General features: G+C 37.6%; 2 pseudogenes; both read right to left on the bottom strand.

Annotated features, from left to right (window-relative positions):
- Positions 1 to 30,093: 30,093 nt before the first annotated feature.
- LOC149212850 (NAD-dependent protein deacetylase SRT1 pseudogene) lies at positions 30,094 to 36,113 on the bottom strand (annotated as a pseudogene).
- On the bottom strand, positions 33,791 to 34,831 carry LOC149212851 (putative E3 ubiquitin-protein ligase ARI8 pseudogene; annotated as a pseudogene).
- Positions 36,114 to 72,089: the final 35,976 nt, after the last annotated feature.

Raw genomic sequence — 72,089 nt, 5'->3', positions numbered from 1 at the left:
TGCTAGGACATTTTCTTTTGGCTGCTGGAATACAAGTTGATCCTACCAAGGTAAAGGTAATTATGCATTTTCTTGTACCCAAGACACTGAATCTGGTACATAATTTCATTGGTTTTCCTGGTTACTATAGGCATTTTATAGAAATGTTTTCCAATATAGCATTCCCACTTTTTCAGTTGTTAACTAAAGATGCAGAATTTTTATGGACAGGTGATTGTGAAGTAGCTTTTGAGAAAATCATGGAACTAATTTTCCAAGCTCCAATCTTATGTGGTCCCAACTGGGAACTTTTGTTTCATATCCACACAGATGCCTCTCAAATGGCTATAGCGGCGATGTTGGGACAGCAAGAAGATAAGTTGTATGTGGTCTATTATGTCAGCAAGAATTTAACATCTGCTGAGCTAAAATATAAGGTAATGGAGAAGGAATTCTTGGTTTTTATCAATGATGTTAATATATTTTGACATTATATTACTGGGTATCATACTTTTGTACACACTGACCATGCAACAATCAGGTATTTGATGAATAAACTTGTAACTCCTGGGTGTATAAAAAGGTGGTTGTTATTACTTCAAGAATTTTATATCACCGTTATAGATAAACCAGGCAAGGATAATGTAGTTGCTGATTTTCTGTCTAGAACAAATGCTGATAATGAAGGAGAACATATAGAAGATAGCTTTTTGGATGAACATTTGTTTCAATTTCCACTAATACCCCTTGTTATGCAGACATTGCCAACTATTTGGCTACAGGAAAAGTACCGCAGTATTTGTCATACAAGGAACAATAGAGGATCATTCATCATAATGCCCATTACTCATGGATAATGAGATATCTCTTTTATATAGGGGGTGGTCAACACATCCTTAATTTTGTAGTAGAAAGTGACATCTATGAGATTTTGAAAGCTGCTCATGCTAGCCCTTGTGGGGGGGGGGGAGGGGATTTTGCGAATAAACAGACTAGCCACAAGGTGTTATAGATGGGGTATTATTGGCCCTCCATCTTTAGCGATGCACAAAACTATGTTTGAAGATGTGATAGTTGCCAATAGATGGGCTAGCCTTGTCACTCAGATGAAATTCCATTACAGCCACAAGTAGTTCTTGAGCCTTTCGAGACATGGGCTACTGATTTTGTAGGTCCATTTAACCCAACTTTACAGTAAAAAGTCCACATTTTTGTCTGCACAAATTATGTAATGAAGTGGGTAGAAGCTAAGGCTGTAGTGAAAGAAATAGATTAGGTTGTCTCAGACTTTTTATTTGAATTTTTTTTTCTAGATATGGTACTCCTAGAGAGATAGTTTCATAAGGAGGATCATAATTCACATCACACATGATAGCAAAGCTTATGGAAAAATATGGGATCAAGAATAGAATTAAAACCCCATATCATCCTCAAGCGAACGATCAAGTGGAGAGCACAAAAAAAGTATTGGAAAATATCCTCACTAATACTGTGGAAAATCATCGTCGGGATTGGGCTGAAAAACTTCCTGAAGCTCTTTGGTCATATAGAACAACATGGCGGAACACGATAGGATTCTCACCATTTGAACTTGTCTATGGAAAATCCCCATTGTTCTTGGTCGAATTTGAAATCAGTGTGCTTAGAACAACTCTGGAAGTAGGATTGGACCTCTCAGAAGCCTAAAAGCATCAACTAGAACATCTAAATGAGCTTGATGAAATTTGTTAATGGTTGTCTAGAAGACGTCTGCCATACAACAACAGAGAGAAAAATCGCATGTTAATTTTATTAAAAATTAGGTGTTTCATAGAGGGGATTGGGCGTTACTGTATGATTCTCGTTTTAAGGATGTTAAAGGAAAGATTCACTTGCGATGGTTGGGACCATATCAGGTTGATGCGGTGTTTCACAATGGGACTATCAGATTGGTCACAATAAATGATTCCCATGTTTCTTTCATTGTAAATGGACATCAACTTATACTTTACCACCACCCAGCCTCTAGAGAAGCCTTCATCAAACATCTCTCTGAAAAATCTGGATTGAAGGTTGTTGGTGTAGAAGATACCTCCTCTACACCCTTGAATTAAAATAATAACAATAATAATACATACATACACACACACACACAAACACACATATATATTTATATATAATGTTGTTACTACTCACTTGTTTATCTTTTTGCAAGGGTTACTATTGAGGTGAAATAATTGAGGAGTTGGAAAATTTCTTGAGTAATTGGGATAGTCACTTCACTAATATTGATCCTCTTGAAAAATTTTCTAAGTAATGCTTGTTGTTACTCCCGAAATTTTCTAAGTATCAGATGTTGTTACTCCTAGGGTGTTGTTACTCTGCTACTGTTGTTACTCTCGAAAAAGTTTCTAAGTATCAGATGTTGTTACTCCTTGGATGTTGTTACTCCTCGGATGATGTTACTCCTCGGATGTTGTTACTCCTCGAATGCTATGATGTTACTCCTCAGATATTGTTGCTCTTTGGATGTTGTTACTCCTCACATGTTGTTACTCCTCGGATGTTGTTATTCCTTGGGTGTTGTAACTCCTCAGATGTTGTTACTCCTTGGGTGTTGTTACTCTTCGGATGTTGTTACTCCTTGGGTACTATTACTCCTCAGATGTTGTTACTCCTTGGGTACTATTACTCCTCAGATGTTGTTACTCCATCGATGCTATTAATCCTCAGATGTTGTTACTTCGCTGATGTTGTTACTTCATCGATGTTGTTACTCCGCCGATGTTGTTACTCCTGAAAATTTTCTAAGTGTTGGATACTGCTACTCTTTGGATGTTGTTACTCCACCGTTACTATGCCAACTGTCACTTCCCTCAGGTAGCTCACCAGGTACATCTCCGTTTACTTTTATGGAATTAATTAAATATTCCATGGAAAAGAAATTAACATGTCGTGGACGTCTATTTATAAGTTGGGGGTGGGGGGTGCTGTCATAATTAAACGACCTCATAATTAAACTGCACTAATGATTAATCCATCACCATCATTAAACTTTGTGCCGACGGTACGCTCCATGATATTCATCATTTTTTCACATAATCATTGGCATGTGTTGGGATTTGAAACATTTACCAACTAGTCCCTTCTAATATAGTGCAAAATAATTACCACACCATTCACTGTACTCACAATAATTCACCATAATTTTATTCGTTTCCCAAGAAATCACCTACCATTTTACCATCGTTCCATCCCATTAATTTTTTTACCATGTTGTTACTACAAAGAAGTTGGTTGTTGTCACTCCTCCCAATGGTCTGCTGCATCCAAAGTGATATTGTAGTCTCTACAGGATGGGCAGACTGGCTGTGTTTCATGAACCCAAGGATACAACCATGGCCCGCAGTAATGCCGATGTATGGTGGGTCTTCATAGAAGCACGATGGGACATTTATTTCAATAGATTGTAGGGGTTCGATGAGGGGATCATGGTATAATTCATCAAAAATATAAATGAGAATTGCTCACAATTTAGAGGATTAGAAATTACCATCATAGAAGAGGCCATTGCAGAAGTCAGTGGGTTGCCACAGCAGGGGTGGAAGTAGTTCTCATGGAAGGCTTTGTTGCCAGAGTTTCTAGAATTATTTTTGCAGGCTTGAGATAGTGTTTTCCTGAATGGAAGGGGCTATGAACATAAGTCCTTTCCATATCCATGGAATGAGGTAATAGGATTTGTCATGAAATACATAACCTTTGAAGGGCGATTTACCACCTTGTTCAAATATCATTTCAAAATTCTAGCCCATCTTCGATTCCCGCAGGCACAAGTTCATTCTTTGAACATGCCTTTCTTCTTGATGAAAAATCTTCAACTTATGGCGCAGTCCACTTGGTGCTCACACCAAGTGCTGGTAGTCCTCAAAAATCATGGACTGGTTTGACTATTGGTCATGCATGCATTGACCCAATTACAAGTTCCTTGGGTACAATTCCTTGAGATGACGGAAGAGGAAGTAGCAACTGTTATAACTACTAGAGAAGAAGAGCCCGAGGAATTTGAAGAATTGGAGGAAGAACTAGCATATCCTGCTAATACAATAGGAGGAGAAGAAGAATCAAAAGAATTGGAGGAAGGACCAACATCCCTTGCTGGTACATTGGGAGAAGAAGAAGAGTCTGAAGAAATGGAGAAAGAAGAAGAGGAGCTAGAAGAAATGGAAGTGGAAGTGGAGGAAACAGTTGGTGATACAGTCGAGGTTGTCACACAAGAACCAGCCCTGCCTGTGGAACCTATTAATGAAGAAATGGAAGTGGAGGAAACGATTGGCGATACAGTCGAGGCTATCACACAAGAACCAACCTCACCTGTGGAACCTATCGATGAAGAAATGAAGATAATGGATGGAGTTGATATTGTTCTATAGGAATCAACTTTCATTAATGAAGCACAAGGAGAAGAAATTTTGGTCAAGGAGCTGGTGAGTGATGTTGTTACACAAGAACCAACATCACTTGCCCAAACAGATGTGGATGTTGAAATTAGATGTGTCATACAGAACCACCACCAACTCAATTAGGGTAGGAAAATGTGGAAGAGGAAAACCCTAAGATTGATGCTGCCCCACATGAACCAACATCGACTGCAAGACAAGAGGCAATGCATGAAGAAGGCTCAACCCAATTGAGAAATGAAGGCGATGGAGAAAAATAACTAGAGGTAGCAGATGAGACCGATATAGACTAGGTGGAGAACATCCCCCACTCTCCTTTTTAGGCCACAATGCTAAGAGGAGCGAGAAGGATCCATTCCCCCCATTGTTTAATAGAAGAAATTGTTGTTCCTCCCATATTGAAGTTCGTCGGCTCGAAGGAGGGTGCAACCATTGTTGGCTCATCACTTGCAGATTCCTAGCAAGGGCTTCCTGAAGGTTAGGCCAAAAAAGAATTTTTTTCAAAATGATTGGAGTAGAGGTTGGTCGACGAAGGAATTGTCCAGGTGACAGATGTTCCTGAATTGAGAAGAGTTGAGGAAGAGAGTGCTCCCGAGGACAGAAAACCAAGTAAGGAAGACTTGGTAAAGGAGCTAGTTGATGCCTTTAATGGAAATCCACCACTTTATAAGCCAGTTGTGGGGCTGGGAAATGAATTTATTACTAAACAAGAGTGGCTATAATAGTGTGAGAAGAGGAGACAACCTCTCAAAGAAAGGTATCACCTTCAGTTTAGAGAAACCATGCGGCTAAAGATGGAGGCTCAAAAGATAAGAAAGAAGGTGTTTTGGCTAAAGAAGAAGACAAGGAAGTATAAACAAGAGGTTGTAAAGCTCAAGGTTGAGGTATCCTCAGTAGCTTTCTAGAAATACGATGTTCCCACAATTTCTGTTGCTACATAGACTGGTCCTGTGGAACAGTTGTTTGAGGCCCGAGAATTCTTCCTAGCTGCTGAAATTTAGAAATGGCAATCTGTTGTGAATGAAAAAAATAAGGAGACAAAGAGGGTTCAAGAATAGGCCACTGAGATTATTACTAAGTATGTAGACTAGTTAGATAGAGCAAGGCAAAGGCAATAGAAAGAACCTAAAAAGATAAAGGACTTAGAACGGAAGGTATAGGTGTTGAAGGCAGATAAGGAACATATGTTTACCCGGGCACAACAAGTAATGGCCCGTCGAGCTTCTGCCCATAGTTACGCTTTGTTTCTTCATGAGAAGTTCTTTTGCTTTTTCCTGGAAAGCATCTACCAGGAGATCATCCATGAGATTGAGGACCTGATACAATTCCTTCATATTATAAGAATCCATGATATCGTGAGCCAAAACTTGATGTGCGAGCTCTACATGCATGGTTATTTCTTGAGGGATGACGACAACTTCAATCTGGTTTTGTTCATGGGAGATGTTCACCTGAGAGCCTTTAACTCCTATACCATTAACCAAGTTAAATGGAGGAAGACTTGTGATAATTTTGAAGAAAATAAAGCTACAAAGCCACTGATGATAACGAGGGAGAATGATCAGTCAATGACTATTTGTAACAAGCACTCCACCCTTCTACAGATTGACAAATCTAAGAAATGAATGCTAGCAACACAAAGATGGTGCACTGACCTCTGTGTCAGATAGATAGTCGCTTTTCAGGACAAAGCCCTTAGCAGTTTCCAAAGGAGATGGATGATTTCGTCACCAGTCGTCAGAAACTAGTGCCTTTTGGAGCACCTAATTTTGTTCATGCATTAGAAGGAGGGCCATGTTTTGTTCCATGCATTCAAACCTGTGGGGTTTGGTGGATGGGGTTGAGGTTTCAGTTTCCCCTCATTTGGCTGCCAATAGAGCATTACACTCCAACATATAATGTGAGCAATTATTGGTGGAAGGATGTCCTTATGACAAAAGGATATAAACCTTCAGGGATAGAGATGGCCGAAGAATACGACCTTGCTTAGCTTCATGCTGACCACAGTTAGTCGAACCTTGAAGAGATGGCGAGTTGCATGAGGACATGCCGAAATACTAGTTGGGGGGAGATGTTGGGCACCAAATCTGCATGATTTTTCCCTCCATTTTTACTCTCTCTCTCACTCCTTTGTATCCTTTATATTCACTAATCGCTATAAATGCATAAGGTAAACCATCTTTGATTGTCTTCCTAGAATGTTTAATTAATGAAGTAATAGTCATGGAGATTTCACCTATGCGAGTTACTAATTCTGTCATTTCCACAGATCTGGTGGTCAAAGGTCACATATGCAATCACATAAGTAACTCCGAGATTTTAGCACCATCTCGACAATGTTGTAATAGCATAATAGATTCCAGACCTATTCCATACCTTTCTTGTTCTCGCTCTTGGCAACTAGTTGGTCGTTTAAAAAACTGTATATTTATAGACATTAGTTGTTAGATTTGGAGTACGATTTTCTCCGAATATTGTAAAAGAAGGGTTTCAATCCTGTGAATTTGATTAGCCATGCAAGGGACAGAGATTGTAACAGAATATTGTTTAATTAATTGAATGAAAGTTATTTTGTTGTTCTCTCTATAAGTTGTGAATTTGTCACAACCTTGATCAGACAGTTGGGCCCACTCTTCTGGTGAGGGATTGTGTTATTCCTTTGTTGTTATTTTATTTATGTTGGTTTATTTTGACTATTGTTATAGTACCTTACTTAATTTTTGTCAATTCTTTTATAATTCTGCAATTGATTCTTATTTATTGTCACAGTATTTCCTTAATTAATTCAATTATTAAATATGGGATTGGTGATTGCATTGTGTCATTGCTACCTACATATAATTTGCACGTTACCTTGAAATAATATAAGCACCTGGATTGATATATTAAATGTATAAAAGGTTTGAATAGTTATTCATACTCAGACACCAACACCAACATAAGTGAACTTCTTCAGTCTAGAAATTATTATGAAATACTTGCAGTCTGGTATACTGAGGATGAACAAAGAAACCCTCAACAAAATGAAAATTATATTCAAAATAAATCCAATGATAATAATGAATTATAAAAAATAGTTCTCTTATTTTATAACCTCGCGATCGTACCCCCTTACTGCAGCTTACATCTGTAGTTCATAAGCAGTCGAAGAAGAGTCGCGACCGCATGCAAGTTGATTTATGAAATATATATATATAGGGAGTGTCAAACCAAAAAGTTTATATATTAATTCATTGATGTAATAGATGAAAGTGGATACCTAAGATCTGATGACAAAACTAACAAAAATGATCAGTTTCACCTAACTTCACACAAGATGACCAAGATGTGACTAGGTCAGATACCAGTTTATGAAGGAGATGAAGATCCAAAGAGGCATTGGTTTGTTTGTGGGAAAATCTGGGCGAAAAATGACATTAACGATGAAGAAAAGCAAATGGAGAAATTTGATGGAGTGTTAAGGAAACGAGCCCTAACATGGTTCATGAACTTAACAGAGAAATAAAATAAGACAAAGGATGAGACCAAGACTAGTTTCCTCACCTACTTTAAATCACAAGATGTTAAGCACTTGGAAGCATAAAAACTAAAAGAAATAAAACATCGGCCGAACAAATTTGTACATGAATAAGATAAATTCTTTAGATATTTATTAAGTCATATTCCATACACTATCGACTAGAATCTACTAGTACAATGGTATCTAGTTGGCCTACTTCAGAAAATCCATGGGCCACTTCAAATGCATGAAATAAAGACATGAAGAATCTCTTAAACTATCATAGAAAATTGAACAACGTGACGAGAATCAATCAATCAATACACCAACCGACAACAAAATTGAAGATATATTAGAGTAACTACATAACTCTCTATTACAACTATCACTCCAAAAAAATCATTTATGGTGCACCAATTGCCACATGGAAGGACATACCAAAGATACATGTAAGTTCTTAGAATACTTTGACCAAGATGTTATAAGAATACAAGTTGATGTGTATTATGACATCTATCAAAATGCTTCTAATCATTCTACTAAATATTGCGAGAATAACCTATGAAATTTCAAAGCAAAATGGTGTGCATTATGTGAATACAATGCACATTCCATCCAGGATTGTCCATTGAACGGAAAAAATAAACCCAATTATCATGTTGTATATCATACTCAAGCCATCGATCAATTATTGGAACCACATCCATTCAATGGAAGAGGATGAGGTCGAGGAGTATATGGTGGTCGGTGAGGTGGTTATAACAATAGATGTCGTGTTTGGGGCCGAGTATGTGGGAGATTTTAAAGTAATAATTTTTTGAAGGAGGGATATATTGCAACTGAATGTCCCTTAAAGGATTAAACTGACTTACGTTTCTGTAAAATGTGTGTTCTAGGCGACCACTTGCTAGAATATTGTCCTAAAACTATAGAAAAAGTTTTAAATAAAAGATTAATTAATCTACTACAAATGGTCTCGAAGCATGATATTATAAACTCTAAAAACATTCATTTGGTTACAATATCAGGAGATGAAAGAAATAACAATGATCAAAATAATCAGTTGAACCGACCTATCAAGAATTCAAAAAAGTATCCAGAGATACAACAATAAAATGAAACAATGTCCATAGCAATTGAATTCTTTACAAAATAAATTGAAGACAAAAGGGTATCTAAGGACCTAATTTTAGAAGAATTTCTTATGGCTCTAAAGGAAAAATACATTATCTCTCTACTTTCTGAATTATTGAATATATTGAAAAACGGTAATGAAAATAGATAAATAGGGAAAATTGTGAGACAACTTTCGCATGGTAATTAGGTAGATGATCATGACCCACAAGTTGAATTGAAAATAAATAGTTTTATGGATGAATAAGTTGTTGTCGATTTCAGAAAGTAAATATTCTTCTGAGAGACACATGGATCGGCATGGGATGACCAAGTCTACACATAACAACTAATTATCTTAAATTGGTTGACCAAGGATTCATTGACCCAATTTGCACAACATGGTAAGTTCAAACATTGATAATGGGGATACTAATGACAGTCAACTTTGAATTCATCTACTTAGTCGATGGCATCCCTGCCTGTCCAGAATTAGTTAGCTGACCATGGGAATGAAGAATGAAGGTGACTATATCACTAGAAAAAGATAGAATCAAATTAAAAGGAAATAACAAAAATATCATCGTTCCTTTAGATCCTCGTGAAGGCAAGCCTTAGGTAGAGTCTACCAGTGAAGAAGATGAAATCAAAAAAATAAATCAAGTATTACATGATGGATGCGACAATGTGGAGCCAAATTCTTCGAGTGAAATATTAACTGGATCTCGTCTTGCAATTCGACAAAACTTAGACACTAAACTCTACGAATGGAAAATCGAGAATTATGAATCAAAGGCAAAGGAGTGTTGGTCGATACAAGCTATTCCAACATCTATAATCTGATCTTGTTATTCTATCAAGGTAATGCCAATGACATGAGAAAAGAACTATAGAGAAATTCCATCCTTACTCCCAACTGATTTAACAATTGAATCTAGTTCTCATATCTACTTTAAAGAAAGGGTATCCCATATTAACCATGTAGAATAGGTAACAAAATCAATTGGAGAACAAGGATGAATGTAGAGTCTAGTCCAAACTTTTGCTAGTCAGGTAATGCGATGGTGGGATACACATTCATCCTGACTTCAAACTTAGATGGCTGAGCCTCTTATTTTATTCAGTGATTTGGAGGAAGAAATTTATCCGCACAAGTAAAAATACAAACTTTGAGTGATGGTTAGGATCCTGTTGAACACATCAAAATTTGTGAATCAATATGGTGATGAATCATATATAAGGATGAAAATTTTGGCCACACATGTTCCCAAACAAACTAGATAATCTTGCAAACAAGTGGTACATGTTAAAATAAACAAGGGGTGAATCCCTCCAATGGAAGGAATCAAAAGAAATCTTGATTAAGTGTTTCAAGTTTCAACCATAGGAGGCAAAAATGAAGGATGTAGTGAAAAAAATTAAAGAATTTGTAAAAGAAAAGCCAGTCGATCAACATACTTATATAAATAATTTGTTAACTTGTAATTACATAGGATCTACTACATAACATAAAATGGCTAGCCAGTTGGAAATGGAATAATCACCTACTATTGGCCAGAGTTTTACCTTGAATAATCGTCATCCGAAAAATTATAAGAAAATACATTGAGTACACAAAGACGGGAAATAGGATATAGATAAACTAGATAATTTATATTTCCCATTGGCATATCAGGAGGTAAATATCAGTGAACAATGACTTGACGAATTTAAGGCATCCAACCGGATGGATGAGAAAATTAAAATAAATAAGTTGGCATATCAAATGACGATCGACCAAAAATCGTCCAACTTGGAAACTATTGGCCGGAGAAGCCAATAATGGAATTTGTTGAGTTGCTAAAAGAATTCCAAGATGTATTTTCTCAATATTACAAATATTTAAAAATATTTTTTAAAGAAATGGCAGAAATGAGGATCAATCTTATCCTAGGAGCCAAGTCAATAAAGAAGATACCTTTTAAATAGCTCATAAACACAAGCCTAATTTACAAAAAGAAATAGAAGGAATTCTTTCCATTGTTATTATATTCCTAACAGATACATGAGAATGGGAAATCTCTATTTCTATCCAACCAAAAAAGAATGACCTGAAAAGGTTACGCATCTGTGTTGACTATCATGGATCAAATAAGCTAACAATTATTGATCTGTTTCCAACTTTGTTTGCTGACGAAATCAATAATGAAGTAGCAGTACATGAATTGTATTCCTTTATGGATGAATTTTCAAAGAACAATCAAGTACCCATAGTAGAAGAAGACAAAGAAAAAACAACATTCGTTACATGATTCGGCTCTTTTGCGTATAGAGTAATGTCATTTGGTTTGAAAAACGCACTAGTTGTATTTTCAAGAATTGTTGTCAAAGCATTCCATGAATACATCTATAAGACCATGGATGTTTACTTTGATGATTGGAAATTCAACACACTACTAAAGGATCATATTCATTGGTTAAGACTAATGCTCGAAAGGTGCAGAAATATATGACTATCCCTTAACATAAGAAAATGTATTTTTGTAACTCCCATCAGAATACTACTAAGTCATGTTGTTTCGAAAGATAGAATTAAAGTCAATATGGTGAAAATAAAGGTAATTCTAAATTTCAAACCCTCAGTTAACCAAAATCAGATAAAAATATTTCTAGGACATATAAGGTATTACAAAAGATTCATTAGACACTACTCCAACATAACATTCCAAATTGATGAACTAAAAAAAATATCCCTTTTATTTATTCTTACGAGCATGATAAATCATCTCAATTATTAAATAATAAATTGGTTGAAGCTCCAATTCTTAAATTCCTAGATTGGTATAAATAGTTTCATGTTCATGTTGATGCATTAAATGTGGCAGTCGGGGCAACCTTAGCATAGCCCAATGAAGAATTAATAGATGTTAGGTCCCTATAATACTAGTGATTCCCCCATTACTGTTGTCATTGTATCCCTCATTATTATTATTGTGCCCCTATTGTCCCCATATTCTTATTAGTGTGCCCCATAGAAACCTGCTATTGTTATTGTTATGTCCTTATGTTATTACTATTATGTCGGCTTGATTATATTGTGACCCCTTAGACTCCTATATATAGAAGGGAGGTTTAGTCATTTGTATCACCAAAAAATGTTTCATTTGTGTAATGTAAAGGAGGTTTCCCCCTCAAAAAGGCTAAATTCTAAGGTGTTGATCTATCATTTCTATCTTTTTATGCGCTGGTTTCCTAACATTTGGTATCAAAGCTTTGGATTCTAGGGTTTCGCTGATCCAAACAAGTCATCGTGGCATTTTCGCTATAACTTTTTTTCTGAGACAAATAAAAAGCTAAAAAAACAATCCCTTTGATTCGAAATCATTCTAAATGTTGGGTCTGAATTTCAGATCTTGTCTCGCTATATTTTCAGAGATATGATCTGCGGAAGATAGGGTTTTTGCAGACTCCTAAATTACATTTTAAACATGTGAATTGGGGAATAGTCATAACTTTTGTTACGAGGATCAGATTGAAATTTTGTAAGATGTTTTAGAAAGAGGATGGCCTTTAGCTTTCTGTATATCAGTTTCAGGTACTAAGGTTGAAACAGTGACACGTGGTACTTCATAAAATTTCGCTCCACTGAACTAGAATATAATTTGATCACCGTGGGAGATTCGGCATAACTATTTCTTGGAGAATCCAATCTTGATCGGACTTGTAGGGTTAGAAGGGGGACTCAAAGGGATACTGTAAGACACGATTTTAGATATTCAAGATCCACAGTTACAAAGATACAACAGATTCAATATCGAGCTCTTACAAAGTGAAAAAAACGTGTGTAGTTGTTTTTAAATTTTTCATAAGATTGGTTTGAAAAATTAGTTTGAAGGAATTCAAAGCGACTAGTGAAGAATTATTAGAATTAATTGATGCCCCGAAGAAAGAAAATGGAAACACCTAGTAAGAAACCTGAAAGATCTAGAATGACTCGTGAAGAAGAGGAAGAAATGCAACTTGATATAACAAAATTACAAGACCAAGTACAACCAATTTCACTCTCACAAAAGGTAACTCAAGCCAAGATGAATGGCGTGGAAGCTAATATGAATGGCATGAAAGTTAAGATGGATGGTGAGGAAGCTAAGATGGATGGCGTGGAAGCTAATATGAATGGCATGCAAGTTAAGATGGATGCATGGAAGCTAAGATGAATAGCATGGATGCTAAAATGAATGGCATGGACGCTAAGATAGAAGAATTGAAGATAAATTTGAATAAGTTGCTATAAGAAATGGTTACTAATGATGAAAAGGTAGTAAATTAAACTCATGATGAGAAAAAAAGAAATGTTAATCATGATTTCATTGACTCTAATGTTGGATTGAAGACCCACCATGTTCCAAAAATTGATATGAGGAAGTTTGATGGCAAGGATACCAGAACATGGATAATATAGATGGAGCAATTTTCCTATCTCTGTAATGTGCAAAATACACAAAAGGTATGTATTGCAACTTTATATTTGGAACTAAAGTAGTTTGTATGGTATCGATGGCTTTTCTCTCGTAAAAAAATTGTCACTTGGGAAATTTTTATGGAAGAAATGATAGCACATTATGAAGATACAAAAAGAAACATCTTTTTTAGCCAAACGATAAATCTCAAACAAAAGGGTTCAATGATGGAGCACATTGAGGACTTCAAAAAATTGAACATAAGGGTAAAAGATATTCTAGACGATCATAGGATTGATGTGTTCATAGGGACTTTTATGATAATATCCAACAAGAGGTTTGCCTTTGGAAACCTAATTCATTGGAGAAGTAGTTCAAGTTAGCAAGAAAAGTGGAAAGAAAAATTATGGAAACCAGCAAGCTTACCACTCACAACTATAATGATGGAAATGTTGCTGCCCTAGCCTTCCACAACCTACAAGGTTGACACTAGAACAATGGGAAGAAAATAGAGCAAAAGGGCTTTGTTACAGTTTTGATAGAGGTAATAAGTGTGCAGATTGTGAAGATGGGGAAGAAAAGGAACAATAAATGTAAAAAGAAGAGGATATACTCCAGGAACAAACCCTAGATAAAGAAAAAATGAATCCAACCATATCTTGTAATGCATTGTCTGGAATTACCACTCCTCAAACTATCAAGACAGAAGGACATATCAAGAAGAAAAAGGTAATAGTGTTGATTGATTCGGGAAGTACCCATAATTTTGTTCATTGTAAGATAGACAAGGAATCAAATTGCTTCCTATATCCAGCACTAGAGTGTCAAGTGATGGTTGCAAGTGGAGGAATCATAAATCTCTCTAGAAAGTGCCATAATATCAAGCTATCCATGGGATAATATGTATTGAATAGCCTAATGCTTTCCATTCCAATGGATGGTGTTGATGTTGTACTAGGAGTCCAATGGCTACAATCCTTGGGTACAATAGCTTTTAATTTTCAAGAACTTTTCATGACATTTTGTGTGGAAGGAAAGGAAGTTGAATTAAGGGATATTTTAGGGAAATAGGGAAATATAATTAGCTCTAACAGTATGAAAAAGCTTCTAAAGAAGGAACAACTAGGCCCACATCGAAATCATATATTTCACCAGATCTCCAAAAATTCTTGGACAATCATTCCAAGGTATTTGAGACTCCCAAAGGCCTCCCACATATTCTTGATCATGATCATGCTATTCATTTGATTCTAGGAAGTGTTCCTCCAAACATCAGGCCGTACAAATATCCCTATGCTCAAAAGAGTGAAATTGAACGTGTGGTTGCAAAAATGCTAGAGGCTGGTATAATTCAACCTAGTCAAAGTTCTTTCTCTGCTTAAGTAGTATTGGTGCAAAAGAAGGATTGATCATAGTGCATGTGTTTGGATTATAGGGAGATCAACAAGCTCACTATTAAAGATATATTTCCCATTCTTGTCATTTATGAATTATTGAATGAATTGCCTGGATCAATTTACTTCACCAATTTCGATCTTCGTTCAGGATATCATCAAATATGAATGAAGACTGAAGACATTCTAAAAACAACATTTAGAACTCATGAGGGTCATTATGAATTTTTGATCATGCCTTTTGGCCTTACCAATGCACCTTCTACATTTCAAGGTTTGATGAATTCTATTTTCAAACCCTTCCTAAGAAAATTCGTGTTAGTATTTTTTGATGATATACTAATCTACAACAAGTCTTGGAAGGATCATGTTGAACATGTTGATAGGGTTCTCAAACTATTGGAAGAGAAACACTTATATGCAAAAATCTCCAAATGTTTCTTTGGAGTACAAGAGGTGGAATATCTAGGTCATATTGTATCTCATGAAGGTGTTAAGGTAGACCCTAGAAAAATTAAATCCATTAAGGAATGAAAATCCCCACATCCATAAATCATTTGCGAGGATTTCTAGAGTTGATAGGGTATTATCGCAAGTTTTTTAAGAATTATGGGAGAATATAATCACCTCTAACAACATTATTGAAGAAATATGCATTTTCATGGACTCTAGAAGCAACAAAGGCCTTTGAACATCTTAAAGAGGCAATGTACCAAGCACTGATCTTAGCTATGCCGGACTTAACAAAAACCTTTATTGTTGAATGTGATGCTTCAAGAAATGGAATTGGTGTCGTTTTAATGCAAGAGGAAAGACCAATTGCTTTCAAAAGTCATCTGATCAAAGTAAACTATTTACACAAAGCTAAAATGAGAAGGGAATGTTGGCAATACTACATGCACTTGAGAAATGGTGACCCTACCTAATGGGAAGACACTTCAATGTAAAAACACATCATGATAGTCTTAAATAATTTTTAGAAGAAAGATTATCCTCTGAAGAGCAACAAAAATGGGTCACAAAGATGTTGGGTTATGACTTTGAAATCATCTACAAAAAAGGGAAGAAAAATGTTGTGGCAGATGCACTCTCAAGAAAGGATGAGGATGTGGAAGTATTTTTGTGCACCATTTCTATTATTCAACCAGATTAGATAAATGAAGCAAGGGATGAATGAAAGAATGACGAAGAAGTGTGGGCACTCATTCAAAAGTTACAACAAGATTATAGTAAATCTGATACATTTAGCTGGAAAAATGACTTGTTATGGTGCAAAGATCGCTTTTACCTATATAAGAATTCCCAACTCAAACAAAATATTCTTATGGAATTGCACAATTGTCCCTTAGGAGGGCACTCAGAATTTTGAAAAACTTACCACAGGTTTGAGAATGAATTCCTTTGGCATGGCCTTAAATTTGATATTCAAAAGTTTGTGGCGGAATGTTTAGTTTGCCAACAAAATAAAGTTGAAACAATTAAGATCCTAGGTCTATTACAACCTTTATCCATTCCAAGCCAACATTGGGAGGAGGTTTCAATGGATTTTATCACAGGTTTACCCAAGTCCAAAGGAAAGAATGTCATCATGGTGGTAGTTGATAGACTTACCAAGCATGCACACTTTTGTGCTGATCTGATAATCACCATATGAGTGACATCAGTTGAAGATTTATTAAACAAAGGTATTTTAGGCTCATGTGCTGGTGTTTGTTCTGTGTTATTTAAGCAACAGATTGGTTAGATTGCTAACACACAGACATTTGAATGGAAAGACAGCAGAGAAATACAGTGAGCAAACACAAAGACACAAGAATTTTGATAAGGAGTTCACCCTATTCTCCAAGGCTACATCTCCGGTCTATCTTTCAATGGTGGCCTTGTTTTATTGTGTCTTTAAGCAAAGAATTACAATGCAGGTACTCAATGTGAGTTCTCCTGAAGTAGGTTTGCTTGGCAGGGTGGTCCTTGGATTTCCCAAGTCACTTGAGTACAAAAACTTCTTCTTCCTACCAGCTCTGTGACTTCTGGTCTACATTGGAGAGCCCAATGTGGTGCTCAGCCCAAACAGATCCTCTATGGGATTGCTCGGAGGTCTCAAGCCTCTGGTGCTCGACGCCACCTCTGGTCAGCTCGGCCCTCTGTCCTCTTTCTGCTCTTGCTTCACTATCTTCTTTCTCTGTGTATTCCCTCCTCCTCTCGGGATTCTAGTCTCTCTGTCTTCTTTCTTCATCTCTCAGACTGTTCTCCGACTTGAATGTGAACTTTTCTTTTTGTCGTTCATGGCTTTGAGGCCATTCAAACCCATTCCTGTTCAGTTACTCTTCTGCCTCTGTTGATTCACCTTCTGCATCTGTGCTTGGAGTTCCCTATTTGGCATCATCATGGATGCTCAGGGGGTGGCCACATGTCCTCCTCTAAATGGCACTAGCTTGCTCCATCGGTTCGTTTCTTCATTTACGTCATGGACGCATTCTTCCTCCACCATGGTGGTCAAATGGATTCAAAATCCTTCTAAAATGTGGCATGTTCCTTCGTCGATTCTGCTTCCTCCATCGGGCACGATCTCAGTTGTCTGATCTAGATCCCCTAAATCCAACGTCATACACACATTCCGCGCGGTTGACTTGCCCAACCGATAGCGCATGATCAACAACAGTTTTCTCTCACCTCCACTTGCCATGTGTCAATTGATGTATGGGATATCTCCAATTTCTCCAGAACTACTTACTGATTGAGGGCACCCTGATCAATACTGCCGGTTTTTTAGAGTGTGGGTCTCGCCTTGTCCTTTAGCACTTTTTCGCTTTTCGCCCGCGGTTCTCTGGCTCCCGATGCAACTGATTGCTTGAGGCTTCTCCATTTTTTCCTTGTTCGCCCAGCGAACAGGGCCAAAATCCACCTCCTTTTCTTGATCCAAGACTCCCAGGGGCTACTTTTACCTCCTACATAGTCTCCATGGGCCTTGGTCAATGCGCTTTGACTGAGGTCCTCGTCATTCCACGCTAGCTGCCATTGCCATTGGTTCATGGGTGTTTTTTTATCACGGTTCTGAATTCTTTAGATATTTTTCCCGACCTGATACAATCATGGTTCTTTGACGGTATTTTATGGATCCCATTCAGGTCAAGGCCTTCCCACTGAAAAAAGCTTTTGGACCACCAAAAGTTGGTTTTCAAGAATCAACTAAGTGAGGGGATTGCTTTCCCACTTGTCCAATCTCAATCCACTTCACACTGCTTAAGGCTTTGAACCATTGAGCCCAATCCTGAGGTATTCCACATCTCCCTTGCACGTCATCCTTACCTTCCTATCCAACACTGTGTCTTCTTGCAATTCATTAAGATATTCAGGTAGCAGGTGATCAACAGAAGGAAATTGACTTTTCTCTTCGGGGTCCTCAGTCATTGAAGGTTCAAACAATCTTAAGCAATCTACATTTACGATTGAGTAGATGTGCATGTAAGCTGGTAGATCAAGGTGAAAAGTATTTTCACCAATCTTCTCAAGTATCCTGAAGGGTCCATACCTGATAGGTTTTAGCTTTTTACCTTCACCTTGCATCTTGTCCTTATTGATATATAGCCAAACTTGGTCTCCAACTTGAAAACTATGCTCCATCTAATTCTTATCATGCCTAGCCTTGTACTTGGACTGGATCTTTTCTAGCTATTCCTGTACTGCCTGGTGGATCTCCTGGATCTGTTCAATGAACCTAGTTTCCTTGTCCACATCACTATGTCCATCAACCATGGTATCTTTACCAAAGACAAAATCCAAAGGAGACCTTGGTGTGAAACCAAAACAGGTCTCAAAAGGGGATCTCTGTGTAGAAGAGTGTTTGGCTCTATTGTAAGCATGCTGCACATAACACAAGTGTTCATCCCAAAGCTTAGGATGTTTGTTGCAATATCCTTTCAGTAACTGGATCACTGTCCTATTAACTACCTCTGTCTGTCCATCTATTTGTGGATGAAAAGTTGTGCTTTTCTTTAATTTGGTGTCCATCAGTTCCCACAGACTTGACCAAAACTTCCCCACAAATTAAGTGTCTCGATTAGATATAATGGAAGTGGGAAATCCAAAATTAATCCATACATGTTCAAAGAACAATTTTGCAGTTTGTTCAACTATAATTTGTTTACTACAAGGTATCAAAATACACATTTTATTGAACCTATCCACAATAACATATAGATAATCATGACCTTTCCTAGATTTAGTTAGTCCCCCAACAAAATCCATGGAAACACTTTCCCAAGGGTGAGAAGGAATTGGCAACGGAGTGTACAAGCCTAGTTTTCTATTGTTGGGCTTGCTTTTGGCACACATGGCACACCCTCTTACATATCTAGAAACTGTCTCATTCATTTTTGGCCAATAACAGAACCTTTGCAATTGTTTTACTTACCCAAAGTGACCTGATATCAGAGAAGTGTGTGCTTCCCTAATTATCTTTACCCTCTCAGTTTGTGGAATGTAGAGTTTCCCACAATGGTATAAGACTTGGTCCTTCATATGATAGTCCAATTCTTCTACTCTTTTGCCTTGACTCAAAGTTGCATATACATCTTTAAAGTCCATATCCTGAGCATATTATTCTATGTAGCTTTCATGTAGCACAAAATTATGCTTAAGTATGGTAGATGCATTTATAATGGGTCTAGATAACATGCTTGCAACCTTGTTATGTATGCACTTTTTATATCTGATGACTAAATGAAACTGTTGTAGAAAACCCATCCATCTGTAATGTCTTGATTGCTACAACTTATTTTGGGAGTGTAGGTATTGAATTGGTTGTTGATCAGTATGTATTACTGTCTCTTTTCCCATTAAGTAATGTTTCCAATTTTTCACACTCTGAACTAATGCATACAATTCTTTATCATATGTAAGATAGTTAACTACTGCAGGATTAAAAGTCTCAGAATGATAACATATGGGTTTACTGTGCTGTGTCAACACTGCTCCCATGGCATAGTCACTGGCATCAGTTTGGATCTCAAATGGTCTTTGTAGATCTGGCAGTGCTAATACAGGTCTTGTACTAATCTTTTCTTTCAAGTTCTCGAAGGCTTTCTGATATTTGCCTCCTCACTAAAACACCTTATTCAATCCCGTTAAAGCATGTAAGGGAGATGCAATTGAGGAAAAGTTAGAAATGAACTTCCTCCAATATTGTGCTGCCCCTAAGAAGCTTCTCACTTCTGTAGTAGACTTGGGTTTAGGCCAGTTTACAATGACTGCCACTTTAGAGGGATCTATTTTCAATTCACCTCCCCCTACTATATGACCCAAGTAGTTTAGAGATGTTTTGCCAAATTCACATTTTGAGATTTTAACATAAAGTTTTTCTCTTTTCAAAACATCTAATGTCTGCTTAACATGCTTTAAATGTTCTTCCCATGTTTTACTAAAAATCAGAATGTCATCTAGATACAAAATAACAACATCATCAAGAAAAGCTCTGAGTACATCATTCATTAATCTCATGAAAGTAGCAGGAGGATTAGTTAAGCCAAAAGACATAACCAGCCATTCATACAATCCCTGCTTTGTTTTGAAAGCAGTGTTCCATGCATCTTGCTCTGCAACTCTAACCTGATGGTATCCACTATGCAAATCCAGCTTGGTGAAATAAACAACTTCTTTTAATTAATCTAAAAGATCATCTACGTGAGGAAGGGGATAATGATTTTTTATTGTTATCTTATTCAGTGCTTGGTAGTCAATGCACATTCTCCATGAGCCATCCTTCTTTCTTACTAAAACGATTGGTGACCCACATGGTGATGTGCTAGGTCTGATGAACCCTTTCTCAAGGAACTCCTGCACCTGCTTCTTGATTTTAGCATTCTCTAAAGCAGACAACATGTACATTCAAATGTTCGGCAACGGAACATCTTGCTGCAAAATAATATTATGTACTATTCCCTTTTTGGGTGGCAGACCTTTAGGTTCTTGAAACAAGACATCACACTCTGAAACAACCTTTTCTATATCAGCTTACTGATCAACATTACAACCCTCAAATACATTGGTTTTATCAAGTTTCTTTTCCTTTACAACCATCAATAAGAACTGTTTGCATGAATTTATCAATCTTTTCATCTGTCTTCAGTTTACTAGAGTATAATTATTCTTGAGCTTATGAGCTCTTACAAAGTATTTGATTCCATCTTTAACAAGTAGATACTTGTTCTCAGCTCTATAGAAAATAACCTTTCTATCATACAAGTAAGGGCTTCCTAAAACAATTCCACATATATCCAAAGGAATTATATCTAACTCAACCTCATCTACAAATGCTGACCCGAAGGAAAACTTGAGTTTGCACTGTATAGTCACTTGTAGTTGTGCTTTATCATTCAACCATCCTAATGGGTATGGATTCTTATGAGGCGTAGTTGCTAATCCCAATTTCTTTACAATTTCTTCAGAAATTAGATTTACTTGTGAGCCACTATCAAACAAAGTATCAATCTTTTGATTTTTTGAAACAAATCGAATATGGAAAAGCTCATGTCTTTTTCTCTCATGTTCTTCATCAATAACAGATTGAGCAGAATTACTAGTAGATGCTTCAGAATTCTTACCTTTTATACCTGTTGCTATAATGATTGTTTCATCGCCCGAGTCTGAGCCCAAATATTTTTGAATAGCTACAACAGTCTTCTTCCTCTTTCCCTCAGACTTCTTAGGTCTTAGCTTTAGATGCAGAATCCAATAGTGCTCATCATCATGCCCCTCCTTTTTACAGTGAGTCCATGAAGCTTTGCCTTTCCTTGCAGTGTTAGCCTTCCTTGCTTTCCACTTCTACTCTATTTTATCCTTGCTCTTGCTTATAGTGGGTTGGGATAGTCCCCCAACTTCTGGATTTCTATTCTTTCCTCTAGCTTCTAGATGAGTAGCTTGTATAGATACCTCATCTATACTAGTGGGATTAAACATGAGGATGGTATGCCTAATCTAGTTGTGTAGACCACCAATGTACTTCAAAAGAGTCTTCTGTGAGTCGAGTGAGATACCCAACATCAATTCTCTCTTTCTGAACTCTTGAGTATACCCTTGCACACTTTTCCCTTTCAACTGCTGAAGAGTTTGACAACTCATCGTGGCTTGTTGCATGTAGGCCAATGGATAGGACTGTTTTCAGATTGCAGCAACAAATTCACTCCAAACAGAGATGGTCATACCATGTTTTTTCATATCAGCTTGAGTTTTGCCTTCCCACCAAACCAAGGCAGTGCCTCTTAGGCGTAGGCTTTCCAGCTGAATCTTACTCTTGTCTGAGTCTATGTTCTATACCCTGCAATACACATCAATTTGTCTAATCCAATTGTCCAACTTTTCAGCAATTAGCTCTCCATCATATATAGGAAAGTCAAATTTAACATCTAGTTTAATCAAAGAATCTTTCTTATTATGCACGGGGCTATTAGGAGGTGTGAGAAAGCTTTCCTCTTTCCCCTTTCCTTTTGAGTGGTCATGGGAATACCCTGCAATACACATCAATTTGTCTAATCCAATTGTCCAACTTTTCAGCAATTGGCTCTCCATCATATATAGGAAAGTCAAATTTAACATCTAGTTTAATCAAAGGATCTTTCTTATTATGTACGGGGTTATTAGGAGGTGTGAGAAAGCTTTCCTCTTTCCCCTTTCCTTTTGAGTGGTCATGGGAATGAGACTCATCTTCTTCTTTATCTTGTTAAGGACCTGGTGAATCTTCATCCTTGTGCTTTCTAAAGTCCCTATACATTTCTTCTACCATAGAATTTATAGCTAGGAAGCTCTCTATGAATTGAGGGTCTGGCCCCATAGAACCTTCCTCTGACATTGCCTTCCGAGAATAGACTCTCCGAATTTCAGAATTAGTTTCCACCAACTCTCCTTCTCGTAATTTGAGCTTTGATCTAGTGAGCATTCACAGCTAAACCAACACAAGCTTGTCTAACCTTACAGCGTAAGGCTTTGATACCACTTGATTTGATAATCACCCTATGAGTGACATCGGTTGAAGATTTATTAAATAAAGGTATTATAGACTCATGTGCTGGTGTGTGTTCTGTGTTATTTAAGCAACAGATCGATCAGATTGCCAACACACATACATTTAAATGGAAAGACAGTAGAGAAATATAGTGAGCAAACACAAAGACACAAGAATTTTAATAAGGAGTTCACCCTATTCTCCAGGGCTACATATCCAGTCCAGCTTTCAGTGGTGGCCTTGTTTTATTATGTCTTTAAGCAAAGAATTACAATGCAGGGACTCAATGTGAGTTCTCCTAAAGCAATTTTTCTTGGTAGGGTGGTCCCCAGATTTCCCAAGCCACTTGAGTACATAGACTTCTTCTTCCTACCAGCTTTGTGACCTTCTGGTCTACAGTGGAGAGCCAAATGTGGTGCTCAGCCCAGACAGATCCTCTATGGGATGGCTCAGAGGTCTCAAGCCTCTGGTGCTCAATGCTGCCTCTGGTCAGCTCGGCTCTCTATCCTCTTTCTACTCTTGCTTCACTGTCTTCTTTCTCTCTGTATTCCATCCTCCTCTCAAGATTCTGGTCTCACTGTCTTCTTTCTTCCTCTCTCAGACTGTTCTTTGACTTGACTGTGTACTTTTTCTTGTTGTTCATGGCTTTGAAGCCATTCGAACCCATGCCTATTCATTTCCTCTTTTGCCTCTGTCAATTCACCTTTTGCAGCTGCGCTTGGAATTCCATGTTCGACGTCATCATGGATGCTCAGGGAGTAGCCACATGTCCTCCTCTAAATAGTGCCAGCCTACTTTTTTGGTTCATTTCTTCAGTTACGTCATGGATGTGCTTTTCCTCCACCATGGCGGTCAAATGGATTCCAAATCCCCCTAAAACACGGCATGTTCCTTCATCGATTCTACTACCTCCATCAGGCGCGATCTTAGCCATCCGATCTGGCTCCCCCAGATCCAACATCATATGCAAGTTTCGCGCCGTTGACTTGCCCGACGGATAGTGCGCGATCTACGGCAGTTTTCTCTCACCTTTGCTTGCCATGTGTTAATCGATGTATGGGATCGCTCCAATTTCTCCAGAACCGCTTATCGTTTGAGGGCACCTCAATCAATACTGCTGGTTTTTTGGAGCGCGGGTCCTGCCTTGTCCTTTATCACTTTTTTGCTTTTTGCCCGTGGTTCTCCGGCTCCTGACGTGGCCGATTGCTCGAGGCTCCTCCATTTTGGCCCTGTTCGCCCAGCGATGCGCGATTAGCACTAAGCACTAATCACACATCAAAATCAACCTCATTTTCCCGATCCAGGGCTCCTAGGGGCTACTTTGACCTCCTTCGCAGTCTGCATGGGCCTCGGTCAGCACGCTTTGACCGAGGTCCTCGTCGTTCCACACTGGCTGCCATTGCCACTAGTTCAGTGGTGTTTTTTGATCGCGGTTGTAAATTCTTTAGAGATTTGTCCCGACCTGATATAGTCATGGTTCTTTGATAGTATTTTATGGATCCCATTCGGATGATGTGCATTATTGCATCCATTTAAAGCCAGTACAGTTTCTACTGCATTTATGGAAACAATTCAAAAGCTACATGGAAACCCAAAGATTATTGTAAGCGACAAAGATCCCATTTTCACTGAAAATTTTTGGACAAAATTATTTTCTTGTCTCGTTACACAGTTAGGTCATGGCTCATCTTATCGTCCTCAATCTGATGGGAAAAATGAGATAGTAAACAAATGTTTGGAAGGATATCGTCATTTCTTTGTATCTAATAAACAAACACAATGGGTCAAATGGTTGCCTCTGGCTGAATGGTGGTATAACACTTCCTTTCATACTGCAGCAAAAATTACCCCATTTATGCCACTTTATGGATATCATTAACCATCCATCACATCATATTTAAGTGAAAATTCTAAGGTTCAAGCAGTGGAACATCACATTGAGCATCAACAACAAGTTCTCCAACTCTTAAAGGATAACCTCACATTGGCGTGGTATAGAATGAAACAACATGTAGATAAAAATTGCAGCGAAAGAAGTTTTGATGTAGGTGACTGGGTATTCCTACGATTACAACCATATAAACAAATGTCCCTCATGAAAGCTAAGAATGATAATAAATTATCACCAAAGTATTATGGTCCATACAAGGTGTTGCAAAAGATTGGTACTATCGCATACAAACTGGAGCTATCGAAAGCAGTCACAGAAACAAGAACTCGACAGCTATGAAATCGATCAATTTCAGAGTATCTCATCAAGTGGAAGAACTTATCCGCAAAATATTCCACATGGGAAGATGATAAATTTATACAGAAGCATCTAGAACTACTCAAGCGTTGAGGACAATGCTTTGTGGAAGGAGAAGGGCATGTTAGGTCCCTCTAATACTAGTGATTCCCCATTACTATTGTCATTGTATCCCTTATTGTTATTATTGTGCCCCTATTGTCCCCATATTGTTATTAGTGTGCCCCATAGAAACCCACTATTGTTATTGTTGTGCCCTTATGTTATTACTGTTATGTTGGCTTGATTATATTGTGACCCCTTAGACTCCTATATATAGAATGTAGGTTTAGTCATTTGTATTATCTGAGAATTGTTCATTTGTGTTGTTAGAGCCTAGATTGACCTCAGTCTGAAGGAAGGCAATCCAAGGATAACCACAAACCAAGCTTAACTTGGTAGCTAGCCCTACGAGGTCGGGAGAGGGTTCTCTCCTTATGAATCTTGGTTGAAATGACTAGATCATGAATCAAGATTTTATGCTAGGTATAGTAACTCTAGGGTTTTGATTGATTTTGTTGGTTTTGTGCTAGATCATATGGAGCTAGGCAATTTGGATTTGGGAAATTAGGTCAGAATGTAGGGTGTTCTATGGGGTAAGGTAGGTATAGGCTTTGCTACTTGAAATAAAGTGAGGTGGGATGTCTAAGACTGGTGAGGAGCTAAGGAGGGCATGTGAAGATCATCTATCCTTCTCAAACAACAGGAAAACATAAAGTACTGACTGGTTTCCCAAGGTAGAGCAATGTAAACAATGAATTCTACCTATCTATTTTGATATCATTCAGTTAGAAGCAGTGGAATAGATTGTGGCATACATAAAACATGTCAAAAATTGATAAGAGAATAAGAAACTATGAAAAAGAACCATACCACAAGTATCCCATAAAAATAGCTACAAACCCTTTTAATTTCCTTGCCAAACTGCTTACAATGATGTACAATATTGTTCAGAGCATCCAAGTGAATCCAACCCTTGCTAATGACAAAGAAAATACATAATATAGACATCAAAACCACTCATCCTGACCATCAAGGGTCGAATCCATGAGAAGAGGGGCTATTACAACCATTTCCAAACATGGACCAAGAATATAGACAGTCAAACTACTTGCCTCTATAAGCATGGAAACTAATTCATTAGCCTCAAAACCACCTCTAACTAATGAATCTACCTTCTAAGACAATTTACCATTACATTTACATGCCATGTCATCAATTACATCAGTGAAATCATCCATGAGGAGAGAGAAAGTGAATTTACAGTGAAAACAGGTGAAATTTTGATTTTCTAGGCAAACTAGTCAAAAGCGCAACGCTACTTTCCACCTGCTTTTGGAGGCCTTACCCTTAACCAAATTGAGCTCAAGATAGCTCATTGGAAAGGTATTCAAGTCTAGCTTCTAGAACAAGTTTAACTTTTGAATTTGGAGTCATTTCCCCCCTCAAACTTGAATCTCCCAAGACTTATTTTGTGTGTCCAAAATGAGGTAGAAAGGTCATTTTTGGTAGTTTTTGGACGTTTTGGTGACCCAGATTTGCTTCAAAACTTCTAAAAATTTCCAAGGTGCATGTTCTCATCCTCCTAAATCCAAATATGAAAAGCTTTTTTCCATCTTATGCTCCACACCGGCATTGCGCTTCTGGGTCAGTTTTCTGTGTTGAAAATTTCAAAATTTGAAGGATGCAAAAAGTCTCCAAAACTTGCCCAAATTTCACATGGGACACCACCATCAGCTGCTTTGATGGGATAGTGAGGCTTCAGCTAATATTTCCAACCTATCTTGCTCTTTCTTTCCCTTTAAGGCTCTCCTCATCCTAGCTTTTAGCTTCCTAATCCTCATATTGCAGATTTTGTTGTAGGCCATGTAATGGTAGGCCATGTGTTGAAGCATCTTCTTATCCCTGTTGTCCTTCTCAACCAGCCCTTCGAGATGTATGTTGATCCTCTCAAGTCATGTTTCCCTATCATTCTCAATTTCTTGCTCAATATGAGTAAACTTGTGTTAGGCCCATATACTACTAGTGTAACCCCTTATTGTTATTAGTATAACCCACTTATTATATTGATGTACCCATGTAGTGCCCATATTGTTACTATTGTGCCCCATAGAAGCCCATTATTGTTATTATTGTGCCCTTACATTATTATTCTTATGTCGACTCTGATTATGTTATCACCCCTTAGACTCCTATGTATAGAAAGGAAGTATTTTCATTTGTATCATCCAAGAATTGTTCATTTATGTAATGTAAAGGAGGTTTCCCCCTCAAAGAGGCTGAATTCTAAGGCGTTGATCTATCTTTCTATCTTTTCTTGAGCTGGTTTCATAACATTTGGTATCAGAGCTTTGGATTCTATGGTTTCGCTGCTCCAAACAGGTCATCGTGGCATTTTCGCTATAACTTTTTTCTGTGACGTTTCAGAAATAACAAAAAAAACCCATTTGAGAAGAAATTGCGCTGAACCGTGGGCCCAAATTTCAGAGATTTTTGCACGATATTTACGGAGATATGATCTGAGGAAGTTGGTCTTTTTGTAGACTCCTGAATTACATTCAAAACAGGTAACCTGGGGAAAATCATCATAACTTTCTCTCTGGGGATCGGATTGAAATTTCGTAAGAAGGTACAGAAAGAGGACGGACTTTAGTTTCTTGTGTGTGTGTTTCAGATTCAAAGGTTGAAACAGTGACTCATGGCCCGTCGTACAAGTTCGCTCTGCTGAACCAGTCTAAAAGAAAGTCACTGTGGGAGATTTCACATAACTCTTCCTTGGAGAATCCTATTTGGCTCAGACTGGTGGCATTAGAAAGAGGACACAGAGGGCTACTATAATTCACAATTTCAGAACTAGAAGATTTGAAAGTACAGAGTTACAGTGGTTTCAAGGTCGAGCTCCTAAAATCAATAAAAGGCAAGATGAGGAAGTTTGATGGCAAGGATCCGGTAAATTGGATACTTCAGATGGAGCAATATTTTGATCTACATGGTGTACAACTGTTACAAAAGGTATGTATTGCATCTTCATATTTAGAACCGGATCAATTTTATGGTATGCAGGGCTTTGTTCTCGTAAAAAACTTGTTACGTGGTCAATTTTCACGGAGGAAATGATAACACATTATGAGGATACAAAGAGCAACACCTTCTTTAGAGCAACACCACAACAATTGGAAAGAGTAAAAGGGCTTTGTGACATAATGGAAAGCAAAATTATGGAAACCAGGAAGCATACCCCTCACAACTATAAAGATGGAAGTGTTGTTTCTCCCAGCCTTCCACAACCTACAAGGGTTACACCACAACAATTGGAAGAAAAAAGAGAAAAAGGGCTTTGTTACAATTGTGATAGCAAATTCACTAAAGGTCATAGGTGTGCTGAGAAGAAATTATTTTACTAGAATATGAACAGGAGGAGGAAGAGGATCAAGAAACATCAAAAGAAGAGGATATACGCCAGGACACCACCCCAGAGAAAGAAGAAATGAATCAGACCATATCTTGTAAAGCATTGGCAAGAATTAACACTCCTCAAACTCTCAAGATAGAAGGACATATCAAAAAGAAAAAGGTGCAAGAGGTGAAAGATCACATCGAGAAAGAAGAAATGAATCCAACCATATCTTGTAATTCAGTGGACGAAATTACCACTCCTCAAACTATCAAGATAGAAGGACACATCAAGAACAAAAATGTTCAAGAAGTGAAAGATCACATCGAGCATCAAGAAATGAATCCGACCATATCTTGTAAAGGACTCGAAGAAATTTCCACTCCTCAAAAGATAGAAGGACATATCAAGAAGAAAAAGGTTCAAGAAGAGAAAGATCACATCGAGCATCAACAACAAGTTCTCCAACTTTTAAAGGATAACGCCACGTCGGTGCAAAATCAAATGAAACAACAGGTAGATCAACATCGTAGTGAAAAATGTTTTGATGTAGGTGATTGGGTATTTTTACTGATACATCTCAAGCAAGCTATTTATGAGAAGGAAATGTTGGCAATACTACATGCACTTAAAAAATGGCGACCTTACCGAATGGGAAGACTCTTCAAGGATGAGGATGTGGAAGCATTATTTTGTGCTATTTATATTATCCAACCAAATTGGATAAACGAAGCAAGGGATGAATGGAAGAAGGACGAAGAAGTATGGCCACTTATTCAAAAATTGCAAAAGATCCCAATTCAAGCAATATTGCCAGAAATTGAAGAGGAAGGAAAAATCATATTGGAACCTGGAGCAATCATAGAAACAAGAACCCGACAGCTACGAAATCGATCAATTTCAGAGTATCTCATCAAGTGGAAGAACTTACCCATTGAATATTCCACATGGGAGGACAAGAATTTTATACAGAAGCATCAAGAACTACTCAAGCGTTGAGGACAACAGTTTTTGAAGGAGAGGGGCATGTTAGGCCCCTATACTACTACTGTAACCCCTTATTGTTATTAGTATAACCCACTTATTATATTGATGTACTCATGTAGTGCCCATATTGTTACTATTGTGCCCCATAGAAGCCCACTATTGTTATTATTGTGCCCTTACATTATTATTCTTATGTCGGCTCTGATTATGTTATCACCCCTTAGACTCCTATATATAGAAAGGAGGTATTTTCATTTGTATCATCCAAGAATTGTTCATTTATGTAATGTAAAGGAGGTTGCCCCTGGGAAGAGGCTAAATTCTAAGGCGTTGATCTATCTTTCTATCTTTTCTTGAGCTGGTTTCATAACAACTTGACATGAGCCTCTTTAGCCATTTGCTTGTTTGCTTTAATCGTTTGCAGCTCCATGAGGACTTGCTTGTCACTCAATTGTTTGTTTCCCTACTCTAAATATTTCATAATAAACTTGGCTCTCTCTAAGTTGTCCACAAAGGATTGTATTTCAGCTTCTCTCTTAAATGATGAGGTCTTTGATGGTGTTTTCATCCTAAGCCTTCAAGTCAATAATACCACTTCCATGATTACTGAAGTGCTGTTGTGGCTCCTCATGCTCAATAAGGTCAAAATCTCTTTCCTGCTCATCACCAAGATCTTCCTCTTGCATCTTTTCATTTCCTTTTCTCAACTGCTCAACCTGACCCTGTTTTGTTGATGTAGAAGGAAAAGCCCCTTCCACAACTTGTGGAGCAAACATTTGTCTGTGGGCTGATGATGAAGGCAAGGCCCCTTCCATAGCCTGTGGAGAAAAAACTTGCCTAGAAGCTAGAAAAAGTCTCCTTGTGCGTCTCTGATATGTTAAATATACTGGCACCTCAGCAGTTTTGGTTTCCTTGGCTACTTCCCTTGTTTATACATGGCTATAAGGCCCACCTTCTTCTTGATGCACTGGTGAAGGGATCTATGGACCTTCGAACATTTCATGAGCAATGAAAGTCTCCCATGGAATGTTAAGAAGGCTAAGCTAGTGTAGAACAATGATTTTAATCAAAGAGTAATGATAAATGTTGTTCAACTACTGGGGGTATTATTTCCTCTATACAATATGTGCCATTTTCTCAATGTTTCTAAACATGAAGTAAGGGAGATTCAACATATTTACTCTAGTGAAATGCATGAGGAGTCTAATATGATAGGCATACAATTGGGAGAACCCACCTTCACAAGTGAAGTACTTGATAATAATCCTCATCAAAGGAACATACTTGTTTTCCAAAAACTTAAAGGGGAATAACTTCTTCACTTGATTTTTGTATTTAGCCTTGATATAGGGCTCGTAGTAATCCTCATCAAGATCATGACCCTTGTACCATTTTTCACCCACATTAGGAATTTTAGTGGCCTCTGAAATGACAGTTGATGATATTGTGAAGGTTATTCCGGCAAGTGTCACCTCATTGTTATGCAAATGAGTCACAAAAATTCTGGCCAACTCGTGGTGAAACTAAACTCTCTCCACCATCTCACAAAATTCAAAACATGCTTGATGCCTGAAACAAGAAACTGCAAGTGGGCAAGCCTGTAATTCCCTCAAGCTAGTGGGCTCCTCTCTGATGATTTTTCCTCCTTTATGGGGCTTCCTCTGTTGTCTATGTCTCTCCATGGAGCTGTCACTAAGTGTCTCTTCTTCATACTCATAATCACTGTCTCTTTCCATTTTTTTCCTTTGGCTTTGAACAATATGGTTATATATGGATAGTTGTGGATAACTAATGTGGAGGAATGGAATGGGTAGAGTGTATGGATGAGGGGGTTTGGGAAAATTTGTGTGTGAATAGGGTTTAGAGAGAATGTATGTGGGAGTGGGGTTTAGGGAGAGTGTGAGTGGAGTTTAGGGAAAAATAAAAAAATTGGATAGAGTAAGAAAACAATAGTAGAGTGAGGATTTCAATTCATGAGACAATTTGTAGAAAAACTAGGGTTTTTCCCTAGAAACTAGGGTTTAGATTTTGGGAGTGAAAAATCACAAAAACTTGATGTAAAAACCCTAAACCACAAGAGATTTTGATGTACTTACTTGAAAAAGAGGTAAACTTGGAAAATTTGAGGTGAAATTGGTGTTTTGAGGTGATTTGGGGCTCTACTAGACAAAGCGCAGTGCCACCTACAGGAGTGCAGCGCCGACCTGAAAGCATAGCACCTGTGCATTTTTATACTGTGAAAATTGGCTAGAAGCACAACGCCGACTAAAAGCGCAACGCCCCTCTTAGAAGCACAGTGCCACCTCTCAGAAGTGCGCGTTGCTCCAAAACTCCAAAAACGCAGGACTTTTGCTTTGTTTGCTCAATAACACTTGAAAATCGACCTTTTCTCTCTTCTTGACTCTTTAATCTTCAATAATGACACAATGGGATGAAAAATAGGAAGATGGGTTTATATAGTTTCACCTTTTGATTTTTTGTTTGTGAAAACCCACTTTTATAATGTCTATTTGTCTTTTACAATGCTCTGTTTTTCATGCTTGTTTCTTTTGCTTGGCAAGTGAACTGATGCTCAAAATCACTTGATTTTTGCAGTGGCGGATGCTTGGCAACATCACAAGCTTAGGAGGAGCTTGGGAACAAATATTACATATAGAAACAATAAAATTACATCATGAAGAAAGATAAAAAAACAATAATACTCTGTTTTCACCTCAAAACAAGTTTTGAGGTGAGAACTACATTCAGCTTCTCAACTGATAAATTATGATTTTAATAATGATTATTAGTTTCCTCATATCCTTGCTGATAATTATTTCCATGAAATAATTGAATTTGACAATGATAGAACCCTAAAACCTAAAGACACCAAACCCTAAGATCTAATAAGATAAACTGCAGAGTAAATCATGAACCAGGACTGAAATATGAAGGAGGATCAGAAAGTACAAAGTATGAGGAGAAAATCTGGATGTAAACTCTACCACCAGTGAATCCATGACCTAATAGAATGGCTTAGCAGTATGGGACTCCTACCATGAGATGCAAAAGAGCAAATTTTGTTCATTAATGGCAGTGTGAAGACACTAACACTAGCATTAATATGTTATCACTCAGAATGAACCTCAAGGCTGAGAAAAGGCAACTTTGAGGTAACCACAGAGCAAGCTTTAGGTTTGGCATCTAGCCCTACCAGACCAAAGAGGGCTCTCTCTTTGCCAACAAAGTGTGGCTACAATAAATAAAATCTTAGGGTAGTTATGGAGTGCGGGGATTTGTTTGAAAAGTTTTGGGTCAAAACAACAAGAGAAAGAATGATTTGGACTATGGAGTCGATGCTAGTTTCTGTCGGCAACCTTGGGGCAAATTAAATGCCATGTTTAGCCAGATAAAGATGTAAATGAGAGAAGGAAAAAGGAGAAAAATCCCGCTTCCCTGCAGGCATCAAACATGGGATGGATCTGTTGTAGTAGTTTTGGACAAAAGTGAAACACGAGGTTGCTCAACAGAGCATGTAGCAAAGGATGAATTCTGCAAAGACAACCATTACAACTAACAGCAAAATCATCATGAAAGGAGCATCATTATAGATGAATTCCTAAAATATCTCTTAGATAATGCTAAAACAAAGCAGAAAAGCATAATGTGTAAATGAATTTATTAGAAAAACATACTGAACATTTAATCACCGTGATGAATCTCAGGTCCAAAGGGAAGAAAACTGCTTTATTAAAATGATATTCAGGAAATTTTACACAGTGCCAAGCAGCCTCTCTGCTGCCAAAATCGAACCTCTATTTTTTACAAATAATCCTATATATACTAAATTACAATCTATTTTTATTTCCTCAACATAAATAGGAAATAATAAAATAAAATTGATAATAAAACCTATCATAAAACAATATTATAAACTAATATGCAACTAAAATCCCAAACTATCCCAAGAACCATGTGAAGTAGTTTTTGAAAGCCCAAATTATGTGAAATTTTTCCAAGTGGATTAATATTACTATATCTTCTCCTTCAGGTGTGGAACCATATTCCACAAAATCTGCCCTTTTGACTGCCACCTTGCACCTGCACGAATTTTGGAGTTGTTTGATCGATCTGCAGTTTTTGTCCCTCCTTGGATGTTCTCTAGCTACCATTTGTAATGCTCTTACTTTATTTGCTCGCCTTCTAGTCTTATCTTGTTTCAATGATGAATATAGTTGTTCTGCTCTCATAATAATATTTTTTGGATTTCCTTCACATCGAGCTGTTTCAAATGCAAGACTTTCTCGACAAGCCCCATCTATCAATTTCCATGTTGGTTTTGTCTGCCCATTGCTCATAATAATGGGTATATCTCTCCAAGGAATTTTTGGCCATCTCTCTATTCTGACTCATCATAAACTCCTTCCTATTTTGTAGTTTCATATCAATTGCATGCATAAAAACCACCTGTGCATTCACCATACTCTGACCAAGCACCAAGGCATAGCCAGCAAAATTTGAATTTACATGGAGGTGTACAAGTAATATGCATACAACCCTGATTTTTCTCAATTGGCCGTTTACACTTTGGGCAAGGCTTTGAATTTGCCAATATCCAGTTCATGTTTTCTGATTCTGTGCTATTCTTCAAGATCCACTTTTCAACTGTTTCACAGTCTACTGGGCGGTGAGCTTCCTCACAGAAATTCCAGCAAAAGTTATGTGTGCATTTGCAGATAACATCATAAGGGCCACTTCCCATAACAAAGTCCACACCATACTCACAGCCAGGAGCTGGACACCACTTGGTCTTTCTATTGTCCTCAACATATGATCTCAAAAGATACCATGTATACTTTGTTCTATCTTCATCAGATACTAAAGAAAGGACCATATCTTCACCCACAGCAGCACTACATGACGGGTCTGGACATCGTAAAGTAAGACATCCAAAACCATCATTTACTGAAGTATGAATGTAGCCTACCCAACACGCATTACAATAGTGATGGCCACAATCAGCCACCTTCATTCTGCTACGGGGAAAAACTCGAATCATATCTCACATAACAACTCCTTTTCATATTGTCTAAGCACCACAATAGGATTTTCCAATAATCCCACATCCGTTCTAACCTTCTCCTCGTTTTCAAACCATTCATCATTGACCTTACTAACACTCCACTTGAAGTGACGCAGAAGAATTCTAACCTCCACTGTAGATATAGAAAGCACTGTAGAAACAGATGCTATAGCTTGCTTTTGACATTGAAGAATGTCTTCCTTTTCTTAACTGGTTAATGTCATTTCCATAAACTGCACTCCCATCTAGGAAGTTCTTATATTAAGGTATTCTCTTTGTAGAAACTAGTAGGAACCTCTTTATTGTTATACCATTACTTGTCAGGACCACTGGCTTCAATGCAATATACTCATGCTTCACTAGGCTTGTGACAATGGCATAATCGGTAAATGTTCTTCTGGACTTTGATATTAATTTTCTCTCTATAGGAGAAACATGTCCACATGTGAAGACCTCAACAGCTCTATTCCTCAAACTTTGTATTACATTTTCTAATCCATAATCAAAATCTTCCATTGCATCTTGGGATTCCATGGGGAAATCTAGTTCAACTGATGAACAACCATAACCCTTGCCAAAATTAAGTTTCATGGATATTATGAATGATTTTTATCTAAGAGTCTCTCTTATTAGTAAAAAGGGTTGCTTCTTCAGTACAACAATTTTGAGATCAGGTCTATCTGGAAAACTAACCTCCACAGATTTGAGAAAAGGTAATGGTGCCTTGAATCCATCCACACCTGGAATCCTAAGTTTTCACTTCAAGGCCCTTTTTTTTGAAGAAAAGGATAAAGTTATATGAACACAATCCACTCAAACAAATGGAGGTATTTTCAAATTTAAACACTTCATAACACTAGCAATGACCTGGTCCACTTGACCATGGATCACCAAAGCAACTTTCTTGTCCTTTGGAGTTGCCTGGAGATTAATAATTACAATCTTGCCACGAGTTCGAACTAATTTCAAAGGTAAGTTGCAAGCATGAGTTATTTGAAGGCTAGTTCCCAAACATATTACAAGATCTGTAATTTTGTAGTGCTTCTCTACAGGGTCTATCTGTTTTGGAGGCAATGCATCCTCCCAATCAAGAACTGTGTCCTTGATTTTACCCCCTCAATTTAGGTCAGAACAATGTCGTCCGGTCTCTTTCAATCCTATAGTCTCCACTTCGAAGTCCCGTATATACTCTTTTCCACAATATGAACAAATTTCTCTAAAGGAGTTCCCATGTAATTCAATAAGCTTCTCCCTTGGTATACTAGATCTCAGATGCAGTCCATCTATGTTATGACTAATGAAAAACTTCAAGAATCCAACCTTCTCTAGTTCGACCAATGCCATATGCGTAAGACCTGACATTGCTCGATGAAGTGAAATTTATGTTTTTGGAAGTGGTTTTGCTTCATTCTAAAGAGTCAAAATTCCTGAGGGACCATGAAAGTTAGGAATGCCACATGAAGTAGAAATACTAGCTCCAGTAAATGCAACCAAGTGCTTGCTCTCTTCAATGAGTTTTTCCAGCTTCTCTATATCTCTTGAAAAGTATGGTGCAAAAATTGCCAAACTTCAAGATTGAGAAGAGAAGAGTGTGAAAGAGTTGTGCACTTTTTGGAGTCCTTCAAGTTGGCGTAGCAGTCATAGTCCCCTGGAGGATAACCATATGTTCCAGCGAAAACACAATTACATTTACCATAGCATATGAGGCATTACTTAAGGCATTTGTTCGCTAGTCCAACCAACTTACACTGCACATCACAAAGCATTGGAAAGTTGTGGTATTACAACCAAAACCTTTTGAACAAACACAATTTCTGCAGGTTCAACGATCTTACTTGCACAGTGTTCTCTCTAGAACCTCTAAATGAATAATGTTGCAGCGGTATCCCTTTGGCATGATTACGATTTTTCCTTTCATGTGTAACTTTATCCAATAAAGCATCTCTAGTTATCTCCTTCACACATTCTCCCCTTAGTGAGAACTTTCACCCACAATACCACTGTCAGCAATGTACAGTGTCCTCTGCACAAATTCATGGATATCTCTTTCAATCAAAGTAGAACGAGCTCACCATATGCTGAGATGAGGATTAGCAACACGGCAATAGACCTCAAAGGCTATGTTCTCTCCTTCACTATCACAATCCATCCACAAAACCAGCCACTGACATCTCCTAGTTTCCTCTGGATCGTTCAATACCTAAACTGTTGCACAGGAGGCCTTTGATTCAACCATTCATTTGGTCATATCTTCTGATCCGGGAGCCTGTTTATGGAGTATGATATACCATTGGAAATCTCTTTCCGAGCTACTCCTAAAGAAAATACTTATGGCATGTTTTGCACTGAATATCATGTGCATAACATCTAACAAAACCAAACATAATAATATCACATGTTGATCCCTGGTGATAGGCTGCGAAGATTGGAACTAACATGTGTAATGAAAAGGAGGTTTCCCCCTTAAAGAGGCTGAATTCTAAGGCATTTATCTATCTTTTCTATCTTTTTGTGAGAGGGTTTCCTAGCAATAGATCATGCAAATTCTTACACCAGTCATAAGCTTAACAAAAATAAATAAAATATTTAATGACGGAGCATGAAGCATTAGCAATGATATTTTCGCTACACAAATTTTGGAATTACCATTTTTAAAATCATTTCATAATTTATATCAATCATCAAGCCTTAAAATACCTCGTCAATAAACCTGTGCATCAAGGACAGATTTTTTGATGGCTACTGTTATTTCAGGAATTTGAATTTGAAGTTATCATCTGACCTGGAATAAAAAATGTCAGCCCTAATCATTTATCATGCCTGGAATCAAAAGGTGAACTGATGGAGATTGATGATGATCTTCCTAACACACACCTATTCAATATTGAATTAGTACCCATCGAACTCACGAAAATAGCTTAATTTCTCAACATAGGTAAACCTCAAGAAGGTTTAACTAATATATATATATATATATATATATATATATATATATATATATATATATCTATATATATATATATATATATATATATATAGATATTATCAATTAAAGCAGCACCATACACATTAATAAATGGCCAACTCTATAAACTAGGAATTAATAAAGTACTTCAGAGGTGTGTCCTTGAACACAAAAGAGAAGTTATTATTGATGAAGGCCACAAAGGATGAGTTGGAGGACACTACCAAGGAGAAACGACTGCTCGTAAATGAATGCAACCTAGTTTGTGGTTGTCAACCATATTTCATGATTTTCATCAACGTGTACAAAAATGTGACATATGCCAGAGAACAGGTCAATCCCTTCAAAAACATCAAATTTCATTACATTCCATAATCCCATATTTATCGTTTGAAATATGGGGGACTGAATTTATCGACCTATTCCCTAGGAGAGAAAATCAAATAGGTGCAACATACATCATCACTGCGGTCAAATTTGTAACAAAATTGGAAGACACATAACTGGTAGTATCATACACTAAGGAAATTGTAGCCAAATTTATATATGAAAACATAGTGGCGTATTTTGGCTACCCCCAGTACTCATTAGCCATAGAGGAACACACTTTAATAATAGCATAATTGAAGTACTTACAAAAAACTTCATGATTCAACATTGAAAAACCAACGCATATATTCCCAAGAAAATGGTGCAGTCCAGTCCTTTTAATAATACTCTACACAAAGGATTATTGAAAATATGCATCATAGACAATGATGATTGGGACAAAAAAATTCCAGCAATTTTATGGGATTATCAAAAAAATTATTAGAATTTGATGGGTTTGACATCATTTAAACTTGTTTTTGGACAATAAGAAGTTGTGCTATTTCATTATTTAGCAAATGCACAAGTTATGTTGACCATACTTGAATAAAATTCAGAATTATAGGCACAAGAACTCAAACAATTACATTAATTGGAAGAAGACTGATTGTATACACTATATCATCAACAAATTAGGAAGGACCAACAAAAAATGTGGAATGATTGGAACCTACAATATAAACATTTCCAAGTTGTCAATTTATTACTACTATACGACAGTGGAGTGAAAGGAAAACTAAGAAAACATGAATTTGCATGGCTCGATCCATTTGTTATTGAAGATATTTGATCATCAGGAGTAGTTCAATTAAAAACATTGTAGGGTCATCTTTTCAATTCACTTGTTGATGCAGGAGCATTCCGCTTAAGAAAAATATTGTATATTCGGTTGACTTAGGGGATTTGATGTTTTCAATTTCTTAATAGGAAATTTTGTATATTTTTAATAATTTGAGTGAGAAATATGTGTGTGAGGTTTTAATGTAAATATTCTCAATTATGTGACAATATCATAGATGATTAGACTTGTGAAGATCTCATAAAGGTCTTAAGGATTAGGAGATCCTAGAATAGGAATTAGTTGAGTTAAAAGTGGATTAAGAGATTTGGTATAATTTGCTCATAAAGGAATAATTTAGATATAGAATTGTTTTTGAGATCCTCAAGGGATCATTAAGAGATTTTAGGAACTAATTGAGATATTAAAGTTGAGAGATCTATGGAGAAGAACTAGGAACCAAAATGATCCATAACTATGTAATTATTCTTATCATTTTAAGCCTAAGGGGAATGTAGAGGTAGAGAGAGGTGTGTGGAGTGAGGATGAATAGAAGAGACCAGGGTTGTGTACCCACATTGTATATCTAGTCAAGTTTAATGTATATTTGAATTCAATTAATAGATGGAAAATTATGTGCTTATGGTATGAAAAATACCTTTGGTATATCTCTGTCAATGCGAAGTAAATATCTATGTTCCTATATAGATGATGAATGGTGCTAAATGTCTGAATTGTTATGGCTGGATATTTCTGGTGGTAAATGACTACAGGAATATATGATTCCAGTAGAATGTTTGGAAACCCACTTAATAGATTGAATAGATGTGATATTGGATTGAATCCTGTTGAGTGCATTGACTTGTGGACTTGTTTGTGAGAGGATTGCTCTGCGTTGAGAAATATTGATGAAATCATTTGTTACTAAATATTTTGGGGTTTTCTTTTGTGGAATCGTTGTTTGGAAGTTTGCCTAGAAAGCAAACGAAATTTCTGTGCAGAAATTGTGTGATACTCTGCGTGAGCAATTTATGGTCATCCAGAATGTGCAGGAAGCAATAATCAGTCTTGCGTGGATCAATACAACAGATCCAAGTATTGAATCGAACCCTGAGTGCTGGTTAATGGAGGAAATACCCAACAACCCAATTATGTATCAAGGCGTGGTTAAGTCTTGAGTTAAATTGTTGTGGGAAAATGCATTGAGAGTAAGGTTGATGAAGTAAATTGGTTGCTTGAACACTCATTTCAGCAAGGAAATCCACCATCGATCACAGATGGATTGAAAATGGTCCAATTCAAGTGATATTGAGGAGTTCGTTAATAAATGACACTTGAGAATGAATAAAAATACAAATTTCACACCGGAAAATAGAAAGGTCGTGCTAGGAGAAGAGGGGTCGTGCTGATACAGAAGGGTCGCGCTCGAGATAGAAAAGTCACGCCATGGGTCACGTTAGGAACAGAAGGGTTGTGCTGAGATAAAAGGGTTGCACCTGAGATAGAAATGTCACACCATGGGTCGCGCCTGAGGCAGCAGGGTCACACTATCATCATAGAAGCGTAGCGCTAGTTCAGAATTATCTTTGATTGACTTTTAGGAGTTCATGTTCTCACCTTCAACGTTCCCCGATATCAATTTGCACTAAAGGTAAACGAGCACACGAGTTTTGAGAAATACAGGGTCAACACACTCATGTGTTTTCTTAAACACTCTTAGCTATTCAGTATAGTGCAAAATTCTAAAAACCAATCCTTCCTTGTTTATGTGGAACTTATATGAGCGAATTTTTAATCAGAAAGTGATGGATAGGAAGGGTTGAAGTCTCTTTCTTGAGACTTTTAGTGTATCTTTAGTGTTTTAAGGCTACTGATTATGGAGCATAGGCCTGGTAGGTCATCATTTTGGTATCAGAGGTAGTAAAAGCTCTTTGGGGAAAACTAGAACAGAGTTATGCTCTTGAAGTTGTATATGGAGATACAATTATGATTGCAAAAAGAGGAGATAAGTAAAGACTGACATAACAAAGCAGGAAAACAAAGCTAGTGTGCTTTGTGCGCATTTTTTAAAGATATTATGCAAGAAGAAATGATCATATTTTAAATATGACAGGAAACAGGCACACAGAGATAAATTCTGGAAGAATATTTGGAAGTAATTGATACTCTTAAGGAGAATATATAGGGGAAAATGAACAAGGAAGATTCCATTCAAAGTGAATATGAATGGTAGAACAAGATCATGCAAAGATCTTGAAGGTGATATGGTATGTTTTTATGTTTAACTTTACTTTTGAGGATTGTGTTTGCAAATTTTAGGTGGTAGACAAAAAGGGTGTTAGCAGCAAAAACAACTGAGAGGAGCTGTAACAGAGAACTAGTTTTGTTCTCAAGTGGAAAAGCATGTGAGATCTTAAACCGTCGCAGAACATTGAAGAATTCCAACAGAGGTTGGATAAAGAGGAAAAGTGAATTTTCTCAAAGGAAGAGGAAGTTGTAGAGCCTAAAAGAGAAAAATAGTTACTCAAGAGATGGTTCTAAGATAGAAAACCAAAATATATCTAGAGGTTAAGTGCAGATAGAAATCTTGCATTGTTGAAAGGCAGGTATGGAGACTTGTTGAAAAGAGAGGCTTAGGTGCAGTCCACAAGTGAACGAGATGGAGTTCACAAAGGAGGGGAATAAAATGATCATTGAAGTTCATTGTAGAGGTTCGGAGGAAAGCCACAACATAAGGAAATATGCCAAGGGAAATGGCATGAGAAAGGATCAAGAAGAGATTGATAGAGAGAAGGTTGAGATAAATTTTTTTCTTGAGTTATTGATAGAGATGTTACTGAGGAATAAGGAAGACTGGAGGTATGGTTGGATTATGAAAAGAAAAGTAAAATGGCATAGATTGCAAGTGAAGTGGGAGCATAGTTTGAATGCTCAACTAAAGGAAGAGTTACTCAGAGTAAATGAAGTTTTGGTATGTGAACCAGAACATGGCCCATTTGTTTTTGAAAGTAAATAAGATACAAAGGAGAAATATATTGAGGATCTTCTGAATCATATGAAGAATTCACAGTAGCAATAAGACCTGGTGGATGAATCATCAAGTGAGACCACAAGGTCGTATGTTTTTAAAATTGACAATTTTGTATGATTGTAGGTATTGCAGGAGATAAGAAGACTTTTGAAGATGTCTTTAGGATGGATGAATATCTCGAAGTAAAATATGATGAAGAAAACCTCTTAGATGCGGAAGGCTTTGAATGGCTGCAGTAGAGGGAGTTCATTGATGAGTTACTTAATGGGATAAGACAATCAACTGAAGCTGTTATGGAGATGGAAGATCAAAATCTTATTCTGATGAAGAATGAAGGAACATTGTCTTAGAGAGGTAAGCCAATGGATTTGAATAATGTTATTAATAAAGAAAAATTGCGGGAGAATTCTAAGGCAAAATACAAGGCAAGGATAGCTCTTGAAGAGGGAATACAAGAAGGCAATAATGCAAAATGTGTTGAAGAAGGAGGTGAGGTAGACTTATCTCAGGATAAAAAGATGATAGTTAGATAACTAAATGAAGAGGAAGGACAGCTACCGAAAGAGGTTAAGAAAGAAGAAGAAACTATTGAAGACTATAAACAACATCATGATGAAGTTCTTGTGAGGTGTCAAAGAGAAATTGAGTTGTTAGAGTATTTTCTGAAAGAACAAGAGTATCATAGTGTAACTACAGTCATAAATGAGGGAGTGTTTCAAGCTTTGATTGAGACAAAGATATGTGTTTCTGATGTACCGGGTAACAGAGAAGAAGAAGTGGATGAGTATGCAGTCAAAAAGATGACAAACAATTTACTTCTTGAAAGTAAATTTGAAGATAAGAAGTAGAAAATGGAAATTGCAAAGGAAGATGTTTTCAAAGACATTAAGAATGTATGGATGGCAGAAAAAAATGAAAAGAGAAGCCAAATGATTAAAAATTAATGTGAAAAATTACAACAAAGAAAAGATTTTAGGAAAGTTGTTGAGACAAAATGATTCCATGAGAAAGCAAAAATTAATTCTGTGATTGAAGAACTATGGAAATTGATGATGAGATAGACTAGGTGGAGATAACTGATAGTAGAAGGGATGATCAATCAGAATTTGAAACTAATTGAAGAAATGGAAATGAACTGGAAAGCAATAGACATGCAACAATAGAAATGTTGCAGAGAATTTGGACAATTATAAATTAAGGTTTGGGATCCTGGAGGTAGCAAGTCATTAAGACTTGTAGCAGTCACATTACTGCAGAAAATTGACAGACCTCATAGAGAAGAGTCTATGAATAATTTTTTTCTATTGTGGGAGTCTAATGTAGGAGCATCCTACTCAAGAAAAACATTGTATATTTGGTTGAGTTAGGGGATTTGATGTTTTTGATTCATTAATAGGAAATTTTGTATTTTTTTAATAATTTGAGTGAGAAATATGTGTGTGAGGTTTTAAATGTAAATATTCTCAATTATGTGAGAATACGAGAGATGACTAGACTTGTGAAGATCTCTTAAAGGTCTTAAGGATTAAGAGATCCTAGAATACGAATTAGTTGAGTTAAAAGTGGATTGAGATATTTGGTATAATTTTCTCATAAAGGCAGAATTTAGATATAGAACTGTTTTTGATATCCTCAAGGGATCATTAAGAGATTTGAGGAAGTAATTGAGAGATTTAAGTTGAGAGATCTATGGAGGATAACTAGGAACCAGAATGATCCATAACTATGTAATTATTCCTATAATTACAAGCCTAAGGGGAATGTGGCGGCGAAGAAATGTGTGTGGAGTGACCATGAATAGAAGAGACCAGGGTTGCATGCCCACATTGTATATCTGGCTGGTCAAGTTTGATGTATATTTGAATTCAATTAATAGATTTAAAATTATGTGCTTACGATATGGAAAATATCTCTGGTATATCTCTATCAATGCGAAGTAAATATTTTTATTGCTATATATATGTTGAATGGTGCTAAATGTATGAATTGTTATGGCTAGATATTTCTAGTGATGAATGAATATAGGAATATATGATTCCAGTAGAATGTTTCGAAACCTACTTAATAGATTGAATAGATGTGATATTGGATTGAACCCTATTGATCTCAGTGAATTGTGGAATTTTTTGTGAGAGGATTGCTCTGTGTTGAGAAATATTGATGAAATCATTTGTTACTAAATATTCTGGGGTTTTCTTTTGTGGAATCGTTGTTTGGAAGTTTTCTTAGAAAGAAAATGAAATTTCTGTGTAGAAATTGTGTGATACTCTGCGTGAGAAATTTATGGTCATTCAGAATGTGGAGGAAGCAATAATCAGTCTTGTGTGGATCAATACAATAGATCCAAGTATTGAATCGAACCCTGAGTTCTGGTTAATGGAGGAAATACCCAACAACCCAATTATGTATCAAGGAGTGCTTAAGTCTTAAGTGAAATTGTTGTGGAAAATGCATTGAGAGTAACGTTGATGAATTAAATTGGTTGCTTGAACACTCATTCCAGCAAAGAAATCCACCATCTATCACATATGTATTGAAAATGATCCAAGTCAAGTGATATTGAGGAGTTTGTTAATAGAAGACGCTCGAGAATGAAGAAAAGCAAAAAGGTCGCACCAGGAGTAGAATGGTCGTGCTGAGACAGAAGGGTCACACCTGAGATAGAAAGGTTGCATCGTGGGTCGTGCCAGGAATAGAAGGGTTGCACTAAGATAGAAGGGTTGCACCTGAGATACAAAGGTCGCACCATGGGGCACACCTGACTGAAGGTAAATGAGAAAATTTGTTTTCAAACAATATAGGGTCGACACTCTCATGTTTTTTCTTAATCACGGTTAGGTATTCTGTATAATGAAAAACTATGAAAACTAATCCTTCCTTCTTTATGTGGAACTGATATGAGAGAAGTTTTAATCAGAAAGTGAGGGATAGGAAGGGTTGAAGTCTCTTTCTTGAGACTTTTAGTGTAGCTTTAGTGTTTTAAGACTACCGATCGTGGAGCATAGGCCTGGTAGGTCATCACTTGTTAACAATGTCCATCTAGAAAAATGCATTACATGAATACTAACTAGTATAGGTTAGTTGTAAAATATTAATAGCTAACTGACCAATATGTAAAAAATTAATTATTAAATTAATACATTTGTTATTTTTCAATTTTCTTCTGCTTAACCTAAACCTATAGCATTAACAGAAATTAGTTATAAAGGTAATCGACATAACACTCAACACATCAATAAAAAACCATTTTAGGTACAATCATGTAATCATAACAAACAACATCAATGGAGCACAAGGCCGACCTATGCAAACTTTTAAGAGAAAAGTAGAGTTATAGTGACACCAACACAAAGACATTCAAGATGAAAAGCATAGACAAAAGAGTTGACATGTGCCTTGTAAGCACCACTCAATGGACCGCTTATAGAGTATAATTTTATAGATCACTAAACATAGAAGGAAATGACGACTACTTACTAGAGAGTAGTTCATGAAATCCGGCGTCGCAAAAATACAATGTGCATGAACTTGACTAAGAAACTCATAAAATAAAAAGGGAAAAATTACAAATCAAGGAAATCAAGTATGTTTGTCATTCTATGACACATCCCATGCATCACACATATCAACACTGTCAGATATCCAACAATGTTCATTTCAAGATTCCCATCATTTACTGCCCACTTTGCTGGAAAGGTGGTGAGCTGATGCCAAGCACATGTGAAATAATAATCAACAGATTACCTAAAAATTGAAGATACATCTTAAGGGAACACCATCAAATGACAATGATGGTTTATTTAATTCCACCTCTATAAAAATCAAGGAACACCCTAGGTTTCTCAAAATATTTGAATAAGTTCTAAGCAACTTTCCCTGTGCCTTGGAGGATATTCTAGACATTTCAATTTCTGTAATATCTTATTCATAGCTACATGAGTTTCTTAAAACAAAAGGATTTCATGAAGACTTCTATGTGGCAAAATGCAAGGTTAGATTAGATGAAGAGGAAGTTACAGTAAAACCCAGAACCAAAGCTCAGTTCAATCTTAATGGGAAAAGGTTTGTATGCACAATATCCATTGGGAGAAGTTCAAAGAACCCATGTGGGGAAAGCATTTTGATGCTTGTCTCAAGTGGGATAAAATCAACGGAATCCTCAGACAAATTAATTGGAGAAAGTTAGAATACATGAAATTTTAGGGACCCCATTGGTTTTAGACCTTCAAGGGATGAAGGAAGAAGCTGCCAAATATCTAGTGAGAAGATACCAAATGGAAAACCAGGGCTAGACCAACCACATTCCATTTGTAGAAATTCCTTGTAGATTCAAACTTCTTATGTAATTTTTTAAAACAAAAGACTTCAATCTACTCTACTCATCAATAGAAACAATTAATCGATCGAGAAATCACAAAACATAAGACAATATTAAATCAAATATGCTTAGAGATTTATATAAGGGGAAATATTGCTTCTCAAACCCCCTTTCTATCTTTATATTTCATTCGATCAGAAAAATAGTGAATATTTACAATGCTTTCCCAAGCTTGAGCAACCTATGCACTAGTACAATCTGTCTCACTACCTGACAAGTTGAATCTGGCCAATACTTAGCCAATTCTGTTGCCTGCAAAGATCCTATTTCCTTGCGTTATTTCTCAAGGAATTTTCCCCTATTAATTAGGGAAATCCCCATCCTAGATTGTGAAATCCCTATAGGCCCTTCTCTCACTACATGCATTGCTTATACAACTAGAAAAATTATACAACTGATAGTACACTTCCATTGAACTCCAATATCAACTAGGTAAGTCAAATTTCATGCATGCATGAGTTAATTATGGCTGATTTATCTATTAACTAGTTGAACACATGAAGCTTCACCCCATTGCTATACCTCCTAGTAGTTCCTCCAAAAGTTGGAACTAGTTTAACTGGCATTAACTCTGTTTGACTGAATTAAATTATTACAACTCAAATTAAAATAAACCTAGGCTCCTAAAATTTAGGAACCACTTTACATGACTCAAGTTAGGCCCTCAACTCAAATTAATTGGGCCAACTATGTGGAAATAACTTATTTAACTCATTCTCATTGTCTTGTGATGTGGAATTCCAATTTTCTCCTAATTTAATTCAAGGGAAAATTAAATCAGGATTTTCTTGTTACCATTTTCAACACTCCCTCTCAACAATAAAGGGACTATATGCTACCCCAATCCTTCCTCTATGGAACTTGAATTCACATCTTGATGATGCCTTTGTCAAAATATCTGCATATTTTTCTTCTATAGGAATGTACTCGAACAACATGATTCTACTCTGCACACAATCTCATAGATGGTGATACTAGATGTTGATATGCTTGGATCGATCATGAAAAATTGTATTTTCATAGAGTTTGATACAACTTTGATTATCATAGTAAATCACAGTGGGATTCATCATTTAACCAAATAATCCAACAAGAAGCTTCCATATCCAGATAACTTCACAAGTTGCTTGACTAGCAGCCATGTACTTTGCCTCTGTTGAACTTAGTGCAATTGATCTCTGCTTCCTATTGTACCAAGAAAATGTTGTTGACCCAATACTAAATATACCTCCTGAAGTGCTCTTCCTTTTTGATGGAATACCTACCCAATTTGAATCTATGAAGCCTTACAACTTCACTTCCTCTCTCCACTTGTACCAAATACCAAACCGAGTGGCGTCTCTAAGGTATCTCAACATGTGTTTGGCTTCCTTCCAATACAATTTGATTGGCTTAACCATTGCTTCACTAAGTTGGTTAACTTCATAACACATATCTGATCACGTGTTCACCAAATACATACGTGAACGCACAAGCTGCCTGTAAATAGTAGCCTCCACTACTTTGCCTCAAGTAGAATCTTCCTTCCTCCAATTCCCTGCTAGAGGAGTCTCCATGGGTTTGCTACTCTCCATGTGGAACTTTTTCAGTTTCTCGTTGGTATAATTTCCCTGAGAGACAAACAGTTCTCGATCTCCTTGCCATACTTCCATAGCAAGGAAATAATGCATAAGCCCCAGGTCCATCATCTTGAATTCTCTTGCAAGATTTGAGTAGCTTCTCATTACCTGCTAGAATTAAATCATCAAAATATTATATTATAATCAATAATTTACCTTCAAACGCAATGTGGTAAATATTTTCATCTGCTTGAATTTTGTGAAGGCCAGCCTGGTGAAATAGTTCTTGACCCTAGTGTACTAAGCACAGGGTTCTTGTTTCAATCCATACAATGCTCACTTGTGTATGCACACATGTGACTCTCTACCGAAGGTATCGAATACTTCCATTTCCTCAATGTACACATCTTCCTAAATCAATCCATTGAGAAATGTTGTCTTCACATCAATATGATGTATCTTCCATCCCATCTAAATTATAAGAGCTAGAATTCATCTGATTGAAGAGTACCTTGCTACTGAAGAAAAGGTATCCCTCTAATCAATTCCCTCCACCTAAGAGAACCCCTTGGCTACAAATATGGCCTTGTGTTTCTCAATGCTTCCACCTTCTTCTTACTTCACCTTGTAGATCCACTTTGAACCTACCACTAACTTGTTCTTTGGTCTTGGGACAACTTCCCAAACATTTTTTCTGACTATGGAATCATATTCCTCTACCAGGGAATCAACCCATACCGACTTCTACATAGGTTCCTTGAATGAGGATGGTTCTGTCTAAGCTAGTTCACTCATCAAATCCATGTACCCAGTGTACTGATCTAGTGACCTCATTTTCTTTCACTATGATGTGGTTTCTCCCACATTCTCTCTAGCATCATGAAATAATATGTCAGTGTCCCTGGTGTGCTTCCTTCCATATTTGTATGTCTCTACATGAGTGTGTGCTTCCAATATCTGCTCCTCTACTTATGGCTACTCCACATCATCTTGAGGTTCTTCCTTTGGAGCCAAAATCTCCTCATATGCCTGCAACTGAAGCTCCCTCTAAAAGGAACATCTCATGGCCTTTTCTTCATCAAACTTCACATCTATACAAAAAATTGTCATCATGTGAGATGGAAGGTGCACCTGATAGTGGTGAGATGTATCAATGTACCCCACAAATAGTAAAATTATGAACCAAATATCTTGAAGTGTGACACATTTGGTTTCTTCCCTGAAAAATATTCTTCTGGTGTACTCATCTTGAGAATCTGATGAGGACTCATGTTTTGTACATATACAAGTGCGTTGCATGCTTTAGCCCACAATTGCAATAGTAGGCCCTGATCATGTAACATTACCTGTGCATCTCCCACAATACTTCTATTCTTCCTCTCATCCACTCCATTATGTTGTGGGTTATGGTGTGCTATTAACTCTCGTCGAATGCCTTCTGATGCATAGAAGTTCTTGAACTCATTCAAAACATATTCACCATTGTTATTGCTCCGTATATCCTTCACTTTCCTATGAATTTATTTCTCAACAAGTGCTTTAAATTCAAAAAATTTGGATAATGTCTGGTCTTTCTTCTACATGAATAAAATCCAACACTTACATGAGAAATCATATACAAATATAACATAATACCTATGCTTGGTTGTGGAAGCTGTCGAGAACAGTCCAAACACATTTGAGTGAACTCTTTCAAGGAATACTTGTGCTCTATTGTCCTTATCATGAAAGGTTTCTTCGGTGTACTTCCACAGTGTACACCCTTTGCATATATCACATTGCTCTAGCGCACACTTGCAAATTCCTATATAAATTTGTTGAAAAAATGAAAAGTCTATAATGCCATAATTCATTGATGTCTCGACTATGCACCTTCTCTTCTTTCATTCTCAAAGAAGTATAATATTCTAAATCTAATTTGTAGAGGTTCTTCACCTGAACCCAAATCCACTTAACTTATCTCATGGAAATATGTCTAAGCTAATCCTTTTCTTTGCCAAATATCACATCGTAGCCATGTCTTCCAACATAACAAGTGAAACTAAATTCTGCTTTAGACCTAGAACATACATGAAATCTTTTAATGTGAGAGGAGAACTAAACTCCCTCTAAAAGTTAACTATACTCATATTGGTTGCATTATACCTTCCATCATCTCCCATCTCGATGTGCATCTATAGGTCCTTCTCCTCCAAGTCACTGAAAAATTATTTGTTTCCTATCATATGCAATGAGGCTCCACTATCCAGATACCACACACTACCCATCACTAATGTCACCATGCATGTAATGAATGTGAAATCCAACTTGAATTGTGAAGTTGTAGCTTCACTTTCCACTCCTCCTAAGGGCTTGTTTTTAGCCTTCTTCTGTGAACACTTCATGGAATAGTGTATTAGCTCATGATAGTGAGAACATTTAATGTTTGACAAGTCCTTCCTCTTGCCTGCCCGACCATAATATCCTTTGGATTCATATTTCTTCCCTTTCCCTTTCTCTTCCTTTCCATCCAAGACACAATTCCTCTCATCACCATGCTTGGATGAGGTTCCATCTGTGGTGTTCCTCCCTATCTATTCTTGCACCAATTTGGACCACAATCGATCCCAATTTGGTAGCTTCTCCCTCCCATTTACTGTATCCTGGTAGTTGTGTCAGTTGTTAGGAAGGCCTAGAAGTGTTAGGCTTACCAAATCATCTTCAACCATTATAATATCAACACTCCCAAGTTCATCCTGGCATTGAGTGACCCTACTTAGATATTGTGGTATTGTTTCACCCTTCTCCATCTGTTATAGACATTTTTGTGCCTCACAGCATGGAGCATGAAATGTCAATAATTACAGGGATCCTCAGTCCCTAAACATGTTGTTCTTACCCCTAGAGGAACAAGGTCAGCAAACCACAGCACTTCCTATCAGTTCTCCACCTGAAAACACTTAAAAACAGGCTATTTTTGGATCATGTCAGCTGCTCCACTGAGCATCTGTGCTGAATGTCAACTGCTCCTCCTTGTACCTGCGCTGAAAGTCAACTCTAATGAAGGCTACCTGCGCTGGGCGAGATTGGCCAAGTGGCACAGTCATTCTGCAAGGTGTCAATTGCCCAGGAAGCTTCCAAACTGACACTTGGTTCAAGGAATTCGCCCTGTGATGAGTAAGAGGTACTTGATCTCCATGTGGAAGCAAGGATCTCCAAGTGGACTCAAGAACTGAAGTTTAACTGAAGAGGGAGAGGACACAAGGCAGCTTTATGTCAGTCTCAAGCTGACTCATCCTTTCTCCTTCTACCCTATATATAGAGCTCTTCTATGAGGTCTAGGGAGGCTGGAATTTTGTGCAAAGCAAGGAAGTGCTGTTGGTTTACAATTAGAGCTATTGGGTGATTGCTTTTATAGAGGAGAAGAGGAGATTTCTTGCTGCTGGGGAGGTGCTGCTGGATTGGAGCCATTTATGGTTGTAACCTTCTCAGAACCTTTTTCTTCTATCAATAAAGCTTTGATGTTCTCCTATATACTTGTATTGCAATGATGTATTGTTTTTATCTGTATATTTGATCCATTCTAATCCATGCATCAGTTATGAGTACATGTTTCTTGTAGTTTCACTCTCTTGTTTTTGCAGGATCTTTGTGTAGCTGGGCCGGCAAAGGGAGCAAGGAGCTGGGAACAAGAGGCAAAGAGAGAAGACAGGATCGACAAAAGCGAAAGACATCGGTTGGTCAATCTTTTCTTCCTTCTCTGTACTTTCATAAAGGAAAAATATCAAAGCTTTACTTTCAGTTGTTGCTAAGGAACTATCACCCTTAGAGTAGGGATAGGGTCATTCCGAGTCGGATACTTTTCCCCACAACAAACTGGCGACTCCACTGGGGAACCTAGTATCTTGTTGGTGTTTGTAGTATCTTTGCTATTCATTTCCTGAACAAAAGAGTACCAAATCGAAAAGCTTTTGACTATATCAAAAGCGAAGTAGAGGGGCTGCTACTCTTGCTCATTTTCTGAGCAGATTCATGATTTGAAGAGCTGATCTACAAAAGACTCTTGTGCTCTTTGTGATAGCTTTTCGTCCTCTTGATCATCCCTTAGCTTGTACTTGACCTATAGCTTTTTATTTCAGCAAAAACAGTGAATTTTTGAGCTTTTTATGACCCGGAAATCCTTGTAAACGCAACTCTCGTGTCTCAGTGCAGGCTGTCCAAAGGGAGTCTGCATTTCAGCGCAGGTACTCCCTTCGGGAACTGCGCTGAGAGTCAGTTTGACAGACCAGAGCCTGCGCTGAACCAGTTAGGCTATGTCTTCCTGAGGTTTCCCACTGAGTCTTGGCCCTGTTTTCACTGTTATTTTGCTGTTGATTGCTTGTCATTTGTACTTGCTGTAAACCAACTTTCCTTGACATTATTCCGCCTCAGTTGTATGATGAAACTGTGATTGTTCTTTCAGTATTTCTTGTTTCAGTTACAGTTTCCCATTGTGAAAAGCAAACCAGTATAGCTGTGGCCTCTTAGATCCTGAACTGTAAAAGTGTCTTTGTGATCTTAAGAGCTAGTTTTGTTACTGTTCATGGCCGTTTCAGTTTGTTTGTTTTTCATTTTTGTGGTTTGAATCTATACATTTCCAGTGTCTAAACAAGTCGATCTTAAGGTGTCTTTTGATTTTGGACAAGCTTGTTTACTTTCGCTTGAAATTAGATTCAAAGTTATACAACAGTTTCCTTTTTGTCTTACATCAACATTAAGGAAAAAGAAAAGAAATATCTGCATTGTGCATGTGCATTATTGACAGTTTGCATGTGATTTAGGAAAAAATGCATTTAGTGTGTGTTCTATGATCTGTGAGAAAAGTTGATGTCTTTCTTTTCCCTCAGTAGATTAAGGTTTTCAAAGTTGAAAGATTGAAAAGTTTTGCTTCTCATCTTAGATTGCATTTAGGAAGTTGTATACATACATCTCGTGGTGATCTTTAAAGGCAAACTGCTAAGCAAGATCAACATTAAAATAAATCCAATTTACATAACAATGCTTTGTAACATAACGCAAACATCTAGAGGTCTAGGTAGAGACGTGTTCCCGCGTCATTAAACATAGTGACTGTCGATCTCTACGAAGGTGGGTGATTCCTCCTAAGAGTCGGTAGCACTAATACGGACTTGTGCTCCCACGTACCGTCGCGTATATATTGGGAGACCCCTATAGGCAATTATTCTTTATCCATAGGAAGCCGTGTCGGCCGCCCTACTGATCGCGATGCAGTGAACACAACATTCACGAAGATCGACCACCCATACCGTAAAACGTATTCTGTGGTTTCGCGAAAAGTTTGGCACACCCTCTGCCTAGAACTCCAGAGCAGTTTCTTTTGGCCTTTTTCAAACTCTATAACTGAAAAAGTCCAACCGAGCATTTGTCACTTCGGGCTCGTTAATACATCGAAGGCGACTAGAGTCATCTTTAGCTTTTTCTCGACTCTTAAAACATGAAAAAGCAAGTTTGTGTCTAAAAGCGTCGTTAATAAAATTTATTTTAAGCGGAACAAAATCACCTGTTATTCCCACGTTGATCTTTCAGTTGAAAAGTATGGAGCCCACCAACCAAGGAGGCAACCTTGGCGGAAGTCCAAATACCTTCTCCTCTTGGGGAGATGTTGGTGCGCCTCATATGGCGACATTGTCACTTCCAGGATTGACAATTGGCCTACCTGTATGGCTCTTTTCAACTAATGTAGTCCAGATCGCCACTAATCCTGAACAGTCGAATCAACAGTCAGAACAGTCTAGAACTACCCACCAGCCTTCCACTTCTTACAATACTTCCTCTGATCCTTCATCTTCGCAAGGTAGAGCTGGCAAAAGTCAACCTCCCAAGGAGAAGAAGGAAAAGAAGAAGAAAGAAAAGAAGCAGAAGGAGCCTATGGCGAAGGCGACTGGGGGCAAGCAGAAGACAGCTGACAAAAACTCACACACTGCACCGACCGGGCCTAAATCGCCATGTGTGATATGTAGAGGAGACCATTTCCACAGAGATTGTCCCTGTATTCCCCGGATACTAAGGGACTGGTCCCCTCGTTTGCACAATTCGGGGGCATCAACCTCTGACAATCAAGTTGATTGCTTTCCGTCAACCAGCGAAAGTGAAGGATCAAGACAAAAAGGGGGAGTAAGATTCCCATGTATGTTGTCTGAAGGCAGTCATGCCATCCACCGTTGTCCCTTCTTAGATGAAGCGAAGAGAGTTCTGGAAGATCGTCCGGTTTCACCGGTAAAACTTCCTCCTGGATACAAAAACCTCGTGCCAAGTCCTTCGTTGGTTGAAAATACAGCTGGCCCGCTCAAGTGGTCGGCTGAAGCGTCAGTCACTGAAAATGAACCTACTGAATCCAGACTGGACGAAAGTCCAAAGGTCGATACGGCAGTTGACCCGGTTCTACCTTCAGAAGTTTCATCTTCAAATGACACCGTCGCCGAAGAGTCATCTTCATGCGACACCCTCACTGAAGAGAATAAGGATGACACCATCCAGGTTCTTTTCATTAGCACCGACTCTGATGAGCGTCAGGGCAATGCGCCCATTCCTTTATCGCAGGAAGGAACATCATCAGGGTCATACCCGGCCGTATATTCGGTCCCACCACCAAGCAACCTGGTTGTATCCTTTGATTGGAATCAACTAGGCAGACCCCGGTTACCAGCCAGTATACCATTCAGAATCATTGTCCAGATCTATAGAATGATTATGGCTGGTACTATCATTGATGAGGGGGCGTCTGTGAGTATCCTTTCCTCTGTTGCTTGGAAAGCACTGGGTTCCCCGGCGCTTTTACCTGAGTTAAGAAATCTCTCAGGTTTTGATAAAGGAACCAGTCGACCATTAGGAATCCTCCCCAATGTGTCTGTTACATTGAAAGGGAAGACCGTCAATTTGAACGTGATGGTCATCCAGGGACCCTTGGATTATAACCTATTCCTTGGACGTGACTATATTTATTGCATGGGAGCGATAGTCTCCTCACTCTTTAGAGTAATGTGTTTTCCACACGAAGGAAGGATGGTCAAGCTCGTAGACCAACTTTCGTTTCCGGGATCTCACATCGCAAATAGTCAAATACCATTCCTAAATGGTTTGTTCACTCAAGATTCGCCTCCACCCCCAGTCCTACTTCCCGATGAGTGCGAGTGATTCGGAAAGAAAGACTGGAACCCAGGGGGCATGCACCCTGGTCTGCTTCGGGCAGAAGAAACCCCGGGTATAAGGCAGAATTTCCGCAGAAGAATGGACTAGTCCATACCCCGTCCGGCAGTGGAAAGGAGGGTTGTTCTAGGATAAAATTCTTTTGTCAAAGTTATGTGAGCGAAGCGGTCGCTCCATTTGTCTAAAGAGGTGGGCTCTACTAAGGAGGGGGTCCATTTGTGACACCAAGAAGTAACCATCTTTAGGGAAAAGCAAGCCTCACCCATTAAAACAAATGTTTTGAAGGATAAGTAGGGGCAGCCTCCAAAGAAGGAGACTCTGTTGTTGTGACAGAGGGTAACCATCTTTGAGTAACCCAATGATAGACATTGCCGAAGAAAGAGATTGATTTGCGGCAGCAAATAGAACCCTCTTCGGATAATAAGAAAGAGACAAGCCTCCCTCAATAATACCAATTTTTTGTCTTTGAGTAGTGTTCTTCTCTTGTCACAAATAGCTGTTCGTTAAAAGTTGGGCCGACGGGAAGACTGAGTACCGCGTAAGACCCCTTAAAATAACGAGAAGACTAGTATCGTTAACATTAGATTAGCAAGATGACAAGTAGCTGTGGACACCCAAAGAAAAGCAGAGGTAGGGGAGAGGAGGGGCAGCCTCGAAATTCTATCCTATGTCTGGGGGCGTGCAAACTTTTGGAATGTGAGCGAGGGACGACTATTTATTTTTTAAATTTTTAGGTCCTCCCTTTAAACCTGTAGGTCTAACCCTTTAAACTCGTAGGATTAGCCGATTCCGACCTTGCATGAAGAAAGTCTGTGGGGCAAAGGTAAAAACTTGCCAAAATTGGAGCATAGCTTCGTGAGATAAAGCTCCTTAAAAAATAGCTATCTCACAGGAGGCGTTCTTATTCTATGACTGGTGTTTTGAGCAGTTTTAGCACATAGTTCATGCTCGTTAAAAAATAAACGCAAGATCCGAGCAGTTTTAGCGCATAGTTCATGCTCGTTAAAAAATAAACATAAGTTGTGAGCAATCTTCCCCTAGAGTTCAAGCTCACCCAGAAAAAATGAACCGGTAAATAACCTTGGTGAATGTAACCTTTGACAGCCATATTAAAGCCCTTGGTCGTGTTCTTGCAGTCTCACCTCCATCCGTTCATTTGGCCAAACGTTCATCTCCATATGTTTGTTTACCCATTTTGAGGAACAGCTGCGAAGAGTGATTTCACTTAGCCATCCTTGTGACACTGCCGTGATTGGAATATTCCAACTTGTACCTGGAATCAGCTGCTATCCCTGTTTATCACTCGTTCCTCAAAAGACGAGTCTTCTTTGAGCTCTTTTCACTGACTCGTAAAATATGAAAAGTTTGCCGAGTTTTGGCCTTCCAGCTCGTTAAAGCGACCGGAAGAGCTATCCCTCCTCTAGATTTTAATCTTTTTGGACCTGAGGGATTATTGCACAAAAAGATCGAGCGCTTGTTTTGTTCGGCTCGTTAAAGCAATCGAAAATTCATCCCTTCTGTATTGTTTTATACTTTTTTGGACTTAAGGGATTAGATGACGAAAAAGGAATTATGGAGTTAACTTTCTGTACCTTTTCAGACTCTCTAAAAATGAAAAGGACCGAGTTTTCCTTGTCGTTAGACTCGTTAAAATGATTAAATAGCGACAAACTTGTCTTTAGACGAGAACGAGTTTCCCTATCGCTAAGCTCGTTAAATCATAGCGATGGGCTTGCCCGAAGGGCAGGTTATAGAACAAGCATATGTTATCCTCCTCAAGCTTGACAAAAATAAAGAGGTACTGGTCAGAAATGACTGGGGAAAAATTGGGAGAACATCAAAGCTTAATGGTAGCAAGTCGCTCTTGAACATGAAACTTTTCTTCCGTACCACATCGGGTTGGGTTGTTTCATTCACCGGTCTCTTCACCATGGTCTTCGCCAAACCATCTACATTTTGGGGTAATGCTACCGATCCATCGCATCAGTGTCGTTATATGTTCAAGAGAAGTCATTCTGAAAGTGTCAACCGTGTCCCATCCACTGCCATACATTATCCTTCATCCATTCATGATCGCCACCCTGAATCATATGTCACAGTTTGTTTTCACCTCCACTAAAATCATTAGCTCCGTTCCGTGTCATTGATGTGGGATTCATTAAGGCCCTCCTTTGACGGATCGCTTCTTGTCGACTTCAGCTCATTATCCAAGAAGTTGATCTAGGAACAACCCCATCAGTACTTTGAAGCTTGCATGCCTCAATGGCAAGTTTCTCACTTCCAGCGACAGGTATACATCAATGACCTTCGACCAGAAGATTTTGCGTGGCGTTCGACGCCAAGTCCTTTATTCACGCCACGTGAATTGTACTGCAGTACCTTGAGGGTCATTATCATTATCGGTGATTCCTCTCGCGCTTGTTAACGGTTTTCATCATTGACCGGTAATCAAGCGATGTCTTTCCATGTTCGACTTCAGCGAAATTCTCACATGGATCGACTTGTACTTAGAGTGAAGATCGAACGAGTTTGAAGACCCCGGATCTAGTTACATCCATCCAGGCTGCGATACATATTCAGGAAATATAAAAGCATTTGTCATGTGCATCATTGCAGCAGATGATCATCCTACTCAAAGGATGATAATTTCAGCAGAAAATTATCAGTCTACCATCAGACGATCGTCTGTTCTATGTACCAAAATGTATTTATAAAGCTGAGCATGGGAATGCCCGCCTCAGCTAGATCATGAAAACAGAATGAAAAATAATGTATTGTATTGTATTGTATTACAGGGCACCTCTCAGCACTTGAATGAACTTCGGACCCTCTGGATAAAGCATTTCACCCGATAAACGGCCTCATACTTTAGGGGGCAACTGTTATAGACATTTTTGTGCCTCACAGCATGGAGCATGAAATGTCAATAATTACAGGGATCCCCAGTCCCTAAACATGTTGTTCTTACCCCTAGAGGAACAAGGTCAGCAAACCACAGCACTTCCTATCAGTTCTCCACCTGAAAACACTTAAAAACAGGCTATTTTTGGATCATGTCAGCTGCTCCACTGAGCATCTGCACTGAATGTCAACTGCTCCTCCTTGTACCTGCGCTGAAAGTCAACTCTAATGAAGGCTACCTGCGCTGGGCGAGATTGGCCAAGTGGCACAGTCATTCTGCAAGGTGTCAATTGCCCAGGAAGCTTCCAAACTGACACTTGGTTCAAGGAATTCGCCCTGTGATGAGTAAGAGGTACTTGATCTCCATGTGGAAGCAAGGATCTCCAAGTGGACTCAAGAACTGAAGTTTAACTGAAGAGGGAGAGGACACAAGGCAGCTTTATGTCAGTCTCAAGCTGACTCATCCTTTCTCCTTCTACCCTATATATAGAGCTCTTCTATGAGGTCTAGGGAGGCTGGAATTTTGTGCAAAGCAAGGAAGTGTTGTTGGTTTACAGTTAGAGCTATTGGGTGATTGCTTTTATAGAGGAGAAGAGGATATTTCTTGCTGCTGGGGAGGTGCTGCTGGATTGGAGCCATTTATGGTTGTAACCTTCTCAGAACCTTTTTCTTCTATCAATAAAGCTTTGATGTTCTCCTATATACTTGTATTGCAATGATGTATTGTTTTTATCTGTATATTTGATCCATTCTAATCCATGCATCAGTTATGAGTACATGTTTCTTGTAGTTTCCCTCTCTTGTTTTTGCAGGATCTTTGTGTAGCTGGGCCGGCAAAGGGAGCAAGGAGCTGGGAACAAGAGGCAAAGAGAGAAGACAGGATCGACAAAAGCGAAAGACATCAGTTGGTCAATCTTTTCTTCCTTCTCTGTACTTTCATAAAGGAAAAATATCAAAGCTTTACTTTCAGTTGTTGCTAAGGAACTATCACCCTTAGAGTAGGGATAGGGTCATTCCGAGTCGGATACTTTTCCCCACAACACCATCATGATTTTTTGAAGCTTGTCCTTGATTTCTAGCGTCCTTTGGTCACTATTGTTCTGAAACAAGTCTACCAAGGCTTTCCAAATTGCATATGGGGTATCCTTGACATGGATATTTGAGCTAATATGACCTCAAACTCCTTCTAGTATGATCCTCCTCGCCTTTTCCACACATTTGTTCCACTTTTCTAGATCTTGAGCATCGTTTATTGGAGTCTTAGTAATATCATTGTCTATGAACTCCTTTAGTCCGTTATGTTCCAATACTTCCTCCATATTGTCCTTCCAAGCCATATAATTCAAGCTACCCTCAAGGGAATACTCGAGTCTCAATCCATTGAACCACATCCTGCTCGCTCTGAAGAATGATCCTGCAAATCTTATTTACCTCGAAAGACAAACTAGAATTCTTCTCTTCTATTATGATTCCTTCTATGGTACCATGTTGATATTCCTTCTAGATTCAAACTACTTATGTAATTTTCTAAAACAAAATACTTGAATCTACTCTACTCATCAACAAAAATAATTAATCGATCGAGAAATCACAAAAAATGAGACAAGATTTAATCACATATGCTCATAAATTTATCTAAGGGGAAATCTTGTTTCTCAAAACCACTTCTTATTTATATATTTCTTTAGATAAAAAAATAGAGAATATTTCCAATGCTTGCTCAAGCTTGAGCAACCTCTGCTCTAGTACAATCTATCTCATTACCTCACAAGCTACCTTTGGCCAATACTTATCCAATTACACTTCTTGCCAAGATCTCATTTCCTTGCATTGTTTCTCAAGGAATTAGCCCCCTATTAATTAGGGAAATCCTCATCCTGAATTGTGCAATCACTATTGGCCCTTCTCTAACTACATGCACCACTTGTATAACTCGAAAAAGTATACAAATGATAATACATCGCCCTTGAACTCCAATCTCAACTGGGTAACTCAAAATTCATGCATGCATGAGTTAATTATGGTTGATACATGAAGCTACACCTCACTGTGAGACTTCCTAATAGTTCCTTGAATAGTTGGAACTAGTTTAACTGACATTAACTCAGTTTGACTGAATTAAACTATTACAACTCAAATTAGACTCAATCTAGGCTCCTAAAATTTAGGAACCAATCGATATTATTCAAGTTAGGCCCTCAACTTGAATTAACTAAGCCAACTAAGTGTTAGAGAACCATTTACCACTCTTGGTATATATGATGCTTTGTTTATGGCCTAGCGCAACCCCTCCTTCTAGACTTGGTCCAAATATATAAAAAATTATGTTTTATTCCCTGTACGCTACTTTGCCATGATCTAAAAGCATGTATATGCGAGTCAGTCAATACCCAACCTGGATATATGTATTAAAACACTTAAAAAAATAATTTTCCTTAATTTTTGGCGGAGTTCATGGGTTTTACTTATTGATTACATCCTATTGCCCATGGACCAACTGTTTCCCAACTAAAAAAATAATTGGGAGAGGTATAAATAGACCTCTATGGGAAGGCCTTAAGGGGAGGAGAAGAGATAGAGTTATTATACTAAGATTATCCCTGACTGAGTCTGATGAATCCCTATGCCTCATGCACTTCCCCAAGCTTCAGGAAACCCTTGTTTCCTAGAATATAGATATCCTTCCTTTTTTCTAGAGATATCATGGTGTTGGTAATGGAAGAAGATTGTTGAAGGCTGGGATAGGATGAATCCGTAGGATGGTTCTACTTGGAGCCAGAGAAAGACTGAGGTGAATTCTCTCCATGTTATTTATACTTTACTACAATATAAAAAATGTTGTCTTGTTTCCAAAATTAACTATGTATATGCATCATATTATGTTTTAATTCATATATGAATGTTGTTTTGATGTATGATAAATCATTTTTTTATGTGCTATAAAGTCAATTTCGTGAATACACTTTGCTTCTATACTACTATGTATGTTCGAATTGAATGATTTTTAGGTTTGAAGAACATCGGGTGTTGCAGAGGGTCTGAACACTATGGGACCTACTCGAATGAAGGAAATCCGAGTATAGTCAATCTTATGTAGTTTGATAATATAAGTATCTTGCCTGAGCTGCTTGAGTATTTCTTGTTGTACTTTGCTTTTGCTCTATTGGGGTTCTAATCCAGAGCCCTAGGATGCTTTCACTCGAAACACTAAGTGAAATTAACTTATTTAACTCAATGAGGATTTTCTTGTTGTCATTTTCAACACCATTTTTGCAACTACCATCCATTTCATTATCGGTCTCCCCTACACAGGGCCTCAAGTACCAACCACGACTGATGTAAGTCATTAGATTGTGAAACTTGCCATAGGGGCTTCCGACAAAAATTCAAAAGGTTTGGTGATCAGTTAGGTGCAATACTTCATGGAAAGATGGATATGTATGATGGTTTCTCTCTGTCTGACTTCAGTAGGTCGAGCGTTGGATGCCATCCTCACCATGATGGAAGATATCAGTGAAAATGAGACATTTTGAGTTTAATATAATTAGGTAGATCATGTGCATGAATTAATTAAAGTTAATTGACAAGGCTGCCAGGATTTATAGTAAGGATAATTGGTTTCCTTCTCTATTGATATGGATACCGATGAAGGTGAACCCATCAGTTGGGGAAGCCAAATTCACAAAGAAATACCCACCTATTATGAATAATTTCAAAATTTTCTCTAGTAGTTGGTTAGCGGAGTGTCAATCATTTGGTCCTAATGAAATTTTTAGGATCTGGTTGATGAATATTAAGAATATCTCTAATAAGTGGACAATTCTCTAGCATGTTCATTGTTCCATGCCTCCCTTCTCTCACATTCAATAGTACCTCTATTATACAAATTTTTGGTATAATAACTCCCCTGAGGTCAACTCACAAGAAATCCCCTAACAACCAATAATATAACCAATATTTGATGAGTTATGTCGTCAGTCTAATAATAATTATGTAATTCCACCAACTATATTTGATCCTACCCAAGACATTGTCACACCCATGAAAGACGCTGAACTGGAGGAGGAATTTCAGGCTACTATTTTCCCACAACTCTTTATAATTGATCTATCATTACCTTTAATTGAATCCTCACACAACCCTGGTGGTATAGAGCATACCATTCCTAAGTCTACCCCTTCCAAATTCAAACCATACTAGTGGCAGAAAATACTTAAAAATATTAAATTAACTGATCTAGCCAAGCAGAAAAAGTTGGACGTCGTCCTTAAATATTTGTACCCTGAACAAACAAATGTCAAGAAGACTACGAAGTGCAGAACTCCATTCGTTAGAATGCAGATTTAGGAGTCCATAAAAATTGGTAAAGGATTTGTTGTTGATAATATTGAGCAGAAAATATATGAACTGCTTCCAAATGGAAAGCATAATACTTAATCATCTTCTCAACCTCATAAGAAAAGAATTCATTCGACGTTAGTTATCAATATTGACTTAACAAAACATACTCCCATTCATTCCCTGACCTTATTTATTGAAGATAAAAACCTCATTGGTTAGGAGAATTATGACGAATAGCATTCAGGCACAGAGAAGCCTCAGAAACAGGTTTCTGACAAATATAACTCTAATAAAATATATTTTGACAAAGAGAAATATACTAAAGAATAGTTGGGAGAATATTTTTCTGAAAAGGACCAGGAAAAGGAGAAAAACATAGAACAAGGTCAGTCGGATCACACTTAGACAGACAAGTCCTAGTTAGAAGTAAAATAGCAAGGTGATAACCAAACGAACATCCAAAGAAACTCAAATCCTACTTCTAAAGATAATTCATCAGAGCAAACTCAGTCTGATGAAATAATCAGAGATCTCAACCAATAGATAACCCATGTTTCAACTGAATCACAAGATGTAAAAGTAGGAGTACCTATCTTAATACAACAACTGTAACTAATCCAAGTAGTGCCTTTGTCCTGAATACTTAAGTAAATGCAAATTCGACCATAACAACCACTTGAACAACTAAGGATAAGAAGAAGCATGTCAATATCAATAGTAAGTATTCCAAGATTAAGCTTGGTAGTGACAGAAAACTCTCCCAGGCTATGGAACAATCTATCAAAGTTACTAGGAAATGAATCCAAAATAGAAAGAAAGATATTGATAAGCTGCAGTTCTTACAAGAATGAGAAAGGGAGACTTGGTTGAAATGTCAGATCCATGCAACAGAAAATTAAACATTCATGCTCCAACCAAAATTGATGATCATCTCCTTTTTGTTCAACAGTTGCTAAAGTAGTTGATTGACTAGAATGTCTAGCTTAACACAAAAGTGTCTAACTTGTAGTATTAACCTACACTTGGTGCTAATCTTGGAATTACACCAACTTTACTTAAGGCCCACGGTGAATTTTTAGAAACAAAACATACATTGGAAGCTACACTTGATAAAGGAGTTGTTATCACTACTACTCTGAATAATTTTCCTTCCTATTTGGTTGTTGTTCACTTGAAGATAAGGGTCCAAGAAATTTTTGTAAGAGATCTCTTGGCCAGGAAAACATCAGATTCCAAAGCTCAATAGACAACATACACTCAAATGGAACAAGAGAAGTATAATTGTGCACAACTTCTACAACAACATCGTCAGTTGTTGTGTGAAGAATAAAATACCAACATGAAGCTTCAAATGCGTTTGAGTTCCTACAACAAATTCTACAACAAGTGGCGAGTATCGAGAAAAACAAACCTTTTAATTAGAGGATAGAAGACTCTCCAGTAGTAGAAGAAAATGTGCAATACTTGTCTGACGTTATATAGTTGAGTGTAAAAGCTCGAGTAACAGTCCAAGAATAGTTGATATCCAATGATCATTTACAAATTTTGGCTCTAGTGATCTATCATACCGCTTTTCCTGGCATAGCTCCACTATAGCGAGTACGTTCCACATCTGCACATTTGCAATGGCCTACCCATAAAGTCATTGCACCTTGTGTTTCAACATTTTTTGTCATCTGAGAACAACAATATCATGAAGAAAAGTTTGATTAAGCAATGAACTAGTTGTCCCAACCAGCCTTAGAGATGCTAATAGCAGAAGCACCAGGCCATCATCCACCAATTTTCTGAATTTGATATTTTTCATTACAATACTTATAACTCATCACTGTTAACGTAAAACAATTCTTTTGTCTTTTTGTGGTTTTTTTGTTTTTTCTTCCAACTCTCCCCTTCTCTGAGATGAAGAAGGTTTTAAGGGTGTGGGAGATGTTGAAGGAGCTAGTCGGGTTGATCAACTAGTTGAATGAGAAAAGGAATAGTCAAACCACCCGAATAGCCTCAATGTAACACATTATAATAAGTCAAATGGATAATTAATGACATAGTAGAAAGTATGATTAATTTGACACTTCGACTCTTTTAACTCTATATCATTCTATATATACCTATTGGTATGAATGTAAGAGCGATTCCACATATAATAAAGAATACATATATGCGACTTGGTTTTCTCCCCATTACTATATCTTATCTACCTTACATTATATTTGTATGTTTACTTGCATATGTATACTAGTAACAATGCATGTTTTTCACTAGATTACAACAAATAACAAATTATTGAAACTATTTACATGTATAATGGAAATAAACTAGCTAAAGTGATGGTTGGTTATCTCTGAGAAGACATACCACGGCTACATTCCTTCTTAATTGTGTTACAATGAGGTTCAAAGGAATTTTTATCATTAAGAAATAATGGAAAACCCTAAACATAAAAAGACATAGCCCTTGGAGATTAAGCGCCAAAAGCTTGTGGGTCTCATTGGGGTTAGCTGGAACATCAACTTACTGGGGTCGTAACTTTAGCATATGACCTTTATTTGGCTATCATAATACCTCGTTTCAAATATCTCCAAGAGGATGCCCAGAAGAGGTTAGTGAACTAGTCTTGGAGTTTTTATTTATCTTTGTTTTCCCAAAAAACATATTTCAGGCCCTCAAAACGACTCTGTAAGTTTAGCACCCAAAAAACTACCAAAAATAGTAATTGTTTCTACAATTAAGGAAAATGAAAGAAAAAATGGTGGGGATGCAAGTGGAATAGGTGGGTGGCCACCAATATCCACCTAGATCAATCCTCCACCATTAGGAATAAATGGTCCCCATTGCATTAAGGGCCTCCATGAGATGGGGAAACGTCTATTGAATTGGGTCCCTCATGAGCCACTTGCCTTGGTGTAGGAGTTGGATAACTTTGACAACCTGATACAGTTGGATCTTCTATTGGTGATTGATCTTGATATTTGTATCCATAATCTAATCAGTTGTGTCATATTCCATGTAGTCTGGGTTGATATTTGTTGGTGTTAGCTGTTTTGCAGTGTCTAATGTGTCAAACAATGGTGGAAATCATTGACAAAGGTGGTCCACATTGAACACTGGGTGCAGACCAAGGAATGGGGGAATGCTGAGATCAAAATCTTTGCTACCCATGGCCTTGGTTATGGTGTAAGGCCCATATAAATGTGGTTGTATCTTTCGAAGGGCTTTGACAAGGTGTTCTTTTGGCAAATACAACCAAACCTTGTCGCGCATCTAAAACTTATGTGGAACCTAATGTTGATCATGGTGCTTATTGTACTTGGAATTAGATGTTGTGAACTTCTAGCGAATGTGATAGATACATTCAATAAGCATGTTTTCATTATCAACCTCGGACTATAGATGTGTGGATTTTGTCTGTGTAGTTCAATGAGACATGGAAACATCAATTGGACAAAATGGTTTTAAATCCCAAACCCACTTGAAAGGGACTACGACAAATATAGCTACGGAGAGCACTATTATAGTTTTGTTGCACATAGATAATGCTCTCATCCCATGTTTGCAGATGCTTGGAGTTGTACATGTAGAGTATGTGCACTATCATCATGTTGATGACCTTTGTTTGGCCATAAGTATGGGATGGAATGTAGTTAACTTGGCAAGCTTGCTATCCAATATTGTCTAGAGGCTCGACCAAAATGTTCTCAGGAACCTCCTATCCCGATCTGATATAATGTTTGATGCGATCCCAAAATTTACCCACACTCATTGAAAGAAGAGTTTGGCAATGTCCTTTGCTGTGATATTCTTCTTGCAAGTTGCCAATATATCCATCTTAATAAATCTATCGACGACCACAAATACATATTCATTATCATGCTTGGTAGAAGGGATGCCAGAGAGATAGTCCATGGAGATGGATTACCAAGGTTGGCTGGGAGTAGGGAGAGGAGTGTACATGCCTTTCTTCTTGATGGTCAACTTAGCGATGGAATAGGAAGTGTAGGATATGATATATTTTCCAACATCATGTTGGAGTTTGGGCAATAATCATATTGTAGTAGTATGGCCACAGTTTTCTCCACACCAAAGTGTCATGTTACCTAACTGCAATGTGCCTGCTAAATCAACTTGGTATGCTTGCTTGAAGGAACAAAAAGGTTGTACAAGTAACATAATAATGCATCCTGGAGGTTATGGAACATTCTTTCCATCCACTAGCATATGGTATGTGGCTATGAAATTTGGATCATTCTTGTACAATTATGGCCATCTAGAGGTCTCGTGGCCACATGAATTGAAAATAATATTAAGTGCTACAACTAGGGACTGAAGGAGGAAATCTGCAACATGATCGGTGTTTCCCTTCTTGTATTTAATGTTCAAGTGGAAGTATTGCAAATATGTGGACCCCTTCTGATTCGATCATTCTGAAACTTCCCTTATATCTGGATGAACTAAAGAGGTTAGTGATATGTGGATGAAGGTCTCCTTCCCTAAAATGTAATGTTTCCATTACCGACACACTTTCAGGATGGAATACATCTCTTTATCATAGGTGGTGTATTTTTGAATTGTATATGAAAGTGTCTCACTATGAGAGACCACCAGATGCCCCTGCCAGGTGAGAATTTCACTAATAGCATAATTGGAGGCATCTGTCTCAATTTCAAATGGTTGTTTCAGGCTTGGAAATTTGAGCACAGGTGCAGAGCAGAGACAATGCTTCAACTCAACAAATTCCCTCTTTTGGGACTTGGACCAGAGAAAAGTTGCCTTCATTCTTCCCATGGTAACCTTACTACATAGGGGATTCCCTAGGGGAGAAATACCATACCATGTGGGTTCATATTGGGGGATATATATTCAGGAAAAAATGGCATAATATATTGAGTATATATTAATGAGTGAATGGTTTTTATATTGGAAGGTATAAAAAATGGAGCTCAAAGTTAATGAAAAAATATAAAGTGGTATAAAAAATGTTAATGAAAAAATCGATACCTACAATATCTAGTGAAAGTAGGGGTTTTTTAAATTGGCAAGGTGTATTGGGTTCATATTGGTAGGGGATTAAATAATGTGATGTTTAGAGGTATTTTACAATATGTATTCAAATTAGGGGTATTATTTAGTATGCCATGAACGCACGTGATATTTCAGAGGTTCATTGAGTGAAGCCCCTGTGCTCGACTCAAAGGTCAAGTGATATGAGAGAATCCTAACATGGACCTCCAATAAAAATTGGCAAAGCCCAAAATGCTGTGAAGCTCTGTTAGAGTGGTTGGGGATGGGCAATCCCGAATGACTTGGATCTTAGGTATATCCACATGCAGAAATTTCTCATCAATGATGTAGCCTAGATATTGGGCCTAGCCCATTCCAAATGTGCATTTCTCCAATCTAGCACATAGTTTGTGCTACCGCAGAGTTTGAAGGACCTTCCAAATGTGTTGTAGGTGCTCTTCCCAACTCTTGTTGAAGATTAGGATGTGATCTAGATATACAACCATGAACGAGTTGGTGAAGGGCCGCAATATTTTATCCATCATACTCATAAATGTTGCAGGGGAATTTTTCAACAAGAAAAGCATGACCAACCACTCAAAATGCCCCCCTTGGATTTGAATTCTATCTTCCATACATCTGTGGGTTCTATTGGCGCCTAGTGATATCAATACTTAAAGTCAATATTGCTAAAATAATTGGCTCCCTTGAGTTGGTCAAGAAGGTCATCAATTCATTGGATTGGATACCTGTTCTTAATAGTGATTTTTTCTAGCTCTTGATAATCAATGTTGAGTCTCCAGGTTCCATCTTTCTTCTGTACAAGTACAATCCAGCTCCTATATGGTGAGGAGCTTGATCAGATGTGCCCTTTTTGCAGCAAATCCTAGATCTACTGCTTGATTTCATGATTTTTAAGAATGGAGTGTCAATATATATTTACATTGGGTATAGGTGCTCTAGGAGTAAGATCGATCAAATGATTGACATGACAGTGTAAATGTACCTCTATGAGTGAGGAGAATATGTCTTTATATTCTCCCATGACCTTATGAACATCCTTCTACTGCATGGGGGAACCATTCTTGGGGCCCATGGATTTGGCCACTATCTCCCCATTTCTTTGAGAGTGAATCATAAAGAAAAAAAAATTCCCAGTCTAGGAGATTATCTTATTGTAGGCAGCCAACGTAATAATAATAATGCAAGGCCTAGATTCATACACAACATGGTGCTTTTAGAAGTATGGTTAGCTTCATAACACATAACAAACTTCAAGAGGAGAAATAACACATAGTAACTCATCCATAAAGGGCTTGATGTTGTAGGGAAGGTGACACTACTGGCTAATGTGGAGATCTCATCCTTGGTGAAGCCACCTTATGGTGTACAAATTTGGGTGTGGTGTGGTCGATAGTCCTAACCACTTCACAAACTATATTTAAATGAGCTTATTTTTTCTCCCACTATCAAAAATGAACTACAGTGGAGAACCATTCATCCACATCTGTGAGTGGAAGAGACGCTCACTCTCCTTTATATCTTCTAGATCAATATTCTAGAATTTGGTGGTGGAAACAATGGCACTGAGTTATGCATCAATAATATACTTCCCCTTTTCATCCCCCTTGTTGGTTTCTAGTTCATAATCATAACATACATCAGACTCTGAAGCTTTCATATCAACCACCAATGACTACTTCGTGTGACATTTATTTGTGTTGTGAGTGGGGCTATTATGGAACTCACCCAAATTTTCTGTGTCCTTCTTTGTCTTCATGGTGAAATTATTTTCTTTATGGCTCTAATGAGTTGTATTGGGTTGTTCCACCTTCAATATGTCCTTTATTCTACAGTTTGGGGGTGCTGTTGCCCTGGTTTTGATTCACAGATCCAAAGTCATGCTTCTTTTGTTTAATTTTCTTTGCAATCTTGGTAGGATATTAATATGTTACACCAAGCAAGGAGATGTCTAGTAACTCCTTTTCTTCATGAATGTATTTGTGTAGGAAATCACGGTACTTGAGAACCCGATGTCGCTGAAAGTCTTTGATACCCAACTTTGTGTGTAGAGTATGAAAAATATTTGTTAGCTCATGCACATCTTTCTCACTTTGTTTTCGTAGTTTGGTCCATTGTATGTACTTGTCCTCATAGCTCCCCACGGGGTAATATTGTTCCTTGACAGCGTCTTAGAAAGAGTTCCAAGAGGGGGTGGTTGTAAATAGAGAGGGTCCTTGACCCTTTTCTCATAGTAAGTTTCCCACTAGTCCTTGATATGGGGGCTAGCCTTAAGCAATGCAAAAGTAATCTTCTCCCTATCAAAGAAACTATGGACCCAAAAATAACCTTCCAAGAGATTCAACCACTTATTTACAACATCTTAATCTATTTGACCTTCGAATATAGGCATATTGAATTTCATTTATACCTTGAAGTGGGCGGCACCTCCGAAGTGACTAGTCGATGAAGATGTATCATTGATGGGCATCCGTTGAAGGATCTGGGAATTTTTTTCCATCATCTCATTCCTTTGTCACTCAAGGGCTTCTTCGAGCAACAATTTAATAGGATCTCCTCCTCCCTCGTATTTCTTTTCTTCCACTATGGGAGGTCGTCAGTGTCGATGGGGACGATCTTGCAAAGGATGAACCAATTCAAGTCCCAACTCCTTATACCCTTACCTCGTTGGGGACATGCAGAGAAAAATAGTGAAAGATAAAACCACATTGATACCACTGATCTAGATTTTATGAAGGAATGAAATGAAATACAAATATAAACAGGAACTCAAAGATATAGCAAAAACAAAAGTTCAATTCAATAATAATAAAAAAACAGTAGTACTAAATCCATTTACATGAAGAATGAAAATAAACTAGCTCAGGTGATGGTAGCTTATCTTTGGGAAGAGATGTGGCGGCTACATGCCTTTTGAACTATGTTACAATGATGCTCTGAGGCCTTTTTATCGTTGACACAATGGGAAACCATAAACATCCAAAAACCTAACCCTAAGAGGTGAAGTGCCAAAGGCTTGTGGGTTCTATTGGGGTTAGTTGGAATGTCAACTTCCCGGGATCATAACTTTGGCATATGATCTTCGTTTGTCTATCATAATACCCCATTTGGAAGATCTCCAAGAGGAGGCCGAGACAAGAATTCTTTAGCGACACTTGTTTGGTCTCTCTATTTTTCAAAAAACATCTTTTAGGCCCTCAAAACATCTCTAGAATTTTAAGACTCGAAAAGCTACCAAAAATAGCAAGTTGTGCTACAATTAAGGAAACTGAAAGAAATAATGGTGAGATTCCAAATGGAATAGGTGGGTGGCCAAAAATATCCACCTAGATCATAGATTTTAAAGAAGAATTTGAAGCTTATAAGAACCTAGTTTCTCAAAATCGGAGCCCATGACTTGATTACATGATCCAATATGGATTGCTCTTTAGAAAAACCAATTATGTATTCACAATTGTTCCATGAGAGAAAATTTAATTAAGGAAAAACACAGTGGAGGTCTTTGAGGACATTTTAGTAAGACATGACTTATGATTTTCTAAAAAGACATTATTAATGGCAAAAATTTGAGGACTGATGTGCAGAAGTTCGTAGAAAATGAAAAACCTATCAATATGCCAAAGGAAGGAGTCATAATACTAGACTATATGCTCCATTTATGATTCCAAAGAGGACTTGCAACTTGGTGAGTATGCATTTTATTTAAAATTGCCAAGAACTCATAAAAGTAATGACTTTGTATTTATGGTTGTAGATATATTTTCAAAAATAACTCATTTTGTTCCTTCTGCTAAAACTAGTGGTGCTAGCCATGCTGCTAATATATTCTTTAAAGAAGTGGTAAGACTACATGGAATTTCCAAGAGTATTGTTTCAGACTGAGATAATAGATTCTTGGGAAATTTCAAGAGAACATTGTGGAAGAAAATTGCATAGAATTGAATTTCAGCTCAACATATCACCCACATATTCATGGTTAGACAAAAGTATTGAATAAACATTTGGGAACTATTCTACGCAGTTCGATTGGAGATCATCCCAAATGGTTGGACCACATTTTAGATCAAGTTGAATATTCATAGAAAGAAACTCCCGATAGAAGCATTGGATAGGTCCCTTTCCAAATTGTCTATGGAATGAACCCAAAAGGAGTGCATGAGCTCAGAAATTTTGGAAGAACAAAACAAAGGAGTGCATCAAGAGAATATTTAGCTACATAACACATATTTCATTAAATTTGGAATTAAATAGTGGATTTAGAATTTCAAAGTAACCAAAAAACTCAATTCTTGTGTTGTCCTTGTAATAAAATGTTTCCAATTTTTAATGAAATATGTGTTACATGCATACGAGAAATCCATGACCAAGTAAAGAAGAAACTTCATGATAGCAGTATTAAATACAAAAGCATGAAAGATCTTGATAGAAGGGAGTAGAATTTCGAAGTGGGATATTTTGTTCTTGCACACTTGTGAAAGTAAAGATTCCCTAAGGGTCAGTACAACAAATAAAAGTTTAAGAAGATAGGACCTTGCAGAATCTTGAAGAAATTCTTTGTTAATGCCTATGAACTTGAATTACCACCTAGAGTTGTAATTTCATTAATGTTAATGTAGCATATTTGTATAAATATGAGCCTGAAACAAAAAAACTAGCAAGTGATGATTAGAACCAACAACTAGCATAGTGGGAAAATCAGTTGCTAGCAATTGAAATTTACAACATAAAAGGGTTTTGGACAAAACATTGATCAAGAAAACTAGGGACAAAGAGTATTTTGAATAATTAGTTAAGTGAAAAAACCTTTCAGTTTCAAATGCAACCTGGATGACTGCCACACTCAAACAAAAAAGTGGCAAATCTATTGAAGAGCTCATGGACACGATTCCATGTAATGTTTGTTCCTTGGGATTATCATGTAGGGGCATCCATAAAATTCCATTGAATGAGAGGTAAAAATAATTTACTATAGGAGTT

This window comes from Pinus tabuliformis, chromosome 1_1 (assembly GCF_031772625.1).
Source record: "Pinus tabuliformis cultivar Carrire ecotype Pingquan chromosome 1_1, CPIR1, whole genome shotgun sequence".
Taxonomy (NCBI): Eukaryota; Viridiplantae; Streptophyta; class Pinopsida; order Pinales; family Pinaceae; genus Pinus; species Pinus tabuliformis.
Note: the sequence above shows the minus strand (reverse complement) of the source record. Positions and strands in the feature narration are given on the sequence as shown.